The sequence below is a fragment of the Carassius carassius genome, chromosome 18 (genome assembly GCF_963082965.1).
Source record: "Carassius carassius chromosome 18, fCarCar2.1, whole genome shotgun sequence".
In the NCBI taxonomy this organism is placed as follows: Eukaryota; Metazoa; Chordata; class Actinopteri; order Cypriniformes; family Cyprinidae; genus Carassius; species Carassius carassius.
In genome coordinates, this window is record NC_081772.1 from 6,767,948 (window position 1) to 6,839,786 (window position 71,839).

General features: G+C 37.2%; 5 protein-coding genes and 1 pseudogene across 6 annotated transcripts; 4 read left to right on the forward strand and 2 right to left on the reverse strand.

The window, feature by feature from the left end:
* Positions 1-806: 806 nt before the first annotated feature.
* LOC132091817 (hairy/enhancer-of-split related with YRPW motif protein 2-like) lies at positions 807-4,332 on the forward strand. Its single transcript, XM_059497921.1, has 5 exons — positions 807-1,015; positions 1,824-1,902; positions 1,999-2,082; positions 2,262-2,343; positions 3,484-4,332. Exons 1-5 carry the CDS (start codon positions 933-935, stop codon positions 4,149-4,151), a joined length of 996 nt encoding a protein of 331 aa, XP_059353904.1. The 5' UTR covers positions 807-932; the 3' UTR covers positions 4,152-4,332.
* A 19,488-nt stretch (positions 4,333-23,820) lies between these two features.
* Positions 23,821-31,534, forward strand: LOC132092835 (peroxisomal targeting signal 2 receptor-like; annotated as a pseudogene).
* An 882-nt stretch (positions 31,535-32,416) lies between these two features.
* Positions 32,417-35,631, forward strand: LOC132091818 (solute carrier family 35 member D3-like). 2 transcript variants are annotated; one of them, XR_009422135.1, is made up of 3 exons: positions 32,417-33,151; positions 34,003-35,229; positions 35,276-35,631. XR_009422135.1 is itself a non-coding variant. In XM_059497922.1 (2 exons), exons 1-2 carry the CDS (start codon positions 32,716-32,718, stop codon positions 34,830-34,832), a joined length of 1,266 nt encoding a protein of 421 aa, XP_059353905.1. In that variant the 5' UTR covers positions 32,417-32,715; the 3' UTR covers positions 34,833-35,631. The 2 variants fall into 2 exon arrangements, 1 of the variants encoding a protein (XP_059353905.1); XM_059497922.1 differs by having other exon boundaries at positions 34,003-35,631.
* A 2,845-nt stretch (positions 35,632-38,476) lies between these two features.
* LOC132091820 (lymphokine-activated killer T-cell-originated protein kinase homolog) lies at positions 38,477-41,667 on the forward strand. The gene is made up of 7 exons (XM_059497923.1): positions 38,477-38,757; positions 38,939-39,032; positions 39,142-39,281; positions 39,383-39,552; positions 39,673-39,802; positions 40,623-40,805; positions 40,893-41,667. The coding sequence occupies exons 1-7, from the start codon at positions 38,532-38,534 to the stop codon at positions 41,126-41,128; spliced, it is 1,179 nt and encodes a 392-aa protein (XP_059353906.1). The 5' UTR covers positions 38,477-38,531; the 3' UTR covers positions 41,129-41,667.
* Positions 41,668-42,028: 361 nt separating this feature from the next.
* Positions 42,029-46,381, reverse strand: LOC132092223 (N-acetyltransferase ESCO2-like). The gene is made up of 10 exons (XM_059498368.1): positions 46,230-46,381; positions 45,752-45,806; positions 44,698-45,653; positions 44,446-44,482; positions 44,076-44,217; positions 43,871-44,002; positions 43,695-43,784; positions 43,462-43,605; positions 42,664-42,848; positions 42,029-42,585 (listed from the first exon to the last, which is right to left on the reverse strand). Exons 2-10 carry the CDS (start codon positions 45,793-45,795, stop codon positions 42,453-42,455), a joined length of 1,863 nt encoding a protein of 620 aa, XP_059354351.1. The 5' UTR covers positions 45,796-45,806; positions 46,230-46,381; the 3' UTR covers positions 42,029-42,452.
* Positions 46,382-63,058: 16,677 nt separating this feature from the next.
* On the reverse strand, positions 63,059-71,734 carry LOC132092836 (scavenger receptor class A member 3-like). The gene is made up of 7 exons (XM_059499274.1): positions 71,695-71,734; positions 70,683-70,718; positions 70,318-70,362; positions 69,667-69,786; positions 66,032-66,112; positions 64,576-65,598; positions 63,059-64,318 (listed from the first exon to the last, which is right to left on the reverse strand). The coding sequence occupies exons 1-7, from the start codon at positions 71,732-71,734 to the stop codon at positions 63,885-63,887; spliced, it is 1,779 nt and encodes a 592-aa protein (XP_059355257.1). The 3' UTR covers positions 63,059-63,884.
* Between the last annotated feature and the right edge of the window lie 105 nt (positions 71,735-71,839).

Here is a 71,839-nt window from a genome sequence, read left to right on the forward strand (position 1 = left end):
TTTAGTATATCCATATGTGTATGATGCAAATGCTCATTTTCTAAGTGAAAGTGTGACAGTGAAAGTGACCATTAATTATAGGCTAATGAAAACTTATAAAAATATTTTATCTTTAAAGTAGACTGCTGCCTTATTAAATATAGGTACGTTATAAGGTAATTCGTTTTTACTTTAAATACATTTTACATTAGATGTACTGTCTTTAAAACATATTCATATGTTAACCTAAAAGTAAAATCAAGTTGCAATGAGATGTATAACAAGATGACGAACAGAAATCACGTGAGGTAGCCTAAACTGAGCTAGATCGTTGTATGCACTTTTATTTTTACTAATATAGTTTTAAATATATATATATATATATATATATATATATATATATATATATATATATATATATATATATATATATATATATATCGTTCGTCAGATATTTGAAGGGTGGGTTAACCTATGAGCGATTAGGCATGCGCGAGAACTTCAAAAACTACTGACAGAAATTTCTTCCTTTACAATCATAAAAATAATTTGTACACTGAATAAACCTGATTAAATTTTGGAAAGCCACTCTGCATCCTCATCTTAGCCTCGCCAGAAACCCTTTACCTAGATTCCCTGCCTATCTGCACACTGTCCAAGCTCCGTCGGGCTCTGAAACACCGTCGTCTTTCTTGTGTAAAGTGTTTCTCACGCTTCAGGGGACCCTATGGAGGTAAATGGTGCAGAACGCGAGTGCTGAAGCTGGGCAGAGTCAATTACCAGGGGAATGAAGTTTGAGACCTCCATTCGGTGGCTCGGGGCGTGTTTTCTTTTTTTCGGTGGGTGTTCCCGTAACAGGACGTGGGCGTGAATGTGAGACTGAGGCTCCAGCGGTTCGTGGGAAAGAGGCTCAGAAGGTTTGTGACTGTACCTGTGCGCACTCGCACTGCATCATGAAGCGGCCTTGTGAGGACAGCACGTCCGACAGCGACATGGACGAAACTATTGATGTGGGCAGCGAGAATAACTACTCTGGGTAAGCATGCACGGGAAAAATCTGCATCCATGCATTATTGTTCTTGCAGCTTGTTTGTTGTTCTGTAACTGAGGATTCACTTTTAGATGTTATCTTAAGGTCGTATGCTCCCTTTGGATACACACACACACACACACACACACACACATATATATATATAATTACAATTGATAAACATTTTACTAATATTTTAGTTATTTTAATTTATAAAGTAGAATTAATAATTCAGTTTTGTTTTGATGCTTAGAAATTATAAAAGCTTTGGTAATATTTCATAAACATTACTATGTAATTGCTAAACATGTTTTTTTTTTACTGTCATGTAACCAAAAAATAATGTGCTTAATGTGGTAGTATTTAATTCAAGTATTATTATTTAATATGACTATATCAAACTGAGTACAAACAATCAATTTTATTGGTTAGTTCAAGTATTTTATTTGCAATTTGTTATTGCATGTTACCATTTTTTACAATAATGCTTACATGTTACTAAACATTATTGTAAAATGTTACAGACATTTATAACTATTTGAGTGTAGGATACAGCTATTAATTATCTTTTAAGCATTGTATTAAGTAATTTTGTTTGTTAATAACTTAACAACTTAACAGTGATTATAAAGTTATAATGAAGTCTTAATAATTATTACTGTCAAGCATTTTATCTACTAAAATATGTTTCTTGTGGTAACATCTAACTGGTTTTTATTAATCAGAAATCAAAAATATAATTTTATATGACAAAAAAATAATAGACTCTTTATACAGTGCATTGATAAGTTTTCATCCTATTTTCCCCCCAAAGTCAAAGCAACGGTTCATTTATAAGATGTGGCTCACCTACCACAACATCTCAAGTCATGGCCAGAAAGAAGCGGAGAGGGGTAATTACTTACTTTTTTATATTTGTTAAACTTTTAAAATATATATATTTAAAACACTGATACATTACACTCCATTAATTATTTTATATATTGCAGATAATTGAGAAAAGACGAAGGGACCGAATAAATAATAGTTTATCAGAGTTGCGTCGTCTGGTGCCAACAGCATTTGAGAAGCAGGTGAGTTCACATTTCTGCTTCTTTATATATGCATTATGAAAGTATTAGTTCTAATAATAAAATAAATATAATAAATATAATATAATATAATATAATAAAATAATAAAACTAAGTGGAAAAGGATGTTGTCAAAGCTATCATATTAAAAACTCACCACATATCCTATTGCTTCTCCCAAGGGATCTGCCAAGTTAGAGAAGGCAGAAATATTGCAGATGACAGTGGATCACTTGAAGATGCTCCAGGCCACAGGAGGAAAAGGTAGTCTGCTTGTTATTGGCTCCTGTTTTGCATGCCACCTAACACTGTGGTGAAATTTGAGTATGAAGTTCCCTTTTTTAACCAGATTAAAGTGGAAATCAATGTTAATGGTAGGACTAAACTCGTGGGAAAGTGCTGGCAGCACAAAAGAAGCACTTGACCCTGGGATTGTGTTTGCTTTCATAAATCCATGGGAGGGGAGTGGGGCCACATTCACAGGCTGCACTGTTGGGGGTTTGTTAAGGCTTTCCTATGAGTGTTAAAACCGAAGCAGTTGGGAGACAAAACAAACATACAAACAGGTCAGGTCACAATCCCGGTCTGCTTAGGTTTAGCCACTCAAACACAGTGGTTATTGCATTTGACTCGTCATGATTGAAGCTTCCAGTCAAGTAAAATCACCTTTATTTATTTAGCACTTGAATTGTTTCAAAGCAGCTTTACAGTAATAAGTAGGAAAATAACAGAATCAGTAATTCAAACTTGATAAATCCAACTTCTGATGAAAAGCAGCTCTACAGAGACAATAGTGTCATTATTCAGCTCGTCAGTTCAGTGTAAATTAAATTCAGTTGAATAACTGTGAAAAGTTAATCAATTATGGAACAAGTTCAATTCAGCTATAAAGCAGCTCTACACAAGACAATAGTGTCTTTATTCAGCTTGAGTCAATTCAGTGTTGATTCAGTTTTATTCAATAACTGTGAAAAGTTGATCAATTATAAAATGAATTCAATTCAGCTATAATCAGCTCTGCTGAAGACTGTAGTGTTGTTATTCAGCTCAACTCAGTTCAGTGTTGATTTATTTCAGTTCTATAACAGTCACAGCTTCAAAATTCATTAATTATGAAACATAGTCTATTCCGCTTTAAAGCAGCTCTAGTGTCATCATTCAGATCAATGAAGTTCAAGTTTTGTTCTCACCCATTGTTGTCAGTGCAGTCAAATCCATAATACGCTATTACTGAATATCTTTTAAACCCAAACTACATCACTGACAAGGAACCCAAACGCCATCAGGTAATAGAAATGGAGACAAAACTTTGGGAGAAACCAGGCTTAGTCAGTGGACCCGTTCTGCTCTTGCCAGAGAAGTATGGCATTCACATTTTAATGGTTCTCTCTCTTGCTCTCTCAGGATATTTTGATGCTCATTCTCTGGCCATGGACTTTATGAGCATCGGCTTCCGGGAGTGTCTAACTGAAGTGGCGAGGTATTTGAGCTCTGTTGAAGGTCTGGACTCCAGTGATCCCCTCCGTATCCGCTTGGTTTCTCACCTCAGCAGCTGTGCCTCGCAGAGGGAAGCAGCTGCCATGACCACATCAATGACCCATCACCAGCAGGCCCTCCATCCGCATCACTGGGCCGCAGCTTTGCATCCCATCCCAGCAGCGTTCCTGCAACAAAGCGGACTTCTGTCCTCAGAGAGTTCCTCTAGCAGGCTGTCTGAGGTTCCTCAGAGGGGCGCAGCCCTTTTGACCTCCTCCTTCACCCACAGTGACTCCGCACTCAGAGCGCCCTCTACAGGAAGCGTTGCTCCTTGCGTTCCACCACTGTCCACCTCGCTGCTTTCAATATCGGCGACCGTTCATGCGGCGGCTGCTGCTGCCGCGGCACAAACCTTCCCTCTAACATTTGCCGGAGGATTCCCACTTTTCAGCCCCAGCATAACTGCATCTTCGGTGGTTTCTTCCTCTGTGAGCCCTTCCATTTCCACATCCACCACATCCCAACAGAGCAGCGGAAGCAGTGGAAGCAGCAGTAAACCATACCGACCGTGGGGGACTGAAGTGGGAGCATTTTAAGTTTTGGATTTGCTCTTGTTGCATCTGGATGTCTTCCACACTTTGTACATAAAGGAAAGAAAACAGCTATTTTGCCTGTTTTGGACAGCACCTTGTGTTTTTCTCTCTACGCTAAGCCAACTTTCTAGGAGAGAAAGAAAGACAGGCTTTACAAATCAAGCTGCTTGGAAACCCATAAGGATTAAAAAAATCAGTTGCTGTTTTAACTTCATGTAAAGGGCTGTGACAGTGCCTGCATAAACACTGCTAAAATGCTGCATTTGAGATGTACTGTATGCTTTGATATTTCTCATTAGAAAAACACAGACCAGTAGCTTTAGAATAAAACAGAGCAGCTTATTCAAAGACAAGCCAAAGGTTTTGCAGATAATCACTGAAGTGAGGTGTGAATCAGTTTTGTAATCTATGATTTAACAATCCAGTTTGTAAATCTGTATATGTGTAAGATTGTAACTAGAGTTTATATTGAAATTAGTCAATGAGTTGGTATGATGCACTTCAATCACTACTGTTTTTGGGGGGAGACTGGATCTTCTCCGCTTTACACAATAGGCCTACTGAATGAAAAAAAAAATAATGATAATATTCACTAATACTCATATGTGAGATTTTCTACTATAACTTTGTTACCTTTTTAATAACCCTACCACGTTCTGTAAGCTGTAACCTTTTTCTATGCAAAAAAAAGAAAAAAACAGATGTCCTTGAAGAAACTAAGTGTTTTTTTTTTTTGTTTTCATTCTGACAGATATGCCATAAAACCATCATTCCATTTGCTTTCACCACAACAGATCCTGGAATGTTATGAAAGTAAAGTATGTTTTCCCATAGCATAATTTGAGTTTTGAAATTTTATGGTGGAAAAAAATATTTATGTTCTTTTATGTGTTTTCCTTAGTATGCAAAAGAAGCCAATGAAGTGAAACAAACAACTCCAATTATAAATGCCAGTTATAAATCTGTCGACAAACTTTAAAGTAAGCTACAAACATTTATTGAATAAAACCACACACACAATAACATACAAATATTACATAATCACCAACAATTTTAAATGATCATGTTTGTTTATAAAATCTCTCATTGCCTAATTAGACGCTGCAATGATTTCAATTATCAGTGTCAAACATTTTAGGTTACCTAAAGTATGTTAAGTGGTAACATCTAAATTAACTGGTTTTGTTAGTCAAAAATATTAAAATTAAATTGAATAGAATTAAATAAGTTCACTTTTGTTTTTGTCTTAATGCCAAATTTGTTTACATAAATGCAACCAATTCTTGATAACATTTAAGCAGTTCTTTGATGTTTACTGTTACTTAAAGAGAAGGTCCCTCAAGGTCCCCCTTGTACCCTCAGGGACAGCTCAAGTCAAAACTTATGTAGCTGCTTTGGCAGGCGTGAACAAGCCGCTGGTTGGACTGCAGTAGTGTGCGCCACATGAAAGCACAACAACACTAGTCACTCCTCCCCAAAATGGGTCTTTATGCCAGCCTAATCCACTCCCTTTATGCCAGGGTCTGTTAGACAGATTTACATTAGTAAATCACTGTCACACCATTAAATCCCTTAAGAGAAAAAGTATCAGCATTTCCAAGTGAATGAGGATTTAGGCAAACAGTGCCTGCTACCCACCGGCAGTCATGGGAAAAGTGAGGGGCCATAAATCCGCCAGTTATCTGCTTTAGAGCGGCTGGTTCTCACGCCGGGCCCCTGCCTTTGAAGTGGCCGTCATATATCAAGGGCGCACATGATCTCCCCAAAACATCATAAGGGAAAGAGTCAGCGGTGTGAACATGGTCAGTAAGCCTGTCAGCTTCATTATTTTTCACACATGAAAATGGTTTAGGTACAACAAAATGTGTTTCATATTCCAGACCGAAAGATAAAAAAAGCATATAGATATAATTTCTCACATAGATCATATTGTAGGGCACAGGCACAGTCATTTACACTTTTTAACCTTAACTGTTTGGTATTATCTGTAATATTTTATATACTGAAGCGGATGTATTGAGTAGGGCTGCATGAATGTGAATTTTAAAAATAAGATATTTGCTTATGTATTTTCTCCAGTTGCAAACCATAAAGATGATGATGATCATAAACTGTTTTACCAAACCTTTAAATTACGATAATAGCAAATTCATATAAATATATTTTAAATTATGATGTGTGAAGTCTGAAAAGACAACAAATGAGTCTATATTAGAGAAATGCTGCCATCTGGTGCGAGATCATTTTAAGCTGCCGCTTGTTCATATTCAGTCACACGTCAATTTGACATTTTCTAAATATGTTTTGCTTTATTTCAATTTTAGAAAATCACATAGAATAAAAAAGAAAATATAACATGATATATTATATATATTATATTAAACTACTTCGCCAATCTGCAAGATGTACGTCTAACCAATCATAGCTTTGCGTTTTACACGCGGTCAAACACGGAAGTAAACAACTGGAATACATTTAAATGTATACATTTAGCAGACGCTTTTATCCAAAGCGACTTACAAATGAGGACAGTGGAAGCAATTAAAAACAACAAAAAGAGCAATGATTAATAAGTGCTATAACAAGTCTCAGTTAGCTTAACACAGTACACGTAGCAACGGCTTTTAAATAATATAAAAAAGAATATATATATATATATATATATATATATATATATATATATATGTGTGTGTGTGTGTGTGTGTGTGTGTGTGTGTGTGTGTGTGTGTGTGTGTGTGTGTGTATATATATATATATATATATATATATATATATATATATATACGTTGTATACACACACACACATAACTGCATAATAAATGAAAAGAAAATAGATTACAAAAAGATTAGAAAGGTAGTAAGACTTTTTTTTAAAATAATAGAATTAGAATAGTGCTAAAGTTAGAGAGGCAAATAAAGATAGAAGAGATGGGTTTTAAGTCAATTCCTGAAGATGGCTAAGGAAGTTGGTGAGGTCATTCCACCAGGAGGGAACATTTAATTTAAAAGTCCGTAAAAGTGACTTTGTGCTTCTTTGTGACGTGTAGCTATTCTTTTCGGCTCATTAAAAAATAATCTTGCTGCCGCGTTCTGGATTAATTGTAAAGTTTTGATAGAACTGGCTGGAAGACCTGCCAAAAGAGCATTGCATTGAATACACATGTTTGTGCTAAATATAACTTTATCTGGTAAACACATTGGTTTCTTAATGTAGCTACTGTACTGTTGTGTTCACTGTTGAGAATTTATCAACCTTTCGCTTTTGTCGACAATTGTTTGGCGATTTACCATGAAATATGTTATTTATCGTGAATACATTTTGGTGGACTTTAGAGTCAATAGTGCAATGACCTAGGCGTTATTTCTGCACCGAGTTATTAGAGAGTATGAAATCATTAAAATCTCCAGGCCGTCATGGATATGCGGTGGAGGTTTCACCTTTTCTGGCTTCCACGATGGCCTGTGCGTCATCTCAATATAGCAGGTAATATTTGGAATGCTACCATGTAAAATATATATTGCAATAAATAATTAGAATGTAGGACAAATTTTCTTAATTGTCATGAAATTATACATTTTTAAAGCCCCTGTAGATGTGACTGATCATCAAATAGAAGTTGGCTATCTTTTTGTCTCATGAGCAGTTTTGACTGGAATGATGGTCTCTTCGATGTGACGTGGAGTGAGAACAATGAACACGTGCTGGTGACGGGAGGAGGTGATGGATCTCTGCAGATCTGGGACACGGCCAACTCGCAAGGTCTTCTGCAGGTGCTTAAAGGGCACATACAATAGGCGAGTTCATACTAACTTCCAAAACAGCACAAATTAAAGCTTCCTGCTCTTAGCACTTCATAACTTCTGGATTACAAAACATCTGAGCCCTAGCTTCTCTGCCCGGGTTGCCAGGAAATCTTTAATGCAAGATGCTTACATGCCAGCAATCTCAGTAAGAGATCTGTTCCACAATAATTAAAATAGAAGTGCCTAGAGCAGGCCACATATCAAAGTTATTATTAAACTTGAGCTCTTTGAAATATTGACATAATTAATCTTCCTTCAAACATTTTATTCTTAAATCTACAAGCTGCCTCCTACACGTTAAGACCCCTTTTCCAATGCTTTCTGACATATTCTCATCAGCTGAAGTGGTGTGGATTTGGATTTGTATAAATTATTTTCACACAGTAAATGGTGACAAGGTTTACATTTTGTTAGGATTATCATAATTTAAAAAAGCACTTTTAATTATTTTTATGGTGGATTTGTATATTTTAGTCTGCAACTGTGACAAAGGAAAAATAATCAATATATATATATATATATATATACTGTGTGTGTGTGTTATGGGTAAGAACGATGGAAGACCAGGGCGAGGTGCAGTTTACAGTCTTTAATAAAGCAAATTGTCTTCACTGCATAATATAGAACAAAAATCACAGGCTTTTATCAGAGCCAAAAACAGGAACAGCCAGATGACTGGGTCTCAGACAAATTACATAAATATCCACGAGGGCAGAGGCAGGGACCCCGGGATGCATACAGCCAGTCCGAAAAACAGTGAAGACAGCCGGCAGAGTGAACAGCCAAGGCCAGGCGCTGCACAGGTACTCTGCAAACAGGCACAGCTGGATGATACACAGCCCAATGACAAAATAACTCACAGTTGCAACAAAGACTCCACAGACAAGACAGAACAGGACTAGGAAACAGACGTGTCTCACGAGAGGTCATCGAATAATCCGACAACAAGACAGGGCTAGAAAGAGGGAATAAGAAGCAGAGACAATCAAGGGCCAAAGAAGGGACAGGTGAGGAGAAGGGAACGAAAGGGGAAACAGCTGAAATAGATAATGAGCGGAGGAGTGGATGTGTGTGCGTGATAGTGTGAATATGTGACCACAACAGGGAGACAGAGAAGGAGAAAAAGCCAGGATCATGAAAGTACCCCTCTCTCAACGAGCGCCCCCTGGCGCTCCTGAGGACGACTGGCGGGTCCGGAGGAAATCATCGATGAGTGAAGGATCCAGGACGTCCCGGGAGGGAACCCAACTTCTCTCCTCAGGACCATACCCCTCCCAGTCGACCAGATATTGACGACCGCGTCCCCGACGGCGCATGTCAAGAATGCGGCGAACCCTGTAGATAGGGGTATCATCGGCAAGACTAGGGACACGGACCGGGCGAGATAGGGGACGGATGACTGGTTTAATGCAAGAGACGTGAAACACGGGATGGACCCGGCGTAAATTAGGCGGAAGGTGAAGCTTTACTGCGACAGGATTAATGACTTTAACAATGCGAAAAGGTCCGACAAAGCGGAGAGACAATTTACGTGACTCGGACTGGAGAGGTAAATTTGAAGTGGATAACCACACTCTCTGGCCGCAAACGTAGCGAGGACTCTTAATTCTGCGCCTATTGGCTGTTACTGTCATGCGTCTTCTAGCTCGACAGAGAGCAGATCGCACTCTCCTCCAGGTGCATTTGCAACGGCTAATAAAAGCTTGCACTGACGGAACATTAGAATCAGAGTCTTGGGACGCAAATATCGGAGGTTGATAACCGAGACAGCAATGAAAGGGCGAAAGACCAGTAGCAGAGGAGGGGAGCGAATTATGGGCGTATTCGGCCCAGGAAAGCTGCTGTGGCCATGATGCGGGATTCTGATGGGTGAGACTGCGGAGCATACGGGCGACAATTTGATTAGTCCGTTCAGCTTGACCGTTCGTCTGGGGATGAAACCCGGACGAAAGGCTAACGGATGCCCCAATCAGGCGACAAAACTCTTTCCAAAATTGAGAAGAAAATTGGGGGCCTCTATCAGACACAATATCAGTGGGTAAACCATGTAGTTTAAAAGCATGATCAACCATGATCTGAGCGTTCTCCTTGGCAGAGGGGAGTTTAGCGAGTGGAATAAAATGGGCCGACTTAGAAAAACGATCTACCACGGTCAGAATAACGGTGTTACCCTCTGAAAGAGGAAGTCCGGTGATAAAGTCGAGAGCTAAGTGAGACCACGGTCGGGTTGGAACCGGTAACGGACGAAGTAGACCGGCCGGAGGGGAATTGTCAGCGCATGTATCGCAGGAGGCAACGAACCGTCGCACGTCTCGTTCTAAAGAAGGCCACCAGAAGCGCTGATGGATTAAAGCGATGGTGCCCCGAACACCAGGATGGGCTGTCAATTTAGAGGTGTGTCCCCATTGAAGGACAGCTCGACACGCGGATACAGGGACGAAAAGGAGCCCCTTAGGGCAGTTGCGCGGGACTATGACATGAGAAAGAGAACGCTTAACCAGCTTCTCTATTCCCCAGACGGTCGTGCCAACAACATGACCGGGGGGAATAATCTCCTCAGGCTCTGAAGATGCAGAGGAGTCAAAAAGATGAGATAGCGCGTCGGGCTTGACGTTCTTGGTACCCGGACGATACGAGATGGTAAAATCGAAATGAGTAAAGAATAAAGCCCAGCGGGCCTGACGAGCGTTTAGTCTTTTGGCCTTGCGGATATATTCTAGGTTGCGGTGATATGTCCAGACGATAAAAGGAACGGGAGCTCCTTCTAGCCACTGTCGCCATTCGCTAGACGCTAGACGGATGGCGAGCAGTTCGCGGTTGCCCACGTCGTAATTGCGCTCAGCAGGAGAAAGACGGTGAGAGAAAAAGGCGCAGGGGTGTATCTTTCCGTCAGCGGTGGAGCGCTGGGAAAGCACGGCCCCGACCCCTACTTCAGAGGCATCGACCTCGACTATAAATTGTTCAGTGAAGTCAGGAGTAAGAAGGATAGGCGTGGTAGTAAAAAGAGATCTAAGAACGTCGAACGCAGTCTGCGCAGAATCTGACCATCTAAACTTGGACTTGACTGAGGTCAGAGCTGTAAGGGGTGCGGCTACTTGACTGAAATTTCGTATAAAACGACGATAAAAATTAGCAAACCCGAGAAAACGTTGCAGCGCGAGACGGGAGTCGGGCACGGGCCAATCGGTAAGCACCTGGACCTTAGCAGGGTCCATACTAATCCCCTCTGCCGAGATGACCGAACCCAGAAACGTAACTGAGGGGGCGTGGAAAGAACATTTCTCGGCTTTTACATAAAGTCGATTCTCTAGTAGACGCTGAAGAACACGACGAACGTGTTGGACGTGCACCTGGAGTGATGGCGAACAGATCAGAATATCATCAAGGTAGACGAACACAAAAACGTTGGGCATGTCCCGTAGGACGTCATTGACTAAGGCTTGAAAGACCGCGGGGGCGTTAACCAATCCGAAAGGAAGAACCCGGTATTCAAAGTGCCCTAGGGGTGTGTTAAACGCGGTCTTCCATTCATCCCCCTCTTTGATACGCACTAAGTGATAGGCGTTACGTAAGTCGAGCTTTGTGAAAATCTTAGCTCCCTGTAAGACTTCGAAGGCAGATGACATCAGTGGTAATGGGTAACGATTCTTGACAGTGATATCATTTAAACCCCGATAGTCTATGCAGGGACGCAGGGAGCCATCTTTCTTTTTAACAAAGAAGAAACCGGCTCCCGCTGGAGACGAAGAAGGAACGATGGTACCGGCGTTGAGCGAATCAGAAAGGTATTTCTCGAGCGCCTCCCTTTCGGGGGCGGATAATGAGTAAAGTCCACCTCGGTGGGGCGTTGTACCTGGGAGAAGATCTATACTGCAGTCAAGGCGATGAGGGGGGAGAGAAGTGGCCCGGGAACGACTGAAAACCTCCCGCAAATCGTGATACTCCTCCGGAACTCCAGACAAATCACCTGGCTCTTCCTGAAAAACAGTTACGGGCAAGACAGGGGACACAGCAGAAGACAGACAATCGACATGACAAGACAATTTCCAAGAAAGAATAGTGCCTTCCGTCCAGTTAATCTGGGGGTTATGGAGCACTAACCACGGGTGGCCTAAAACCACAGGAGTAAAAGGGGAATGAAAAATAAAAAAAAGAAATAGTCTCTCTATGATTTCCTGAAACAGTAAGAGTCAATGGTGAAGTCCTTCTCTGTACCCTAGGAAGGGAACTACCATCTAGGGCGAACAGGGGGGTGGAGTCTTGTAAATCTAAGAGGGGAATACCTTGTTCTAAAGCCCAATTCTCATCAACGAAGTTCCCCTCTGCCCCTGAATCAAGCAATGCAGAGCAGGAAACAGACGATCCCAGCCAGCGGAGGTGTATGGAAAGGGAAGTGCAGGACTTAGACGGAGAGACCCATGATGTTGCGCTCGCCAGCAACCCTCCACCTACTGACGAGCGCTGGCCTTTTACTGGGCACCTGGAGACAAAGACCTCATCCTTAATCTCAGACCTCAAGCCCTCGAGAAAGCGGGAGATTAGTGCCGGACCGTTCCATCCACTCGTAGTGGCCAGGGTACGAAACTCAATAGAAAAATCTGTGACTGACCTCTTCCCCTGGCGCAAGGTGGATAGGAGGTGGGACGCTTCATCACCATGTGCCGACCGGTCAAATACTCGGATCATCTCCTCCTTGAATAGAGAAAACTTAGAGATGCAGTCTACCTCTGCCTCCCAGTTCGCTGCCGCCCACTCTCGAGCTCGTCCATTGAGAAGAGAAATCACATAAGCCACCTTAGATCGGTCCTTGGCATAAGTGGACGGCTGAAGAGAAAAAACAACTTCGCATTGGGTGAGGAAGGCTCGACATTGTGTAGGCTCACCAGAGTAGCACGGCGGGTTGTTTATGTGTGGCTCAGAAGAGTCGCGCTGTCTGGCTGAAGCAGTGGTTTCATGACGGTAGTGGTGGAACTGCTGGGTTAGACCCGAGAGCTGGGCGGTCAGGGATTCTACGGCACGTCTCGTGGCGGATAAATCCTCCTCATGTTTGCCCAGCAGAGCACCCTGGAATTTAACAGCACTCTGAAGGGGATTACCACTCGCCCGGTCCATCTTCTGGTCGGATTATTTTGTTAAGAACGATGGAAGACCAGGGCGAGGTGCAGTTTACAGTCTTTAATAAAGCAAATTGTCTTCACTGCATAATATAGAACAAAAATCACAGGCTTTTATCAGAGCCAAAAACAGGAACAGCCAGACGACTTGGTCTCAGACAAATTACATAAATATCCACGAGGGCAGAGGCAGGGACCCCGGGATGCATACAGCCAGTTCGAAAAACAGTGAAGACAGCCGGCAGAGTGAACAGCCAGGGCCAAGCGCTGCACAGGTACTATGCAAACAGGCACAGCTGGATGATACTAAGGATGGCTGAAGCGAAACAGTCATTCCGAAGCTTTGCGAGATCCCGAAGCGCAGATGTGTCGAAACACTGATCCGAAGCGTGATTCGAAACACCCATGTCACGTGACTATGACCAAACGAAGCCTCGAAGTGTTTCACTAATTGTTTCATCAGGTGTGGTCCGCCGAATCAGCGGTTGATTGGAACGGTCGGGAACAGACCACACAATCGCACATCTGTATAAAAGTGAAATAAACGCATTTTGACCTCGTGGGTTTTTGTGAGAGGAGTTTGACTTTGAGATAGCGGATATTTGGTGATATAGCTACATAGTGCGATTTGATTAGTTATAGGCAATTTAGACTTACATTTAAATTTACACAACACATGGACTGAGAGGCTAGAGACAGACAGAGTATACATATAGTGACACATTAATAGATACATAGATATAAATATATATAGACAGCTAGATTAATAGATAGATACATATATAGATAGATTACAGATACATATATAAATACATATATTATAGATAGATACATATATAGATAGATTATAGATACATATATAAATACATATATTATAGATAGATACATATATAGATACATAGATTATAGATACATATCTAGATACATAGATCGATTCATATATAGATAGATAGATTTGGATAGATAGATAAAATGGAAGCTCCCCAGAAGAGATGCTGTACATCTGTGGTGTGGGAGCATTTCCATTTAGAAACCCCAAATAAAGTGAGATGTGTGTATTGTGATCGGCAGCTAGCCTACTGCAACAATACATCATCCATGATGCCCCATTTGAGGAGCACTCATCCTGCCATTTTGCAGGGTGCAGAGGATGGCATTCCCCCTGTACCTAGGCCTGCTACTGACACTGCTGGGCCATCTAAGCAAGGTATAAACTGTTTGGGATATAATTATAATTGAAATATAATTACAACCTTTTGGGACACTGTTTATAAAGTTTATAAGTTATATAAAGCACTGATTATAAACACTGGAAGGTTTCCAAATAATGAACCAGTTGGCTATACTTTTAATAGATGTGCACTAATTGAAGCTGTATTTTTCCAATGTATTTGTCTGAAAGTATGTTTTGTCTTCTCTTTTAAAAGTCAGACAGAGGGAATTGGATGAGGCTCTTATAAACATGGTGGTGAAGGATCTGCAGCCCTTCACCATCGTGGACGATGAGGGATTCAGGGCATTTGTGAACAAGCTTGATCCAAGCTATGTCCTCCCATCCCGGAAGGTGCTTAAAATAATGGTCAGCGAAAAGTACAACAAAGCCAAGGAGAAGACAATGGAGGACCTACAAAAGGCCGAATTTGTTAGCCTTACAGCTGACATGTGGTCCTCCATTAATATGGATGGATATCTTGGTGTGACTTGCCATTACATAACACCAGAGGCAAAAATGGCAACTGTTGTACTGGGTGTAAGGAGGTTTTACCAAACCCACACAGCCCAGCATCTCATGGAGGCTAAAGCCTTGCTAATGGCTGAGTGGGGAATAACCTCCAAAGTTCAGTGCATGGTGACTGACAATGCATCTAACATGATCCTAAGTGCCCAGCTACTCCACCTTCGCCATGTCCCATGTTTTGCTCATACTTTAAATTTGATTGTGAAAAAGGCACTAGATCAAACCCCAGTCATCAATGAAATACGCCAGAAGGCCAGAAAGATAGTGGGGTTGTTCAGATCCAGCTGCAAAGCAAAGGACAAGCTTGTGGAGATGCAGAGCTTGATGGGAAGACCAACTCTGAAACTGATACAGGAGGTTGACACGAGATGGAACAGCACATTTGACATGCTACAGCGCTTGTATGACCAACGTGAACCAGTGGCTGCTGCACTTTCCAACTTAAACAATGATACTGCTCCCCTGACAAGTATTGATTATGACATTATTGAACAATCATTGTCAATACTGCAACCATTCAAACTCGCAACAACAGAGATGTCAGAGGAAAAGAGAGTGTCTGCTTCAAAGCTTATACCACTGTACAGGATGTTGCAGCACAAGCTTGCACAGAAAAAAGGAAATGCAACGCAGGAATCAACTGTTCAATTAGGTAGGCCACAATGACCATACTACCCATGTGATTGGCCATAACTGTCATATTATTGTCATTATTATAAATATGTGTTTCTCCTGTTTTGGCTCATAGGCTCACATCTGCAAGAAGGTCTGCACTCCAGATGTGGAGGTTATGAGAGTTTTAGAGCCTTGGCACTGGCTACACTGCTGGACCCAAGGTTCAAAAATGTGGCATTTGGAAATGCTGCCAAAGCCCAGGAAGCTGAAAAGCATATCACACTGGAGTGTGCTTCACTGATGCGTTCAAACACAAATCCTGGTGAGCAGTTTCAGTCTGTGTTATGTTATGTAATCTGAATCATGTAATATAATATATCCTTCATATATGCCGTCAGTTTAGGATTTGTTACTAATTGCTGTTTTCATTTTTATTCAGACCCAGAAATGTCAACATCACACCCATCATCATCATCATCACCATCACCATCAACATCAACATCAGTAGAAACACAGGACAGTTTATGGGAACTTTTTGATACTCGCATCCATCAAACCAAGATGATACACAATGCTACAGCTGATGCCACAGTGGAAGTGAAAAATTACATCCACGATGCGTATTTCCCAGAACTCATGATCCACTAACTTACTGGAAAGAGAGAGCAGTAATCTTTCCTCATTTGTATGTCCTTGCAAAAAAATATCTTTGTATGCCAGCAACAAGTGTCCCTTGTGAGAGGATTTTTTCAAAGGCTGGAGAAATTATCTGTAAAAAAAGAAGTAGGCTAAGTCCTTCCACAGCAGATAAATTAATATTTTTGAATAAAAATCTCTAAAAAAGTGAGACATTGTGGCTTGATTTCTTTTATTAATATTCATTTTTCATGACCAAAATAACATTATGCACAGTGAGGAGCCTATAGGTTACAAGCTTCACATATTAGAACATTATAATAATAAAAAAACAACACATTTTTTTAATGGCTCGTCAAGGTTGTTTCAGATCAACACCTGCAAGTGACCACTAGGTGTCACCGTTGAGACGGGTGTCGGATTGATTCGAAGCCTCGAAACAATATGGCACATTTGGTTCAACTGTTTCATTGGTTCACGAGGCCTCGATTTTGCCATCACTAGATGATACACAGTCCAATGACAAAATAACTCACAGTTGCAACAAAGACTCCACAGACAAGACAGAACAGGACTTGGAAACAGACGTGTCTCACGAGAGGTCATCGAATAATCCGACAACAAGACAGGGCTAGAAAGAGGGAATAAGAAGCAGAGACAATCAAGGGCCAAAGAAGGGACAGGTGAGGAGAAGGGAACGAAAGGGGAAACAGCTGAAATAGATAATGAGCGGAGGAGTGGATGTGTGTGCGTGATAGTGTGAATATGTGACCACAACAGGGAGACAGAGAAGGAGAAAAAGCCAGGATCATGACAGTGTGTGTGTGTGTGTACATATATTTTATTTTCATTTTAGTAATTTTGTTATAGGTTTTGTCACTTTTTTGAATGTCAGTATAGTTATTTTACATTTTTATTTTAGTAAATTAAGTTAAATGAAAATGAAAAAAGCTCAAATATATTCACTTTTAACTTTTTATTTTAAATTTTATTGCATTTCAGTTAACATTTATTCTATTTAAAATGACAAAAAAATAAATATTTAGTTTTATAATAATCCTGTGAATTTAGTGAATTGTTTGTTTGTATATATGCCATATTTTGATTTTACTGTAATGTTTGACTCATTAAAATTACATCACAGGAAACTTTAACACTAGCATTATAGAAATTACAATAAAGACATAAATGCAGTTTGTGTTTAGACATGTAGCACCATTTTATAGTCTCATTCCCCTCAATATAACTGGCAAAAAAAAAAAAAAAAAGTTTGCATTTTGGTGGAAATTGAGATTGTATTTGGACTAGTAGCCAAATCATTCACTACATCGATACAATCATTGGCCCCATGAGGTCAGTAGTGAGCTATTACCATCCTTTAGGCTAGAGCTTGCAGATTAACTTTAATGAAACATTTTTCTTTGTTTAGTTTTGATTGGGGATTTTAATTCAGTGTGTTAATTTAAGTACAATTTGAAAGAAATTTGAAACAAATCTCTTACACAAGCTTGTCTAATCTCACTTAGATTTTCTATTGTTTGTCATCTGATAATGTAGTCAACAGGTCATCTATGCTTTGAAAGGACAATTTCACCACCTCCCTTATCAGAGATTTCACCTCCTCTGCACTCTATGCAGTGATAGTAGGAGCCCTAGCTTCTCTGCCCGGGTTGCCAGGAAATCTTTAATGCAAGATGCTTACATGCCAGAAATCTCAGTAAGAGATCTGTTCCACATTAATTAAAATAGAAGTGCCTAGAGCAGGCCACATATCAAAGTTATTATTAAAGTTGAGATCTTTGAAATATTGACATAATTAATCTTCCTTCAAACATTTTATTCTTAAATCTACAAGCTGCCTCCTACACGTTAAGACCCCTTTTCCAATGCTTTCTGACATATTCTCATCAGCTGAAGTGGATTGGATTTGGATTTGTATAAATTATTTTCACACAGTAAATAGTGACAAGGTTTACATTTTGTTAGGATTATCATAATTTAAAAAAGCACTTTTATTTATTTTTATGGTGGATTTGTATATTTTAGTCTGCAACTGTGACAAAGGAAAAATAATCAAATCTATACATAAAAAGCATTTGGGGGAAAAAAAAAATATATATATATATATATATATATATATATATATATATATATATATATATATATATATATATATATATATATAATATGAAGACATAGCAAAGTTTGGTAATATTATAATATTACAATAAGAAGCTTAAATATGTTTAATTAAAATCTTATAGGGCTCATAGTTTATCTGCACTCACTTAATTTATTATCACTCCCTGCAGGTCGCATTTCAGAGTGCCTTTTATTTATTCCATCAGTTGAAGATCACCAAATCAATAAGGGTTAAAATAGTCATTGGAATAAGCCTCCTGAGATGTAATTAACAAAAATAGGGCTATTCATTTAAGTATGTCTAGGATCATCAATAAATGGCACATATTTTTATGCCATTTTTAACATTGAGAAATTGAGATTCAAGTTCATTATTAATCTTATCTGGACTCAAACAATCTTACTGACATATTTGCTCCAGACCTAGTTTGTATGCACAGAGAATAGCTAGTGTGTTGGCATTTGAAGTATCATTTAAATGGTGCAAGATTAGATGCATAACATCTTTGGGGGGTTATTCACAATGATGGGGGTTTATTATGATGCTTGACTTTTTAAGTGGCCTTAAAGATGAAATATTGAATGGGTAATCCACCCAAAAATGAGTTATTCATCCTTATGTGGTTCCAAATCTGTATGACTTTCTTTCTTCAATGAAACACAAAAGATACTATTTAGAAGAATGTTGGTAATTACACATTTTGGTTCTCATTGACTTCCATTGTATGGACAAAAAATATAATGGAATTCAATGGGAAACGAAACAGTTTGGTTCTCAGCATTTTATAAAATGTCTCTCTTTTTGTATATCTTCTCTTTTATATACACTCACCTAAAGGATTATTAGGAACACCATACTTATACTGTGTTTTACCCCCTTTCGAATATACGAACTGCCTTAATTCTACGTGGCATTGATTCAACAAGGTGCTGAAAGCATTCATTAGAAATGTTGGCCCATATTTATAGGATAGCATCTTGCAGTTGATGGAGATTTGTGGGATGCACATCCAGGACACGAAGCTCCCGTTCCACCACATCCCAAAGATGCTCTATTGGGTTGAGATCTGGTGACTGTGGGGGCCATTTTAGTACAGTGAACTCATTGTCATGTTCAAGAAACCAATTTGAAATGATTCGAGCTTTGTGACATGGTGTATTATCCTGCTGGAAGTAGACATCAGAGGATGGGTAATTGGTGGTCATAAAAGTGAAAGTGAGAAAGTGACGTGACATTCAGCCAAGTATTGTGACCCATACTCAGAATTTGTGCTCTGCATTTAACCCATCCGAAGTGCACACACACAGAGCAGTGAACACACACACACACACTGTGAGCACACACCCGGAGCAGTGGGCAGCCATTTATGCTGCGGCGCCCGGGGAGCAGTTGGGGGTTCGATTCCTTGCTCAAGGGCACCTAAGTCGTGGTATTGAAGGTGGAGAGAGAACTGTAAGGAATGGACATGGTCAGAAACAATGCTCAGGTAGGCTGTGGCATTTAAACGATGCCCAATTGGCACTTAGGGGCCTAAAGTGTGCCAAGAAAACATCCCCCACACCATTACACCACCAGCAGCAGCCTGCACAGTGGTAACAAGGCATTATGGATCCATGTTCTCATTCGGTTTACGCCAGATTCTGACTCTACCATCTGAATGTCTCAACAGAAATCGAGACTCATCAGACCAGGCAACATTTTCCAGTCTTCAACTGTCCAATTTTGGTGAGCTCGTGCAAATTGTAGCCTCTTTTTCCTATTTGTAGTGGAGATGAGTGGTACCCGGTGTGGTCTTCTGCTGTTGTAGCCCATCCGCCTCAAGGTTGTGCGTGTTGTGGCTTCACAAATGCTTTGCTGCATACCTCGGTTGTAACGAGTGGTTATTTCAGTCAAAGTTGCTCTTCTATCAGCTTGAATCAGTCGGCCCATTCTCCTCTGACCTCTAGCATCAACAAAGCATTTTCACCCACAGGACTGCCGCATACTGGATGTTTTTTTTCCTTTTTACACCATTCTTTGTAAACCCTAGAAATGGTTGTCCATGAAACTCCCAGTAACTGAGCAGATTGTGAAATACTCAGACCGGCCCATCTGGCACCAACAACCATGCCACACTCGCAACTGCCGTGTGATTGGTTGATTAGATAATTGCATTAAAAGTCCCGTTTTTCGCGCTTTTTTTAAGCTTTGATTGTGTTTACAGTGTGCAATATAACATGTGTTCATGTTTCGCGTGTAAAAAAACAAAAATTCACCTATCTGTATACCGCTCTTTTCACTGTCACAAAAACGGGCTGATGACTTCCTTGTTCTATAAAGTCCCTCCTTCAGAAATACGTACCGAGTACTGATTGGGCCAGCGGTTCCTGTGTTGTGATTCGACACCAGCTTAGAGCAGGCTGACCTCCTGGTAACGCGATTGGACTAGTTTTGAGAAGCAAGTGGGCAGGAGCATGTGCTGGAGATGTATTTATAATCACAGGAGCGTTTTTACTAACGAGATGCGCATGAAAATCGCATTCGTTTTTTTGCACGGCCCTAACATCTAGTTAACAAAGCTAAACAGCGTTGCCCTTTGTGTAGTAAGTTACAGAAACTGTTAAACACACCAACTTAAATAATAAAATACACTTACCGGTTGTGGTCCATAAACAACGCCTTCTCCAGACAAAGAGGGAACTGCTCCATCTTTCAAGAATAATCTTTTTGCGAATCCGATGTTGTGCCCATTTTCGACCCCCTGCCGAATTACTACCCCCCTTGTTCAAGTCGCTACCTGATTGCCTAATCCTAACCCCACCCCTAATCCTAACCCCTCCCCCACACCTACTCCTAAACCTACCAATACTAGGGGGGTAATAATTCGGCAGGGGGTCGAAATTGGGCACATTAAACTAATTGAGATTGAGGAAGTTGTCCTCAGCAAGCTGTCCTCAGCAAAATGTGCTGCACATAGTTTTACATGTGGATTATAATTTTCGGGAACCGAGTTAAACATAAATTGTAACCATTGATCTCTAAGTACAGCGTCCCTGGGAAGTCCAAACAAAGATGATTGGACTCCGAGATAAAAATAACAGCGTTTCAACGACATGGCAAACACAAACGCAACTCTTCCTCTTCTCCGTCGGAGCGCAACAACACCACGCCCCCTTTTTGTGAATTCATGTGGGCGGAGGCTAGTCAAAAAACTGTTTTAGTGACGTCATTACTGCAGGAACTAGAGGGATGTAGTCCAAACGGGTCGTTTTTTGTAGGCGAATTCTGTTAAATAAAATATCTCGCTTGGCATTGAACTTTGAGCTTTAGAATTTTACATATTATTTATACTCTAACAACAACATTACACACTAACTAAAGTTTAAAACATGGGATCACGAAGAAGGGGACCTTTAATAAGAAATTGAACAGGTGTTTTTAATAATCCTTTAGGTGAGTGTATATATTAGCTTATTCAAAGTGGAATGTGCAGTTTATAGGGAACATGTGAGAATTTCCCACTAGGCTGTTAGTACTAATTTTATGCATAAATCTATTTAACCAGCCTTTGAATTCTTAAGCACTATATAGAGAAACCCCTGATGGTTGCGTCTTTTACTGTTTGTGGATACTGCTAACTTTGCGCCTTCTGTGCAATGTCTGGACCATTTACTGCTTACTCCAGAATAGGAATGCTGTGCTTCAAGAAGAAGGTCAGATAGAAGATGTAAAAGAGATTTTTCCTGTAGAAATCTGTGACATGTGCAGCATAGAGGACTGGCCAGTGACGGTTCCCTCAGCGCCTTGCCCTGGGTCCATACATGCAAGTGGCCCTTGAAATGACTGTTATGGTTCAGAGGATTTAGCAGAGAGTGCAGACCAGGAATTTAAATGAGAAAAAATGTGTGGCTTTTTAGAAGTTTTAAAAAGTCTGACACTTGAGATTTGAAGCTTGTCTCTGTTGTTAGGGGATGGGACACTGCGAGTGTGGGATGTGAAGGCGGGATCGTGCAGGCTAGCCGCCCCAGCACACAGGGCTGAAATCGTCAGCTGTGATTGGTGCAAATATGACCAGGTGAGTATTTCCTCATTTCAGTTCAGTCACTGTGTGTGGACATGAATGGGATTTGAATTTCATAACACAGTTTCCGATACAGTAGATGTTGAAGTGTTATTGTTCTGAACTTTCTCACAGCACTTAAAGGTTTACTCCACCCTGAAATGAAATGTTTGCCATTAATCACTTACCCCCATGTCGATCCAAACCCGTAAAAGCTTTATTCATCTTCAGAACATAATTGAAGATATTTTGGATGAGAACTGGGAGGCTTGTGAGTGTCCCATAGACTGCCAAGTAAATTATACTGTCAAGGTCCAGAAAAGTATGAAAAGCATCGTAGGAATAGTCCATCTGCCATCAGTGGATCAACCGGAACATTATGAAGTGACAAGAATACGTTTTGTAAACGCTGTCTGCGTTCAGCTCATATTCTCCAAAATGACGCAACAGTGATAGACAAATTGTTGAATAAAGTTGTTATTCTTGTTTTATTTGTGTACAAAAAGTATTCTCGTCACGTTGACTGTTATTCCTCTCATGTTCTCAGAATGTCCTGGTCACTGGAGTGGAAGATGAGACTCTGATCGGTTTATTGCACTTTATGCCCAAAAAACAACCATTACTCATTAAGAGAATAGGGACAACCCGTTTAGACCATGCGCCCGGGGGCGGCAACCGTTTTTCCGTCATTAAAATAGCAAAAGTGGATATGGACACGCCCTGAGTGCACCTGCGCCATGCGCTTTACACTTTGCGTTTAGATCGTTAAAATAGGGCCCATTATCTTCAGGGATCTGTTAAATTGAGTTTGAGAAAATGTGAGTGCTTGAGTGTCCAAATACTTAGCAATTATGTAGATTACAGAGCTCAGTGCACTTGACCAGTCCACGGTCAAACCTGTGCCCAAAACATACACAAATAGTCTTGTATCTCCAAATGGAGCTATGGGAATAATGCCTACTCCAGCTGGGTAAAGGTGAAATCACACTCCTTTTCAAGTTAATGGTTTTGTTCTCAGCTTTCAGATAATGTAGAAAAAAACGAATGTGTGAAATAAGGAGCTATGAACAGTTTATTGCACTGGGAATACAGGAGGGCTGTGAAGCATGAGATTGTGTGTTCCTGAATGTAGCTTTGAAATGATCACTGTTTATTCTTATTATATGATTATTATGTCATCTTATACTGTATCAATGATGAAGAGGTCTGTTGTCTTTCTCATTTACTGTTCTCGTATGGTCATGATACTATAGGTGATGAAACCTCTTCATGTCATAATTCAGCTGATATCATTAAAAACACTGCGGCAGAAAGAGAGTTAATCAATAGAAACGTGTAGATCTGAAAGATAAAATCACATTATTTTAGCTTGCTATTTTAGCTTGCTAAGAAGTATTGATTTTGCCTGATGAGGTGGGTAATGTCCTATATCAGCATTTCCAGGAAATCACTGAACAATATATTTTAAATGACTAAATTAATGAATTTTGCTTAAATCTGCTCAAATACATGTTTTAATAATAATATATATTATTGTTGTTGTTATATATACATTTAATACAAGTTAAGTAAGTAAGGTTTGAATGGAGATATTTCTTCATACGTATAGGGTACATAAACTAAAGTATTCACACTAAAGTCTGATTGGTTTTTATTCTTTATACTATCAACTAAAATGATTAAATTTCAGCTGCAGTGTAAATATAGCCTATAGGCAGAGTCCTGTTTTAAAGCAGTGTTCACTGATAAATATGTCAGCATGTACATCAATTGATTTTTTTTTTCTCTGGCAGCCACTGTATATTAATTCCTCTTTTATTTGTTTGTCATTTCTAGTTCTACACATTTTATAAGACCATCCTAGCATCCTGCTCATATGATTTCACAGTCAGGTAAGCCACAATTTTTGACCATCTACAGTATATCACATTTAATCATCAAAGAACAAATTACAACTAAATTCACATTAAGCAATATCACATGAGCAGCAGTGCTGTTCTTCTGAATATCAACACAACAGCCAGATGTTACTGGTGTGCTATTTATTTTATACTCTTAGTAGAAGTATAGAAGTTATTTAAAAAAAAGAAAAAAAGATGTCTGATTAAATTATGGGAATGGAACCAACTGTTGTATGACATTGTATGGGATACAGGTTTTTACTGAAACAATTCGTTCAAATTCCAACACAATTCCATCAAAAACACATGAAGTATTTCACATTTCTAAAGGCCTTTTGCACATGTTGAGGGCAGATGATCTTTCTTAGTGACCTTTGGATGAATGGTGAAGTCTGGCACATTACCAGAACTGATGTGTTTGCCATCAAGTGGGGTTGTAAAAGCCGTTGCTCTAATTTCAAGGTAGACTAGTTTATTTCCTTTCACAGCAAATGCATTCTTTTAATGCACAGTTGTGTTTTTATCGAGCATGGAGCTCATTTTTGCATTGGGGGAATGATCTTTAATAGGGCCGTTAAGGACATTTCAGCAAAAATCACAATAGTAAAGCAAAAGCTTGCTGCCTGTTTGCTGTAATTTGATAAAGGAGCCACATTTTTTTCCATAGGTTTTACGTAAATGTACACAAAGTCTTAATAACTGTTATTTGTGATAAAATGACAAATATATTTTTAGGCCTTTGAGGTACACACCAATTATACTATACTTAACAAAAGTCTAGTAATGTCCTTACTAGATAAGTGAATCTCTGCCACATAATTTTTTTTACTTTAGATAACTTTTTGTATGTAAAAATTTAGTTTGAAACAAAAACACTGCTACACATTTATGTTTTTATGCTAAGTGACATGTGACTGTGGTAGTGTTACGATCGGAACCCAGAGAAACACAGGAGACGAGAGATCCAACCGCAGTGTGGTATTTAATGGGTAATCCAAAGAGAAATCAACAAGCAAGGGTCAAAACCAAATATCCATCCAAACAAACTAACAAATAAACAGGAATTGGAATAGGAACAAGAACTCGGAAGACGAGGAACTCGGAAGGTGAGGAAACTGGGTGACGGAAGGAAAGGACTCCATGAAGACAAGCAGAAAAAGACCGGTTAATATAGGCAGTGTAATGACTATCAAGTGAAGACACCTGAGTGCAATTAACAGGAGTGCAATTACTGTGATGAAGGGACAAGGCTTTGTGGGAATTGTAGTGCCTACGGTGAGGTGCCTATGGGGAAGTGAGACCACTAGTGGAGACTCAGGGAAACAGAGACCAGACAGCGTGACAGGTAGCTGACAGTATACCAAGAAAGCTGTTGATCAAGCTGAACCTAGAACTTTTTTTTTTAAACTAAAGTAAGTCTATAATTGATAAAGGGATGGATAGTTGTTGTCCTTAAAGAGTGACAACAGATCTTTGCCTTGGCTGTTGGAGAAAGATTACAGAGAGATGACAAGCTTTTAAGATGAGAATTGACTCATCACGTGGTCTTAGAGGTGAGTTTGATTTTCCTTCCAGCGCTGCTTGTCATCTTATTGTTTAAACATTATCTGTTTGTCTAAGCCTGGAGGCGTGTGTCACTTAATGTGCAAGCCAATTAGCACTTGGGTAAACACTGTGAATTTGTGTACATACTATGATGAACCCAGATCCTTTAAAAAAATAACGAGAAAAAGACACGCGTGTTATTTTGTTCATACTTTTGAAATCTAGTAGTTTAATGTAGTGGTAATGTGAGTTTGTTTATTTTTATATTATTTTTATTTTAATATTTATATTTAAATGGACTGACAGTAACCATTGACTAAAAGTTGTGGGTGTCTCCAATTTATGCAAATAAATCTAAACTGATGACTATCAATGAGACTGAAGGCAATGTGTAATTTCTATAGAAAATAATACAATTTATATATAATGTAAAGCATTTTATTCACAAAGAATTATATCTAATTTTCAACCCGCAATACATCTCATTTATGATAATTTATGATTTTTTAATAAGCCAATCAGTGTGAACAGCCCTTAAGAGGTGCATAAGGAGCCAGTAATTTTACTGTACTTTTTATAACCCTAGTAGGAGTTATTTTTTCATATTTGTTCAACTTTCAGTTTGTTGTCATTCTCTCAGTTCATTTAGCATGAATTATGGCCAGCTTTAGAAATTGTATTTGCGGTTTTGCTTTCATAGAAATCAGTTCTATTGATTACAGGAAATTTGCTGTTTGAATAGGACTAAGGTGCAATCTAATTAGTTTTGCCTTCAAAGTAAACTGTGATAGTACCGACCGCGAGGTAATTACCAGAAATGATTTCCAAAGGAAGAACGGATCAACATGAATCTTTTTTGTTCCCTTTGTGGTAAAAGAGAAAATGCTGTTTATTTAAATACAAAGCCTTCTTACGTTCAAAAGAACATTTGAGTCCACACACACACACACACACATACTGTACACTCTCTTAGCTGTTTACTTTACCAAGTCTATGCAGTCGCTCTTTCCGATCTGATCAGGTCTCGTTTACAGCAGATAAGGTTTCTTCTTTCATACATAACAGCTGGCTTTTCTGAGTTGCTATGACGGCACGTACATGGTAGTACCAGGTGGAAAGTACAGAAGGAAAATTACATCTTTCTATGTGTTATTTAACAAACAATTTGGCAGAGATATAGATTTTTATGCTTTCTTTGCTTCTTTTCTTTGTGTAAAGAACACTTATTTTCTTTCTTTCAATTATGACAGTTTGTTTAAGTTGATGCATTGCTTTAAAATGAACTATTACAGATATCAGTGATGCTATTGGTTGTGTATTAAATCTCATAAAATAAATTTGAAATAAATAGATGCATAAAGTGAACTGCATAAGTCTGGTGTTGACAGGGAATTTCTTTCAGAATCTGCAATTTCGAGAAAAAAAAACATTTGCCACAATATTGTTGATTTTAATTTAGTAATGTGGTTGGCTTTCAAATTTTCTTTGCTTATTGTTGGTAAAAAAAAGTTCTGTGAGTCTATTCATTTGGCACAAGTTTATCTTATTACATTGTGGTTTTGCATCATTTTTACTGACTGAGTGATGTTTGGTGTTTGGTGCCCTGTTTTAGTGCCCTTTGACAAGAACCCAAACCTATCGATGCCACGCTGGTGACTTATTTCAGCATCACTTTCTAAAGCTGTTCACATCCTGAGCAGCTGTCATCTCACTGTGCTTATAAATAATATCCTTCCCTTCTGCTCTGTTTTTTTCCTATAGACAGGGAGATTTTTTTTCTTTCAGAGAGGTGATTTAATTACATTTGCTGAATGAAGCAGTCTGGGTCTGGTGAGCCAGGGCTGCGTCAGGGCTTTGAGCAGCTGCCCCACCAGAGAAGAAAAATGGCTGTTCAATTAGCATGATTGCCTTCTGTGGCTCTGCGTCCACAGATTCTGGGACTACTCCAAGAACCAGCCGCTGCTGGAGACACTGGAGCACCACTCAGAGTTTGTGTGTGGCCCGGATTTCAACCTGCACATCTCTAACTAGGTAATCTCACTAAAACACACTGATGTAAAGAGCTGAAAAAGTGTCCTAGTGGACAGAGCTTGTGCAGTTTAGCTCCCAGTTCTGTTCTGCCATATCCTGCCACTTCCTCTCATGCTGTCCTTCAATAAGTGGCAAAAAGGAAATTAATATTTGGAGAAAACAATGCAGTAGCTTTCAAGAGCGCTGCAAAAAAATAACTCCAGCAAACTTTTTATTTAAGGCTGGTGTTATTCCAGTTATTCCACAAAATATACGAGTATTTAGGCTAAACGCTTTAATAGGTGATGACTGTTAACTTTTGAAGTAAAAATGGCACATTGTAATAAATTTCAAACAATTCTGTGTGCATTTTAAAATGGATGACTCAAATTAAAAGTGTTTTCTGAGTTTTCAGGTGATTCTTTGAAACTGACAGTTTGAACTGAACTGGACTATTAAATCAGTTATCTAACAGATAATCAGTTATCAGTCATCTATTTCAGTCAGTATCACATTATGTTAGTATCAGCAAGGTATACTTATAATTAATTAATTTTTGTATATTTTTCCTTTTAATTTAAAGTTGTAGTACTTTTATTGTGTCTTTGCCATTCTATTCTTATTTTTTTAAGTGTCTATATAATTTTTTATTAAGCTTTATTTCATTCTTAGTTTTTTTATGTTATTTCAGTATAGGCTTACGTCAAGTTAAATTAAATGAAAATGAGAAATGTTTCCTTGGCAACTAGCTGAAATATTTTATATCTGGTATGACCCTGCAGTGATTTATTAACAAATTCTAAAAAAATAACGTTCTAGTTTTTTAATGAAGGTAGTTCTGATTTGGCAAAAATTGTCCCTTTTTTTAGCTATTTTCAAATCAAATACATAAATGTAAGTTATATATCAAATATTGCTAAAATGCTGAAAAATATTGAGATATAATTGTGCTATGTTATGAGATCCAGTCTCCCTTCTGAGATTTATTTTAATTTAATTTTTTAATTTTTTTTTTTTTTGTAATAGCTGCAGTTTAATGACATCTGTTCTGATGAACCAGTGACTCGTAATTGAGAAACTTAAATCAATATTTCCATGACTCGGCTATAATCTGCAGCTATTAATTTCTATTAACCTTCACTGCAAGCCCTGGTCTATAGACCTCGCTTCACCTCTGATGTCTGTCTGTTGCACAAAACAGTCATCTGCAAAGAGGAGGCACATGCCTTGTTTGTAGAGCGTGTACAAGGAATCGATCACATACAGTAACAGTGCCCTCAGCTCATTGAGATGTGGGCCGCAGTCCTCAGGGGGCTGGTCCTGTCTGACGCTAGCACTCACTGTGATGAATAAAAGTCAGAGCAGGCAATGAGCCATCACTGAGCTGACAGGAGATGTCTGCAGAAAACCCTTCTCAGCTCCATTGTGCCACTGTGCCATTTTTCTGAGATTTAACTTTGAATACCTTGTGACCTATAGCTCACCTCAGGCTCTAAAGCCTGTGAATATAAAGCTCTTCCTTTCTGACTTTTTACATGGAGCCTAATGTATTTAATGTTTTTTATTTGATTAGATTTCATTGAATTAATTGCAGTCAAGGGAAATAAATTATGATTCCATTTAATGCAGAACTGGAAATTAAGTTATATAGCTAACTGAAAATACACTGTTGCCCAGTATTTGCATAGTATTTTTGTGTTTATTAGAATATTCTGTCAAAAGTTTGGAGTTAGTAACATTTTAAATTTTTATTTAAAGAAAGAAATTATTATTTTTATTACATAAAGAAGCTTTAATTTGATCAAAAGTGATAGACGCTTGTACTAATAGTGCACTACCAGAAAAATCACGAAAAATGGACCGCAGTGTGTCAGAGCCAAATTGCAGGTTTGTATTCTCTCTTATTGTTAGTTCCACATAAGGCATAAGTACAGCTGTTGGCAGGCTGCAGGTGGAGTGGGTTGTTCCTGCAAGGTGAGGGCAAGAACTGTGAAGTGCTTTTTCTACCGCAGTCTCCCTGTTCACTGCCAACCATACACACGTACTGTACACACTTTGTGCTGTTCGTGCTGGCTGTCAAGGCCGATATTCAAGCCCTGAGCCATTGTCAAATACACATTTTTGAGTCAAGGGGGATCTAACACGACCAATGTCATTTATTGTCTAAGCGGGTATGATTATAGGTTGATTTTTGATTAGTACTTACAGCTGACATATCACGTTCCCATTGAAAATTCGCTCCCCTTCACCCTTCAGTTTGATTGATCACCTCCGCACATATTGAAGATCTGTACAGTCATTATGCTTTTGAATGAAGTGAAGCCTTTGAATGTGGTAATTATACTGTAACCGGTTGTTGAGAAAAAGCCCAGCTCTGACTTCATTTACACCCACAGCAGGTGAGGCATCATATCTTCACACGTTCTGACAAGAAACTAGAACGTTTCTCCAAAAGAGGACATGTATCCTGTGTTCTTGCCTCCAGTTATATTAAACTTTGTGGCACAAAGTTTAATATAACTGGAGACAAGAACACGACCAATTGACGTGACCAATTGACAAAGTTTGTGCCATTATCAGCTGACCATCCGTTCACTCCTCCCTCGCTCCTGCTCTCTGCATCTTTTTCTTCTGCACTGTTGCCTACTCTCTGGCACTCAGTCTCTGTGCAGTTTTGTGCAGTTTTGCAGTCAAGTAATTAATGAAGGACTTTTTCTCACTCAATGGGTGAGTCACAGGTTTTCTTTCACCAAACAATGTAGTTCCTCAGAATCAGTTGTGGTTGCAACAAAGTGAATGTAAATAAAAAGGTGTATGTTTGTAGAGTATTTTACAACAGCATTGAACGCGGATCAGCCAATCAGAATCAAGGACCAACTATCCATTTTATAAATAGTCCATATCACTGATCTATTATAGAGAATATAGATCAGTGGTCCATATATCATTTTGTAAAATTGTATTAAGTCAAGCAAAGATCAAGGCATATTTTGTGAGAGCGCTTATTTATATATGTAAATATTAATCATTATATGTTCATGTTATGTCAGCTGCCCTTATTCCGTTTGTCTAGATATTGCTATAACAGTTTATATTCAGGAAAACATAACAAAAGTTAACTGTTAAGGGTACAAGGTATGGTAGCAATTTAATAGACACTTGTTTTCCTTGCACAGGCAAAAAGAGATGCTTTAAAAAGTCTTTGAAGCAGCATCAAAAGAAACAAACAATTACTTGGCTGAACATCATTATTGTGCATTTCAGCAAAGCTGCACTTGCATAAAAATCTCTTTGTTTTCCAATAGCGGGGTGCTCTCTCAGCTCTGCTAAAGTAAATTGTCAGTACTTTTACATACTCAATAATGCAGATGCACTGTTAATTGTGTGACTCTGTGGCCTTCTTCACAGGTTGTGGACTGCTCTTGGGATGAGACTGTAAAAGTCTTCATCCCTTCATGCCTGGCTGCCCTACAGGAGGTCAGTGCACCATGAGAAAATGTTGCCGCAAGGCACAGGGGAGCCACGGATCTGTTTCAATCACAGATGCAGAGTTTGCCAAGATTTCACTGTGGTTTTCCTAATGACACTATTAAAGGAGAACCCGTGGGACGAATCAGGAGTGCCGTGCGGATGAGAGGGAATCTCATGCTGTCACTGAATGTAAAAACTGAGTGTGGTGTTAATGTTTCTTAAGTGTAAAATCAAACTAAAAGTGAGTTTACCTTAAGCAATGAGTGCCTTTTTGTTGTCTAAAGCTCACTGGTAGATTATGTTGTATGTGTATGTTGTTGTTATTCACTGGTTTGTTAAACTTATATTAATAAATCAATGCAATCTGTCATTCTCAAATTTCTTATTTTAAATCCTGAGCTTTCCTTTAATCTAATTAATATTGCCTCCCACACAATTTTAACAGACACAGGTGAATATTTGATCAAAATCTGGGACACAGTGAATATTGTTTGCATTTCTCTTGGGTCAGTATGGAGGAATGAATATGCAAAGGATACAAGCAATTAAAGGATTACCAGAAAAATACTGTTATGAAAAAGTGTGTGGATATAAGTGGATATATGCAGTGATTGTATTTTGTACATACCATAGTATTTAATTTTTGAATACTATGATATATATCAGAGTATCATAGTTGATTTAAATGGGTATCATAATCATGTAACATTGTCTATATACATATTATGTATTCATATTGCCTAATTGTATTCTGGCTGTCAAGGATTTTCCAGTGACTTGCTTTTTTTTCCTCTTTTTTTTTTTTTTTCGTGAGGCCAAAAGACCTTGAATCACCAGAACTGATGTGAAACCATTGAAATTTAAACATGAACTTTTGAAAAGTGAACTGTGACTTTAATGCATCCGTTTTCCATACAGTAAAATCATTTTACGGTGATTTTCGGGGAGTTTTACTGTACAGGGAATTTTACACTTGCAACAAAAACACTTATTTACCCAACTAAATTCGTCTGTAAACAGAGAAAAGTGAACGTAAACGAAATGCCCCTAAAGCTATGGTAACTCCTCAGACTAGCGAACGGAAATCAATGTTATTTTTTATTTATTTTATTTATATTTATCATATTTTTTAACCACCAGAGGCTCTGTAATCTAGAATGTATTATGACTAAAAATACAGATGAAACGCATATATAGTCTGTATTGATACCACAGTTTGCCTAGTTTTTTTGGGGGGAGGTTTAAAATTTTACTATTGGTTTACAGACTAAATTGCGTTCATCTTATATTGTTAATAACTTTCATATTTATCGGAGGAGAAAAAACAGTGTCAAGTACATCAAGGTAAAAAGCTTGGCAGCAGTTGACTCCAATTCAATCACTGTACAAAGAAAGAGACAGTCGGAGCCGCGGTGCGTCGCATTTATTCAGCCGCACTCGTGTTGCGTGAGTTACGCACGAGAGGAGAGTTGACGTGAATATTCAGCAGTGGAGTCAGAGCTCAGTGCGTAATACGGAGACGCCGGGAAGCCCCAGTCTACGAGGAAAGACATGGAAGTTTGCAAAGGACGTTTGCTGGGCATTTCGGTGGCCGTTGCGCATGGATTTTTTTCGGGATCGCTGAATATTTTGCTAAAATTCCTCATCACGACCTATAGCTTCACGTATCTTACTTTAATTCAGTGTCTGACCAGTGGCACCGCGGCTCTCACATTAGAGGTGCTGAGGAGACTGGGCAAAATAGATATACCACCCTTCAGCTTCCAGTTAGTGAAAGTTTTTGCTAGTGTCTGTGTTTTGGCAACTTTGCAGTCCACATTAACCCTCTGGTCTCTCAGGGGACTGAGTTTACCCATGTATGTTGTGTTTAAGCGATGCTTGCCCTTGGTAACATTGGGGATTGGAGTGTGCGTGCTGAAGAACGGGATCCCATCAGCTGGGGTAATAACTGCGGTTCTCATCACCACTGGAGGAGCAGCAATGGCTGGTAAGAATCATTTAGGTCTTTATAAATACAATTTGTAATAGTTTTTACTTTATACTGAGGTAAACACAGTTTTCACTCCAGTGAATATTTCTTAATATAGATTATTTTCTGTACATTTCTGTTGATACATAGCTTAAAGTCTTGGCTACAAGAAAAACCTTGGAACATTTTCATTGCAATTCCCAGGGGGAAAAAAAGATCGATTTAACACTAGTGGGGCATGTTGTCACTAAACAAACTGTCATTTAAACAGTAAAACAATCACGAAAGATAAAACAATTTATGAAACAGCTGATATACTAAAAACAACCTTCACTGTAATTAATACATTTGTAACATGTAAACACCACATGACAACATAAATTTAACATTTATTAACTTCGTTATATTGTTGACTCTTCGTTTTGATGATAAAATTCATACAAATTATTCTAATTTATGAAGGTTTTGAACTAAATAAACCCAACAACCCAACCAACTATAGCCATTGTGACAACTTGCCCTGGTTTGATAACTATAGCCTTCCATAAAGTCTCCCCAATGTAAAATTCCTCCTTTTCGGTATATTGTCATTTATTTTTTCCAAGTAGTGTTTATGTGATTATTATAGCAACATTGTTTTACTAATGTGTTTTGAACTGCTTCTGAAAATTCAAGCAAAAAATAATAATAACTTGTTTTGTCCATAGTATGATGTTTAATCTTGTGCGATTCCTGCCATTCTGTATTATGCATTCTGATGTCTGCATAAAACACGTTTCTCATACAGAGTTTCAGTTGATAATGGCCATAAATCATGTATGGCGCAGTCTCTGTTTAACTTTGCAGTGCTTCGTTCTGTTTTCCTGCAGGTGCTGGAGATCTAACAGGTGACCCTTTAGGCTACATGACTGGCATTTTAGCTGTGATTGTCCACGCCTCCTATTTGGTGCTCATCCAAAAAACAAGTGCAGATAGTGATTATGGGCCGCTCACAGCCCAGTACACTATTGCAGTGGTGGCCTCTCCCGTTCTCTTCATCTGTTCCATCATAAGCATGGATGCCATTGACATGTGGACGTATGAAGGTTGGAAGAACCCGTATATCACAGGCATCTTCTGTATTTGCATCTTCATAGGCTGTGCGATGAACTTCACCACACTGCAATGTACCTATATCAACTCAGCTGTCACCACCAGTTTTGTGGGGGTGGTCAAGAGTATAGCTACTATCACTGTGGGGATGTTTGCCTTCAGTGATGTAATGCCAACCAAACTGTTTGTGGTAGGCGTGGTAGTGAACACCATCGGCTCCATCACCTACTGTGTGGTGAAATATCATGAAACCAAAAAGAAGTTAACCTACCAGGATATGGACGAGTCTGCTAAGGATGAAGAACTTCCAGGAGAACCTGACGTGGAACCAGCCAAGCCTGATGGAGATATGGAAACTCTTCCAAATGATCTGGAGTGCGTTCCCAATGGCAGCCTGACGGCATCAGTTGACAGCCATGACCAGGGTCCAATTTGTGAGAATAAAGTGGCAGAGTCCATAGAATTAGAAAGACCGGGGATCCCATCAGACGATCCTACGAGACAATCTCTGAGCGACAGTTATGTAGGGGTCTGGAGATCCATTCGCACCTTAAAGTTCTTTAAGAAAGACACTTTACTTGACAACATGGAGGTTCAAAGTCCTTGATGATTGGTTTCCCGCTTGACAGCAATGCATGTTAAATTTAAGTATTGTTGAACTGATGTTGTGAACAATGTTTGCCTTTTTTCTGTCCTGAACATGATTTTGTGAAAAATATTTATTTTTTTATAAAAAGGTTTAGTCTGTTTGTATATTAGAGGGAGAATAACTATACAAGGAGTCCCCAATAACAGATGTGCCATTTTATTGACTTAAAACAAAATATAATTTTATTTTAGGATCAGTTTGAAATATATTTTGGGGGAAATTAAATATCTTAATAGTCTACTCAAATATGACAATTCTGTCATCATTAACTCATCTTCATTTCTTTCCAAACCTGTATGACATTCTTTTTTTTTGTGGAGCATAAAAGATGATATTTTGAAGAATGTTGGGAACGGTTTAGGATTTCTACTGGCTTACAATGTATGGACAAAAAAGGGAAGTCAATGGTAATCAAAACTGTTCGGTTACCAAAGTATTCTTCCAAATATTTGTGTGTGTGTGTTTCGCAGAATAAAAGAAAGTCATACCGGTTTGGAACATCATGAGGGTGAGTAACTGTCGACAGAATTTACATTTTTGGGTGAACTATCCCTTTAAATTATTTGCGCTGTTTTTATTTCTAATGATTATTTATGTTTCTATGCATGCAGTGTCTGTACTATAGACTGTATAAAAAGTCTGTACCTGTATATTTTCTGTGTTTTGTCTACGAATGCAAATCTTAAATAGGAGGTGTTGAATTTTCCCATTTTGCATGTAGTATGCAGAACAAATTTAAACTGATTTTACATAAAAATTGCTGCTTTAGCTTGATGAAAGTGTGTGATCATTTAGAATCATCTTTAACTACTGGCCATCTGGGAAATGGTTTGATTATCAGTGATTCACAACTGGTGGGTCACGACCATCACGACCATAAACGTGTGTTGCAAGTCTTGTTTGGACAATAGAGAAAAACAATATTTTATCAAAATAGTAAAATGCAACTGACCATATAATCATGCATAGATGAGACAGGAAAATAGTTAAACTTTTAAAATGGAAGAGAAAATGCTTCCTATATGTTTTCTTGTATTTTGACAAATTAGACAGATGCCAAAATGGACGTTATGTGACATGTACTTGTTGTCATAAACCAACAAAATTTTGCAAGGTGGATGAAAATACAACCTAGACTATATTAAATACAGATTCACATGCAATAAGGATAAATGTGGTTTGAGCCGTCCATAATGTGTTTTGTGCTGTGGAAAATTGTTTGTTGAGAGCATGAAATCGAAAGACAAGAAAAAGACTTTTGGGGATCTGATCACATCAGAACAAATAATCAAAGAATAGTGTGGTGGTTGGGTTTGGGACTTTTTTTTTTTTTTTTTTTACTTTTACACACAGAAAAACTAAATTGGTACTGTGTTGGGTTTCCACTCTCACAGCTGTAAACCACTGAATTCAATTAAAGTCAATATCTGTTGAGCTTGTGTTAGCTGACTTTACCAAATGTAATGTTTGATACATTAAAATTGGTTCATATTAGCAAAAGCAGACTGCAGTCAACCAGGTTCCTTAGCAACTGCTAGACTTCTGAAAATGCAAAACATCAAGAAATATATTTCTAAACAGTTTCATAGCATTTTTATGTAACACACAGTGAACATAAAATAGTTTACTTGCTAAAATGTGAGTATTGGTTGCTTTTACAGTCAGCACTTCACCCAAAGACAAACCAAAAAACCTGCTGAAAATTCACCCTCAGGAAATTCAAGATGTAGATGAGATTGTTTCTTCATCAGATTTATAGGAATTCAGCATTACATCATTTGTTCATAAGTGGATCCTCTGCAGTGAATGGGTGCCGTCATAATGAGAGTCCAAACAGCTGATAAAAACATCACAGCGTGCAATGCAATGCAATGCAACATCATTAGCATTGTGTGAAGTAAAGAAGCTGTGTGTTTGTTAGAAACACATCTACAGCTTGGATGGGCTAAGGGTAAATGTTCTGCAAATTTTCATTTTTGGGTGAACTATTCCTTTAAGGCAGGATAATGCATCCAAAGGTTTAAACCCCTCATTTTTTGGTTTGTTAGTAGTATTCATTATTCTCTATCAGAAAAGCATCTCTTTAATGAGTAAATGTAAACCAGACTTGAATGAACTAAACTTTAGACCTCTCTGAACAGTATTATCTGTTGTTACACCATAGAGCAACAAAGGTTTACTATATGGGGAACATTCATGTTACACACCCATGCCTTTTATTCATTTAAAATGATCTTTGCCTGATAATAAACAAGTAAAAGCAAATAAACTTCTCATGAGTACCAGGTGCTTTTGTTATCATTTCCCAGTTATAATAGACGGCACAGCATGGAGTATTATCTTCTCCATTTTGCTCAAGGCATAGTATGAAAGACAATTTGCCAGACAATAGAGCACAAGCCCTCAGAGCCAGACGTGTTAAAAAAGCTTGAAGCCATGAGTAGAAAAGATGTTGTGTTATGGGTACTGATCACATGGCTTTTCGTGAAGCATTTGTTTGTTTTTTGCTTTTATGTTCCCATTCTTAATATGATTTATGGCCAATTTAATGTAACAGTCAATGGTCAAACAGATTTGCATATCATTACTTAATCGCTCTGGAGTTGATCTCTCTCTCTCTCTCTCTCTCTGCCCAGCTGAGTAGCTTGAACATAAAAGCTTGAAAAATGGCAGCCTGCAGTGAAGCACAAAAAGAAAAAGAAAGAAAAGCATGATTGGACACGGGCCACATGGTTGTGTAGACTTGCCTTTGGCATAGCAGAGTATTTAAGCAATATTATTTACAAAACAACAACAACAACTAGTTCATTAAGCAACTCCCATGCTTACATGCTGGCATCTAGTGTACATAGGTAAGTATTTTTCACTTGTTTACATGAGAATGTAAGTTAATTTAAGATAAGTTTTTATTTATTTATTTTTTTAGGTTTTATAACACTAGGCTACATTAAATAAAAATACAAGTTACAAATATTAATGGTTAATAGACCATAAATGTATGCACATCAAACTGTCTAGGCCTATATGTTTAAAAATACGTCTGCAATGTTTAATTAGTCTACATTAAGTGTGCGCTATTTTTCCAATTTTGACACCCAAAGAAACGGGGGGAAACCATAGACTGTATAAAAACAGGGAAAACCTTTCTGAAACAAAATGAGTCTTGTTGAAGGGCCAGTGTTATTTTAGTATTATTTCGTTTTTATTAATATTTTGAATTATTTATTATTATTGGGTCTTTGTTGATCAGTTTTCTTTTTATTTTTTTGTTATTTTATTTGTATTTTTTTATTACAATTTAGGTTTGTTTTTTGCAGTTTTAGATTTAGTTTAGTTTTAGTGATTCAGCTTAAACGTATTTCATTTTATTACTTTTAATCTAATATTTATATTTTATTTCTGCTGTATTTCAAATTCTGAGTAGACTAACACTGGAATATTAGAAGGAACCACTGATCTATAATATAGAATATATATATAGATCAGTGGAAGGAACTGAAAAAAAACGTACGCAGTCAGTTTTGTCCCTCTACGGACTCTGTAGCATTACGTACATTTGACGTCAAACTAACCGGTGATTTTCAAATACGAGCGCGTATTTCAGCATCTCTGAAGTTCTTCTTGTCTAATGTAATTGAAATTGTTTACATTATCTATATGGTTCATATTACGCATTATGAATTGACGTTTGATTCTACGTATAGCGTGATTAGTCTTATTTGTGACGTTTGTCTTACAGATTTGAACAATGCAAATTTGATTCTAAGTGTAGCATCAAAATATGATAATCTTTTATTGTTTAATTTTAGCGAAATGGAGGCCAACAAAGAATCACCTAGTGCCTTTAAAACGCCTTGCAAGCCTGCAAAAGGGAAAAATCCAGGTAAAGTGATCTTTAAACGTCTGATGCTATGATTACAATAACGTTACATTGACTTTCTCATTATCAAGAAGACTAATGTTTACATCCCATCAAAATATTGTCGGTTTTTTTCCTTTTCTTTTTTTTCTTCTTCTGGAAAATATGAAAATAGTTAATTAACTTAAATGTATTGTTTTATTAGTCAGTGCATGTGGAACCCCAGTCACCATTCCTGCCTCTCCTTTCATGAAGAAGCTCGGCTGTGGGACTGGAGTCAACGTCTATCTCATGAACAGGTAACTTAAGTTACATGTACATCTATCTGATGCATGTTTGTACTAACGTTACCTACCCTATTACAGTGTCATGGAAAAGTTTAAACATCCATGCCACTATTTCCATCAGGATGGGTAAGCACACTCATTCACCATGGGCCATTAAGAAGATCAACAGCAAGTGTGCAAAAAGTCAAATGACCATTTATCAGAAGCGTCTGTGCGAGGAGGCAAAGATCTTAAAAGACCTGCATCACCCCAATATTGTTGGTAAATATGTCTTTAAAGTATAACATTTCAATTTTCTGGTAAATGTGAAGATTATAAAACAAACATCTTTTTAAATGAATTGATTCCTGTGTGTTTTTAAGGCTTCAGAGCTTTTACCACAGCAAAGGACGGCTCTAAGTGTTTGGCGATGGAGTACGGTGGAGAGCAGTCTCTGAATGACCTCATTGAGAAGAGAAGAGAGGAGGGTTTGCAGGCATTTCCAGTGGCCACTATTGAAAAAGTGGCTCTTCATGTTGCTCGTGGTTTACAGGTGTGGTTGTAAAACCAGATATTTGTAAATTTACTGTTACAGCTTTTTCCCCATCTTTAAATATCGTAATTATTACGTAATCTCAGGCTTCTACTTCTCCGCTTTGGCTTATTTCTTCAGTACCTGCACAATGAGAAAAAGCTTTTGCATGGAGACATGAAATCATGTAACGTTGTCATCAAGGGCGACTTTGAAAGCATCAAAATCTGTGATGTTGGTGTGTCACTGCCACTGGATGAAAACATGCAGGGTATGAAAATCATATTCTTTTACTTTAGGTTTTCTTTTTTTACTTCTTTTTTTAAATAATTTTGAACCATGGCCCATCAGTTGAGAAGCACTCAATCCTTATTAATCCTATGAAATCCGACATGTGAAATAATAGTCTGAAGAATCTTTTGCATATGTGTTTTTGTTGAGTGTCATATTTGATACAACAGACATTTATGGCCCCAAACTGGGCAAAAACAAAAACTGTGCAGTTGCAGATATTTAGGCTATATGGCCAAAATGTAAAATGAAATTCTTATTGTTTGTAATATAAATCAGTGAGATCTTTTTTTAACAGACTGCTTACATAAAATACATATAAACATCAGTTGTCACACTACACTGTATCTCACAGTAATATGTCTATTTGTATGTTATTTAAATGCTTATTTTTAGTCTTTGTTGGGGTCTAGACATATGGCTAAATGTAATAAAGTCTGTTTTATCATGTTTAATACTTAAATTTTAACTTTATTTTTCTAAAAAATGATGTGTGAATCAAATTAAAAAATAAATTAAATTTATGCATTTAGCAGACGCTTTTATCCAAAGCATTCATGCTATAAATCTTTTACCTAACGTGTTCCCTGGGAATCAAACCCACAACCTTTTGCGCTGCAATGCTCTACCACTGAGCCACAGGATAAGCATGTTTCATAGCAAAAAGGCACATACATCATGACCTGAAGGTTGATCATTTTTAGAATGATACTAAAAGGCATTTTACTTAACTATCAGACAGTAGAAGGCATGCATTATGTTGCTTGTCAGTGTTGTGATGTTTCGAATCTTTTCTTCAGTGAGCGATCCAAAGGCCCACTACATTGGGACGGAGCCGTGGAAGCCTAAGGAAGCTTTGGAGGATGGAGTTATCTCAGACAAAGCCGATATCTTTGCATATGGACTCACGCTGTGGGAGATGATGACACTTTCTGTTCCTCACCTGGAGATGCTGGACACTGAGGGTGACGACGATGATGATGGTAAAATTACTATGTCATCTTTTGCTTATATTTGGCAATTTTCACACTTTTCCATGATTTAAGGTGATCTAATGAATGTTTTCTTAGATAACTCCTTTGATGAGGATGATTTTGATGAAGATGCATATTATGAGAGACTGGGAACTCGGCCGGCTTTGGACGCAGCCACTCTCGGAGGGGCTTATCAGAGGATGGTGGAGCTCTTCTGTCTCTGTACAGAAGAAGACCCCCATAAAAGACCCTCGGCAGCTCACATTGTTCAGGTGCTGGAGTCAAACACCCAGCTTTGTGACAAAAGCAGTGAGGTCACTGTAGTTGATTAAATGTTCAATTTTAAATATATTGTCTGTTTGCCTGTTGGGTCTGATTACTGTTCTGTCTATAGTTTTACTTTGTGAGCTGGTGTTTTTTCAGGTTGTAAATACTTTTCTGTTGAGGATTTAATCATGTTACATATGTTCTTATGTATTCTTTTGATCTATTCAGACATTCTAGATACTGTAGTTGTCAGTGCCAATTGAATTCATATCTGTTTTTGAACCCTGATCTTTGTGTGTAAAATCAGCACACGTTAAAATAATGACTTGGAATTTTTGGATGGATTTTTTTTTCCTCTCGCAAAGGGCAAGTTCTCAAGTACTATATTGATTATAATAGCAGAATAGCTGAATATAATGAGTAATTTATCTTCAACATGGAAATCCAATCATGGAAGTCCATGTGAAGTTAGCATGCCCTGTTGTATTACCTGCTACAGTCTATTCTATTATTAGATTTGTGATGCTGTGGATGCATTTATTTACTTTCTGTTGTCAACATTGTTGGACGTATAAGAATAAACAATGGTTGTCATGACTTTTAACCAGTCCTAAGTATAGTTATTTTTATGTTTCTCATATTTTTCCAGACTCACTTGCACCCTCTGGATTAGAGGTTACATTTTTTAAAGCATTTTGCTATTTCTTTTTAAATGATTTAATGTTTTTATTGGCAGAGTAATTAAAACTATTTGGAATATTTGACTAAATCAAATTAACTGCTCAAGGCAAAATATTACAAACTGAAAACTTAGAGATAATTAAGCTAAGCTCTACAATTTATCAAAGGTTCATTGAAATAGTATTTATCAATATATAATTGGAAACCATAAAAACTGAATAATTCAAAAATAAATCTTGAAACTCACTATGACAGACAGATTTACACAAAGACAATACAAAATATATGAAGTACAATTTATTTAAAAATATGTACAAAGTCAAAAGCAAGGAGCATTTCAGTTGAAAGTTCTTGTTCATTTTACAATTAACTTGAAAGGAAATTCTGAATCTAATTTTCTATACAGGAATCTTTAAGGCCGGCTTAGTTAACGGGTTAACAGCTTGCATTTGTTCTAAATTAGCATACATACCATTTGGCCTAATGTTAAGTGTCTTAAACATGAATTCACTATCAAAAGACAATCCGTCAATCTCTGCAAAACAGTAAAACATGGATTTTCTCCTGAACAAATCTGGAGCACTTCATGAGATTTATCATATTAGACTGAACTTAATTTGAACATCTAACCCTTTTTTTATCTATTAAAAAAAATACAAAAGCATTCACAAATGCAGTCATACTAAAACCTACAGGAAATGTTTTTCTTTAACTAATGAAGTTGTACACCAGAAATGTTGGTGTCTCGCAGTACTTCGTAGCAAACATCTTTCCTTCTGGTGTAGGGTCAGAGAAGGCGATTTCCTCTTTCGTCAGGTGGCTCCCGTACATGAAAGTAGTCCTGAATCAGTAAGAAAATATTTTATATACAGAAACAAACTCCCACGATAAACATTTTTCAAAAAAACAAATTAAGTACCTGAGAGTGTCCAGAAGTCGAGTGGCGATGCTCTTCCTCCTCATCAGACTGAAAACCCAGATGCGACTGACACCACAGATGGCTTGTTCCGCCACTGTAGAGCAGCACCAGGCTCTGTGGTGCTCCATGAAATCCTCCTTGCTCATGTCTTTGGCTTTCTCTTGCTGTTCCAGCACCCGAAAAGCCTAATTGATATTGGGTGTGATGAGAGTTTACTAAGATCAGTTCAGGGTTTCTACAAGTTTCTTGATGGTAATTGCTTTTTGTTTTTGTTTTTTACACACCAATAGCTCAAGGATTGAATAGCTCTCTTCCTAACCACTATGATATGGAAATCACATTTAATGTACCTTCTTATCACACTGCTTAATTAGTATTTTTGTCCTGTTCTCTAGTACAAATGTCTAAAGATTTTTAAATCTACATTTACATGACAAGTAACATGAAGATAGTTTTGTGTTCTGAGAAACTGATACAATTAAAACAAGAACAAATATCTGCCAATGGGCTCAGAAAAACCTATTTAATTTTTGACAAGTTAATTCTTAATTAATTCAAATTTCTCAGAAAAAAAATTACTGAGGTTTATAATTATTTTATTATAATTTTTTTTGTTTCATATAACATTTAATGCCATGACATTTCTGCTCAGATTTGAAAACTTTTTGGTCCTTAACTTGTGGAAGGGGAAAACGTAAACCTTTTAAGACCACAGAAACACTTGTCAACTGTACTTTATAGCTCAGAATGGCAATGATACTAAAGTCAAATGGTAGAATTCTTTTGTTAAACACTCACCTGTCTAATATTTTCAGCCACCAGACATCCCACCACCATCCTGTCGCTGTTGATGAACAGGTAGGTTTTAGCTGAGCTCGGGCTACTGAGAGTGATCTGCTGAAAGCCCAATTCACTGTCTGCAATCCGTCTCACGTCCTCTGCCTGAAACAAAGCAGCATAGGTTAGGAAATGCTTGAGGTTACGCTGGACAGAGCAAGTGTTTAAACTATAACCAATCACTGCCAGCATACCTTTTTTGTGGCATACTTAGGATCATCAGGTAGAACGAGAATAATCTTTCCATCCCAGAACTCTGCCACAACCCTCTCTTTTTTCCAGCCCTAGAAACATACAAAATGTGAAACTGCTGTATTTTGTCCCAGCAGAATTGCTCAGCTGCATTGATAAAAACTTCATGACAGCTCACCACAAACTTAATGGTGTCCAAGAAGCGCTGATGGAACTGCGTGTGCTGGAAGTTGTCCTCTGGACTATCTGTGCTGTACAGCATCCCACAGGACCCACACATGGTGGCGCCGAACTGCTTCTGGCCAGCATCCTAAATACCGGACACGTTAGGTGAAAAAGAACTACCAGTTAATTTCTCTCCAACACAAAGACTTTCTACTCACAATGATAAGCTGGTTATCTGTTTGCTTCTTCATCTCTCTTCTCAAGGCAGTTCTCTCTTTGGCCTTCAGAGCAGAAGAACCAGTCAGTGCAGAAGGAGTGCTGGTGTTCAGCGGTGGTGACAAAACCCCTTTCTTCTGAGATCTAAAACAAAGATGAGAACAACTGATGAGGATCAAACAAGACACTTTATGTGGTCATGACATAGCTGATAGATTGAATATAACCTGGCTGGCACACACAACATCATTAGGTCATTCTATAACATTGGCCTTATGCAGCTAAGCTTTTGAAACTTTATCAATTTTTTACAGTAACCATGACTTTTTGACACAGCTGCATTAGGAATAAATGAGCATATGTCTGTCTTACCTCTTAGTGCCAAAAATGGGATAGACAGATGACTGTTCTGAAGAGGGAGAAATAAAAAATCATTTACAAAACATAAAAAAAATCAGATATTGCTTTGCTTTGTTAAAAACTGAATTTACAAAGAATAATTTAACAAGTTTTTTAAAGAAAAACTGATCAAATTAGAAAGTAAGAAAAATAATATATAATAAAAATTATTTGTTTATAAAATCAAACATATTTTTGTTTTTATAAAAAGTTGATATTTTTTACCTTCATCAAGAGAGCTGTTGTGATCTGGTGGTGGGATGTCACTCACATCAAACACCGAATCTGTTTTTGCGGGTGAGTCCTGAAAAACATCAGCTTCAGCTGATCTGCTGGGACTTACGGATCTCCTCAAAACCACCTTTAACTCTTTGGTAATACCATGGATATGTGCCAGGACCTGAGGGGACATCTGCTTGGGGCTCAACATCACTTGCGTTGACTCGCTGTCCTCAGCAACTTTACCAGTAGTAACTTTAGCAGTGTTGTCTGCATTCAGGTTTTTTTTTAAGAAGATGGCTCGGCGGACTGGGGAACGTTTTCCTGGCGCAGTCTGCGCTTCCTTCTCCTTTGTGGGTTTTTCATAGGTTGAGGGTTGTTTAGGCTTTGAGTTCTGTGCAGATCTTTTGAACATTGAAGTGGGCTTTTTTCCAGTGTTGAAGAAAGCTGCTCCCACAACCAGCTTGGGTTTACTCTTGGATTTCATACTGCTAAATGAAATCGGGGCAACCATGGCCTTCAGCGACTGATCTGTTTGCACGTCAGAGTGACTTTTCCCTTTGGGCTTAGCAATAAAGTAACCTTTTAGGTTAGATTGTGGACCTGTGGCACTGCCTTTCTTTTGGACCTTCCTCACTGGTTTTTTAACAGGATTTCCAGGGAGGCATGATGGTTCTTTGCTAGGGACTGATGGCGGTGACTTGGTTTCCTTTAACAGCTTCCTTTCCAGAGGTGTGAGATAAAGAGGTTTCTGCTTGCTGTAGAAGGATCCCGCTCCCAATACAGTTTTTCGTGGCGAGATTCGTTTTGGAGGAGATTTTAGTGAAGAGGTCATCTGCATCTTCTTAGGTGTACTGAGAATCTTTTGGGGTGATGTCAGCGAGATGGGAATATTCTCTTTTTGTCTAGTGGCTCTTCTTGGAGAGTTTTTAAGGCTTGTTATTTGTTTCTTAGATGGGTTACTGTGGTGGGTTTAATGTGAAATAAAGGGGTTAAAATCTGTGTCATAAGGGGAAAGTACATTTCAATATCTAATATCTAACAAAATGACATCTCATACCTCTCAGCATCTGGAGAGCCATGTTTTCTTTTTCGGGATAACATCTTCAAATCACCTGAAATGAGCAGACACCGAATCAACATGACAAGAACTTCCTATAGGACGGCAGATTATGCATTTCTAGAACATTCTGATATTTCCGAAATATAATTTTGCTCTCACTCATATGAGAACTGTGGAAAAAACGTAGTAACATGATCAAATTTAGTAAACAAAAATCGACAAAATTCATAATTTGCGTCAGTAGACAAAGAGAATAACTTTAAACTGAGAAATTCCAAAGAATCAAACTTTGTGTTTTCATGTCAAGCTTATTGCTAAGATAACGATATATGTAGTTCGGCTCATAGGTTACAGAACATATATTTTCAATACAATTCATAAATACCGCAGCTATTTTCTATGCGCCAATTAGTTGACAAGTAACATCTCGTTCAAAATACTGACAATGTAACAATGTATGTAGTAGTTCACATACTAGGTCAAATAAATCCGATTCTGTTTTTGATTTTGTGTGGAAACAGCTGAACAAAATAATCGCAGCAAATCTCTCGCTTCACCCGCGGTTTGTTTTGAACAACGCGCCAAAGTCAATTGTGGCGCACACGGAAACGGAAACAACGAATGTGTATGACGCCCGGTTAAGTACGATTCAGCTCTACGAATCGGTTCTTTCGAACAGTTTGTTTCAAAGAGCCGGTTCAACAAACTGAGCGCTCCGATTCAGATTGAACAGCCATTTCCTTGAATAAAAAAGGAATTTAGAATGTAAATACTTAACAATTTGTGTATACTTTAATACTTTAAATAGTGTTTTATTCATTAGAACCAATGGAAGGATTTGCTGACGTGAGCACAGTTCGGAACTTCGGAATGAATTGTTCACACCTGAATCGTTTAGACCCCTTCAACCGAGATGCGATTCAAATGAACGATTCATTCATCGGGAAGTACGTCATTGGAGCGCTGCTTGTTCCTGTTGTGGTCGGAATAGATGGTGCACATAACATGTGCCTCTGAAGCAGATTATTAACACAGATGTGCTCTATGTTTTGATGAATACATATAAATTGAAAGGTTGCGTCTTTGCGTAAAAAGATGGTTTTTACTTTAAAAGCGCCGGTGAGTAGTGAATAGTGTGCTTCCTGTGCCCATGCAAAACAGTGTTTATGTTGTCAACAGTTTAAATACAAAACAATTATAATGCTAATTATAATACAACATTCAACAAAACGAAAGATTATCAAAACGGCAATGTACTGTAACTTGACATTGTGAGATTATATTGTTGGAGGTTCGGTGTGTCTTCAGATATGTAACAAGAATAAACAAAACAAAAACAGTGCAATAATCAGCATAACAGTGCAATAATCAGCATAACAGTTAATGCTGATAATCTAAGTGAGTGAACCTCTTTTTTTTTTACACACACACACACACACACACACACATTTATATATATATATATATATATATATATATATATATTCTATTTGTTAAATAACTCTTTTTGCAATAGATTCAAAGTAGTCTCAGACTTTTGGACTCCACTGTAGATGCATAAATGATAAATATAATAAAAAAATAACCTTTGTACATCAGAATCAGTCCTTAGTGCAATAATCAGCATAACAGTTAATGCTGATAATCTAAGTGAGTGAACTTCTTTTTTTTTTTTACACACACACACACACACATATATATATATATATATATATATATATATATATATATATATATATATATATATATATATATATATATTCTATTTGTTAAATAACTCTTTTTGCTGCACTTTATGCAATAGATTCAAAGTAGTCTCAGACTTTTGGACTCCACTGTAGATGCATAAATGATAAATATAATAAAAAAATAACCTTTGTACATCAGAATCAGAACTTGAGATGTATTATATTTACAGGGACATGCATCCTTTTTGTGTACTTACTTATATTTTCCTGTAGGAAGTATTCATCACTCATGAAGAGTGACAACATGACCACAAATGAGGTAATGCATCCTTAGAGCTTAATATTCTGAGGAGCATTGGCACAATTTCTTTTATGACATGATATGATCTTTTTTTTACAGGGTGGCTATGATTCAGATGACTTCATGTAAAGTAAAGGAATGAATCTGCGATTAATAAGACCCAACAACTTCACCCACGATGTCTTATTTGTCAAAGGAAGGGAAGCATGCACTAGAGACATCAGAAATGAGCCATCAAAAGAAACATTACTTGTGCCTATGAAGCACAATGCCAGGACTGTTCTAGAGCAGTTGTTTTTGACATTCCTTTGAAAATGCAATATGTAAAGTATGTAAAAATGAAATGACTAGATAGGTCAGATTGCACATTTAAACCAGAAGAATTGAAAGATCTCTGCTGGTTCTGTATTTTAAACAGTTTTGTTGTTGATGTTTTTGGATGAATTAAAAGACAATAAATGTGGAGATATGTTAATGAATGAACTAAACAAATCTTTGATTTACTGAATTTTTAAAGCCTATAAATACTCTTCTCTGAGCAAAAAAAAAAAAACGTTTTTTCCACCTAAATTTCCAATTCCGTATGAAAGCAATCATTGCATTTGGATGAAGCAAGTATTACATTAAAATGCATTTAAAAGCTGTTTACAGAACTGAGCAACATAATATTGCTTTGTTTAAGCATTTAATAGTAAAATATTGTAACTTGCGAGTCAAAGTTGCGATCTCTACCTTTCAATCTGAGGAGAAATAAGTTGCTTTAGTTTACTTAAATGTCAATGGGTAATAATATCCACTAGATGGCATCCACGATAGGATACAAAACCTGCTCTAAACAATTAAAAAAGAACACAGTGATTAAGAACCTCAAACTAAAGATTACACAAGCTGTTTTGTTACATTTATTTCTTTTATGAGTAATGCTTACTAAAATTGTATAATCTAAAGGTCTACAGCTTGAAACCCTGATTTGTGATTTTTCCATGTTCTACCTAGAAACATTAAATACATTTTTATTTTTAAAATTTAAATGACTATACCAGAAGTATTTTTATTTCATTTTATACCTTAAAATAAAACCAATTCAAATCAATTTTTTGGTATAATGATATCATTGACAATGTTAGGTTGTGAGTCTGAAAGCAGCTGACAGACCACATCCTTCTAAAGAGCTAACACACTTGTTGTACAGACAGGCACAAAAGAAAGAAGTTATTCTGCAAAGGCGGCGTCTCCTGTCCAAGGTTAGACTGGAAAATATGACCTTGGACTGCAACCTCCGATGTCCTTCACTGGCGGGGTGTTTCTGGTTCGTTTATAGGAAAGATTCAGTCACATTCTTTTCAAGCCAGTGGCACTGCACTATTATAACACAGACCTTTCCAAGAACTCATTTACAAAAAGTGAGTCTTGTATAAAATCAAATTGGATTTAAACTTGGAGTTACATTGTCTGAATGATTAAATCATACTGTCACACCCCCGACACATAAATTCTAAGTAAATACACTGAAAATTATTCAGAATAACAGATTAATTCAATAATAGCACACCATTCAAAGTTGTTTGCCAGAGCTGCTTGAGTCTGGCTTGCATATGTCCTGATTCATTTCCCTTATGCCAGTGATTTAAAAAAGAAAAAAAAAAGATAATTTTCCATGAAACCTTTTCAGAAGTAGCAAGGATCCATGTCGCTACGCCCTTAAAAAAAATGTCTTTATTGGCATCTATTTGCAACTTTACCAACACTTACTTAAATTTGATATTCTAAAGGTCTAAATACTTGAAACCCTGATTTGTGATTTTGCAACCTTCCACTAAGAAACATTAAATTTTCATTTCTAAAAGTTTATTAAAATTTAAATCGCTATGCCAGAATTTATTATTTCAAAAAGACTCAATTGCATACACCCTTAAAAATAAAGGATCGTTACTGGCATATGATTCAACGAAGAAATGTAAACATGCATGGAAATATAATAAAAATAGTAGAAATGGTTCTTTATAGTGGATTAAGATGGTTCTTTTAAGAATTGTTTACTGAAAGATTCTTTAATACCAATCGAAAATGGTTCTTCTTAGGCACTGATGCAAAAACCCTTTTTTTGGAGACATAAATATTACTGTTCCATGGCTGAAGTTAGCATCAACAAAACAGAGAAAACTTCCTTAAACCTTAACAAACCAATCATCTGCCGTCACAGCTTAGACCTCCACTGGGTGGCTGGGGCACTGCCACACATAACCTGTCTGCTCCATTAACCTCATGTTTAGAACAAAAAGTCTCTCTAGATGCAGCTGTGGGGCACAAACCAGACCCTGTCAGCTATACTTCACATCTTCACTGGCCATTAACACACACTGCGGCCAAAACTGCTGGCAGGGACCACACACACACACTCACACTGACAGAACAGGTATAAAGAGGCAGGAAAGCAGTGAGAAGTGTGGATCGCTGCACAAAATGTAAAGGGTTGTATCTCTGTGGTCTCCCGAACCGGCCGGGCCAGCTGGAGCATTTAACAAAAGCAAACAAGGTCATAAAGTGGGTGCAGAGAAGAACAGGCCTGGAGATGAGCCACTGTGATGTGAGGCAATGTGGAGGACACATGGGGCTGATTGAACAGTTCCCGCACTGTCGGGAAATGAGAAGACCTCAAACAATGAGATAATGTGCTGCTTTCTGAACCGCTGGGAAAAACAACAGAAACAGTCAAAGGTCATGATTATGAAGTGCTAACTTAATTTGTAAAGAAAGTGGAGAAATCATTTCAGTATTGTAAATGTGATACCACTTTCTTTAAAAAAAAATCATTTATTTCAAGACTTAATATTTTATTCAGCAAGGGTGCATTAAAAGTGACAGTAAAGACTTTTAAATTGTTTAAAAAAAAAAAAATTTTCAATAATGTTTTGAAACAACGTTTTGAAATAATATTACAGTAATAGCTGACTAATTTTACTATTTTCATTAAACCTCAAAACTATCCAAAGATCAAGTTTGGCTCATGTCATATGAAAAAAAAGGAGTACACATTTTAAAACAACAAGAAAAACAAACCCAATTATTTCTTCTTCTATTATTTTTATACTGATCTAATAATATTTTATATGCTCTATCTCTAAATCTAACCCTCACGTTTGGATTTTAACAGTTTAATTATGACATCATTTAGCTATTATGAACTCCACAGGGGGGAAAACATTAAATCTTAGATTACTTTGTGAACAAGCCACATCTGTTTTAGCTCTTCTTTACAGTAATATCTTTGCATAATAGCCTTCCTACAACCATTTTCAACCAACGTGCAATAATTACAGAAATTACAACTTTATCTTTTAAACAGAGGTGATTTTTGCCCTCATTTGTTGGGTTAGAACCCAGCGGAGAGCATCTCTCGAGCTTCATTCTTCATAACACATGATCACACCCCATGGGTACAGTTAGAGGTTTCATTTGTGCTTGACTTATCAGTAACACACTGCATGCTGCTGATTCACTCCAGAGGCCCCTGAAACAGTGATTAGACAAGACCAACAGAGATGTGACCTACTGATCTGCTCAACCTATCCAGCTGACAACACAAATTCCTCTGGCACACATACAAAGCTTACACCAGCAGCAGATTTCCAGTCAAACCCTTATCTCACCTTGCTTTTATTTTGAAAGCACTGCAGAAAATCCAGCTAAAATCAGCTTAAGCTGGAAGGTGTTTTTCAAAGCTTGGTACGTGCTTTCTTATTAGCTGGTTCAAACTGGTTTATGTTGTTTACCAGCTGGTAGAGAAGGGAGTTGTGAGAAGGACGTCAAAGGAATATTCATCTCAATAGCAGCTGCTTGTCTGGTGTGTGACTGTACACAACCTGCATGTTGTCATCATCATGTTTTAGAGATGTGACTGATTAATCTGAAGTCACCCAGGATTTAGGGTATGGCTGGTTAGCATGGTTAGTTGTAACTACAGCATCTTTCTTCAGTAATGGCCATTCAAATGTATAATTAATATCAATAAAGCACAAATATTTCCCTATATTAATGAAATAACTTTGATGTATATTGTTTGTAAAAATGTTTTTTTGCACTAGAAAACATATTAACCAGCTAGAAACCAGTGTTATTTTACACACTTGGATTCTTTTAAAGTACTCTTTTTAAAGTGTACTTCTTTTTCCATAGGTGTATGGAAATATTACGTATATGTATTGTTATTTGTAATTCAACGCTTATATCAACAAAAGTTAGAACAGCATTTCCACAGCACAGTCAGTTCAGAAGTTCAACAATCCTAAGTAGCCTAGAGCAAAGCAAAAATTCCTTCTTCAGAGACATTTTTGTAGGGAATACACAGAGCAGGTCAGGCATGGGCGGAAAGCTGGAGAATGTGTGTGGATTGCACCAGAGGGAGCCATTAAATCAAGGTCATGTGATGCTCACCATCAGTCCAAAAAACTATTGGCGCTGTCATAATGCTCTGAAATTCACTCAGCCATATGATTCCGGATCTTTGAATACAAGCCCAGGAGGAACCATGGAGCCCAACAGCAAAGGATATCAGTAATACATTACATTATAATTACAAACACCGCATATGGTGAAAGTCTCCTCTCTCAAGACTGTGCACAAAAGAGTTCATGAGTTTAGATCTGCCTCTTGAGTCGATCAAAATCACTGGCAAATGCAAATCAAGCACTTTGTACATACAGTCCGCTGCTTTCTCGATGACACTCAAAACAAAACACTTTAGGAGTCTGGAGAAGATTTCAGGCCCAGAATGAGACTGCGGTTGAGGGGCTGTCAGAGGGAGGCGTCAGTGTAATCTTTGTGGTCTGGAAGTCATTCTCTTTTTGTCCAAACAAGCTTGTTTATTTTTATCTATTGTGAAATAAAGTTTCGTTATTGTGGCCTATAGTTTAATTGCCATTTCATCTCAGGAACTGGTTCAGAGTCTCAGTGCATGAACTCTGTCAAATAGCACAGGGAAAAATGGCCTGTTTTGTATTGTATAATGACTCAGTACAGTCTGTATTTTTATTGTTTTGCCCATTTAACCACATTGCTTATAAAGTGTTCTTATTTCAGGGTGAGCATAGAAAACCTATTAAATCGTTCCTCGTAATTATGGAAACAATAGTCAATTTGGATGTCAGATGTTTGGAAATCATGCCTGCCTCCATGCATTTTACGTTCTCTGTACAGAGTGCCTTAGAACTGCAGTCACATAGCCTCACCCTCTTTGTTTTTTCAGAAAATATGTAAGACATTTACCAAAATGTGCAGTACAATGTGCAGTGCTCAGATGCAAAGAAAGGTGCTTTAGATAAAAGAATCCACCAAAATTCATATGTAAATGAATAAATGTATAACAGGACTCACTGCATGTCATCCAACAATACAATGCACTCAGCTTAGAACAGAAATTATATTAACTATGATCTCCTTCCTCACTAGTTAATTGCACTGCAAAAGTATTTGCACACAAAACTGAATAAAAAAATAGATAAATACAAAAAATGCAAATAAATATTGCATGCCCAATTATTATTTGTTTGTTTATTCTGATTTATGTATTTAAATACTTTTTTTAATTTATTTGATTACTGAGCATAGAATAACCAGAAAAACAATTGATGTCACAATTATTACCTAAAGACCAACAGACCAACCTAGAGGTAAACAATTGGAAAGACAAACAAACCTACATGTGAAGTAACATAAACATCATGCAGAACAGAGCCCTGCATCACATTTGGCATGCCTAGAGTTGCCATTCCATCCAATTACAATACATGCAAACAATGCTACACATGAGACTGCATGGAGACAGTGTGGGCGTTTTTATAAATGAGCATATAAGCAGATGCAGCCTCCTCGAGACGTCCTCCAAGCACAATTAGAGAAACATTGCAGCATGGCGTGGGACGAAGAGGGGGGTCTTGGCTTTTATGCTGAATTGTTCATCTGCGGTTGCCTATGAGGATCCCTCTGGGAGGAAGAGGACTTGACTGGCAAGTAGAGCTAACAGGGTCCAGATGACGCCCCCGCATTTGGGAAGGACATCAGGGGCTGTTACTACAGCTGCGGGTCCTCTGCAGCACGACAGGGCAGTGGAAAATAATATTACAATCGTTGTATGAAGTGAACATTTTGGACGCACCCAAAATCTTTCAAAAACCATATGGAGAGGTAAAGGAGTGGCAAAAATATTTTTAGACACATGCATTGTGCCACAGCCAAAGCACAGCAGAGATGACGTTGCTTTAATTTTATTTTCAACTCTCACATGGTATGTTAAATTAGCATGTAAAGGGAAACAGCTGGGGTGTATTGCCCTACCGAGGATGTTGTCATGTTATGCAGTGCCATTTCAGAGCAAAATCTGATTGGCAGAAGAAAGGTACTTGAGCTTAATGTATTAGATTACTGAGAAACCAAACAGCTGAGCATAACAGTCAAAAACTGATGATAAATCTATAGCATAAAGCCACTGCTAAGCTGGAGGGAGGTTGTAATGTCAAGACACTTCTAGGGGAAAATACATAATAGAGTTGAGATATTAGCATAACGGAAAACAGATGATACAATATTCTTAGGGACACTAGACAAAACACATTAAAGGGATAGGTCGAGCTAAAATGACAATTCTGGCATCACTTACTCACCCTCATATTCCAAACCTGTATGACTTTCTTCTTAATTTAGAACACAAAAGAAGAAATTTTGTAGAATGTTGACTCCCAATGACTTCAATTGTACTTTGATTGTATTTTTTGTCAGTGGCAACCAAAACTGTATAATTACCATTCAGTAAACATTTTTCAATTCAATTCAGTTCAATTCAAGTGTATTTGTATAGCGCATTTTACAATACAAATCATTACAAAGCAACTTTACAGAAAATTACGTTTCTACAATATGTAGTATTTTTTTTTCAGAATTTCTTCTGTTTTAAAAAGAAAGATTTAGAAAATCTTAATTTAGAAAATTTAGATTTAGAAAATTTTAATTTAGAAAAAATTCTGCAATTTTTTTTAAGCAAAAGGTCAGAATTGCAAGATATAATTTGCAGTTCTGAAAAGAAAGCCAGAATAGTGAAAGATAAACTTACAATTGCAAAAGATAGCAAATTACCTTTTCTGTTTTTTAAATATTTGACAGAAATAGATTTGTGAGATGTAAATTCAGAATTCACAGGAAAAAAGTCAGAATTGCATGTAAAATCGAAATTCTGTAATGTCAGAATTGCAAGAAAAAAAAACTTTATTTTAAGATAAAACGTCACAATTTCCCTTTTTATTTCTTTATTTTGTGGTGGAAATAGCATTCAATGGATTATTAAGGGATAAAGCCAGCAGTTTTGCTTCAAGTTTCTGCCTTAAGAAACCATTTTGGATAACATGAGCAACAGGGACTGATTGCACAAAACCTCTTCAGCAAAGAATACATTTCATTATAATTATTAAAAAAAAACTCCACTAAGGTTTTTTTTGGGTTTTTTTGTAATGCAAGGTACAAGATTTGCACAAACGTGTGGAATTAGTGCATGTCATTAAAACAAGTATAGGATGAACAAAACAGATACTAAGATAATGATGTGCATTCATGTGCATTTTCAGTTTAACTTTTTAATAAAAATTATGCTGTGTGTATAATCTGTAATGGAAAATAAAGTGTATTACATTGGAAAATTCTTTCTTGCTTCAAGACAAAGTCTCTTGGAGTGAATGGCTGGAAGGTGAACATCCTTTGGCTTTCCTCATGCATGCACTTCACAAATTATTTCAAACAAAAAAACTCTGACTTTCCAAGGCCACTGATTGACGAAAACAACATGATAAGTGGGCTCTTGGGGACTTTATTCAAAAATGTTAAATATTACGACTATCTTTATCCAAAAAATCAATTATTTCTTTGGAAGGCTTTTCATCTAAAAATAATGAAACTGTTGCTGCAAAAACTTCAAAGACACTTTGCGGATTGCAGATTTGTAACCCCAAACCAGGTCAGAAAATTACAGACCCTTTAAGACCACCTGTAAGGAGCAAAGGTCAAGTCAAGTAACTGTATAGATGCATATCTTTCATATTTAAATCTAAATACTTTAAATAGACACACATAATCTTTCTGTGAACAGAGATCTGGAATAACTCCATATTATTAGAGTTTGATGTTAAGCCCTTTATCTGCACTTCAATTGAACTCAGGTTTTAACCGCCATTTCCAGGAGAATTATTATTTTTTTTTTTTTCTTTATGAAACCCAACCCACCCTTGTTTACTGACATACCAGAGTTTCTTTTTTTATGCAAAGCATCACACCGTTCGCTCAGCCAAGGCTCCAAACTGATGCCATTTGTTTGGAGAGAAGCATTTCCTCCTCCATATGGTTTTAATAAGGATTCTCTGAGTGTATCTGTGTTATGAAATCCAAATAATTTTCATGTTTTATTTGGTCTGATTTCAAACAATTTCTGCAGCTATTTCAATTCAATTATTTAGATCATCTTATTTAAGAGAAACAAACAAACAAAGAAAACCTATCTCATGTATCAAGCTAATCAGTGGCTTGTAGTGGACTTCAGAAATGAGATGACACTTTATTTATGTATTTAATTTTGGGTTGACTGATGTCAATAAATGATAAAGGCATTAAAACATTCATTTAACTTAAAGAGCATGTTGGCACCATCACCATGCACCATTTACATTACCTTACTACATATTAAAACAGAATAATGCCAAACACTCATCAAGTTTATGAAAATTTGTTCATTTGTTTGAATCAGACATGATTATATGTTGGGCAATGTCTGAGTGAGACAATCTATTTATTGAAGCTGAAGCTGATTTGCAGACTGACTGACAAATTAATAGGCCAATCAAGCTACTTTTCACCTTTATTGTTTTGCTATCTCCCTCACAGGCTTTTTGGACCTTTATAAGAATGCAACGTAAAACTCCCTTCCTCTCCAATTTTATCTGCTATGCTACTTTTGTGGGGATGTCTGAGTGAGCAAGTTGTTTAGTGTCTAATTACTGAAGCCAATTTATGGACTGACTGACAACTGTATTTTTGTCATTATCTCACCCAAACCCTACATTCATTCCACGGTTTTTGGAACTCGACAATAATGCAACAACAACAAAAATCCCTCCTTCTCAAATTTCATCCACTGTGATTATTATTTTATGGCCACTATAGACCAAAAAGACCTTTCACTGAGACTATTATTAACTGTTAGCTTGCTGTCTGGGTTTATAGTCTGTAAGGTTTATGTGTAATTTACAGTTCCCTGAGCACTATTTATGTTGTACAGGATCTCTACAGTTTCTGGCTATGTTGTCAGAATATATCTTCATGGCTTTAATTCGTAAGATTTGCTGTGCGTTCCTTTTGATGCAATTATAGAGACTGTTTGTGAAGTGAAAATGAAACAATAATAATGTAGCACATTGAGAACGCTTCCTGGATCATTAGTTTCAGCTGTGCAAGGAAATTACTCTAGATAATGTTCACCATGTCCTTCATCACAAAATCATACTATAAAAACCAGTACTAAGTCAAGAATGGTCTTATACTGTACATGTGGTCAAGTTATTAAAAGAGCAATGATATATATATACTCCCAATGACTTCAATTGTACTTTGATTGTATTTTTTGTCAGTGGCAACCAAAACTGTATAATTACCATTCAGTAAACATTTTTCAATTCAATTCAGTTCAATTCAAGTGTATTTGTATAGCGCATTTTACAATACAAATCATTACAAAGCAACTTTACAGAAAATTACGTTTCTACAATATGTAGTATTTTTTTTTTCAGAATTTCTGGAAACAACGTGATGAGTAAATCATAACAGATCTTTTTTTTTTGGGGGGGGGGGGGCAATTTTTTTAAGCAAAAGGTCAGAATTGCGAGATATAATTTGCAGTTCTGAAAAGAAAGCCAGAATAGTGAAAGATAAACTTACAATTGCAAAAGATAGCAAATTACCTTTTCTGTTTTTTAAATATTTGACAGAAATAGATTTGTGAGATGTAAATTCAGAATTCACAGGAAAAAAGTCAGAATTGCATGTAAAATCGAAATTCTGTAATGTCAGAATTGCAAGAAAAAAAACTTTATTTTAAGATAAAACGTCACAATTACCCTTTTTATTTCTTTTATATATGTATTATATATGTATATATATATACATATATAATAATTTAACATTTGAAGAGTAGATTAAAACATTGTCAATTTAAAAGCAAATGTTCAGAAGCTTGCTTATTTTTTTATATTCCATATAAACTATTCAGATTTGCCATCACAACAACAGTGTTTAAATTGCACATTGAAGTAATGGTTTAAAATTAGCTGTGACTTCAACACAGTCTGACGGCTGTCTAGACTTTTTAACATAATCTATTTGTAGAGCCTTTACAATTTTTATTTTATTTTTTATTTTTATTTTTTTTATGTAATGAAGTTGCTTGTTTAAATCGTAACCTAACCTTGGCCTAACAGCACACCATTAGAAATATCAAAGACAAATTCAGTCAACTTCCATGCAATGAAGTCACAAGTCAAAAAATGTGTTTTAAAGCTTTGAGCACAAAATCTTTACTAGTCTAGTGTATTTCTCCCTTCAACATAACCTTTGCTCTGGCAGACATTTTATTAAATATCTAAGTGAGAAAATGCATGTGAAATGAATTCAGCTTGGAAGAAATAAAAAACTGGCCTCAGCCCGTGGCTTAACATCTGGCACAGTTTACTCTGGCAAGTCATATGTTATTCAGGAAAGGGAAAACATGACACCCTCTAGCTTTTCATTTTTAAAATTCCAAACTTAAAGCATAAGAAATAAGTATCTACTGTACATTGTTTTCATACATTGTAGGAGAGCAGCGCTCTTTTTGACAGAAAAGGTGAGCGACAGATTTTTCTCATGGCCCATGAATTCTGTCGTTGTGTCAGCAGATCCGAGTCTGACACTGGGACAGCACACATTAATGTGAGTTATTAATGATACATTGGGCTAAAATTAATTTGGCTTAGTCTGTTTCTGAACATTATTACTTTGCTTGGCTTATTGCATTCAGCAGCTTTGATTGATGGTGTAAGTACACGTCATTTGGAAAGTTAGCATAATGAGGTGTTAAACACTGAAGAATTACGTTTCGGTTTAATGAGAATCTCTGACCTGTTCTTGAGGTCATCATGTTTTCTTTGGAAAACTTCATGAAACTTCCATGAGGTGTCAAAGACCATTATAGAGGATGGCCTAACTTTCAGGCCAGCTGCAGACACTCGGGGCCTATAAGGACACAAGAAAGCAACCAGGCATTAAGTGCTCATGAATGGGCAACACAATCTGCACGCTATTTCCTAGTGTTTGGGTGGTCATACAGTGTTGGAAGTAACGCGTTTAAGTATAATGGCGTTACTAACGGAGTTTAATTTTCAGTAACGGAGTAATCTAATTAATTACTTTTCCCATCATTGCAACGCCGTTTTCTTTACTGAGAATGTAAAGTGTCGTGTTACTACAATTTGGTTGAATAAAATGCGCGGTGCCATGCTTTGGCTAGTGGCTACACATCAGCTGCCTGATACCGTTGCAAATCCGATAATGATTGGCTGGGTGGACGGTGCCCTGCTCACGCTGTCTCACTCATAGACAGTAAAAGAAATGGACACAGCGACCCCATTGGAACTCAATTAAGACAAGAAAAACTGAAACAAAGACTACAAAAACTGTTTCTACGGGGCCATAATGTAACATAGAAGGTAATGGAGCCCTTTATACATTGTCGTGTATCTTTAGAAATAAATAATGGACAAATGGAGTAAAACGCCTCAGATGTAAAGTTATTCGCTGTCAAAGTGACGCCAAAATGAATGGGAGTCAATGGGATGCTAACGCAAGTGAAGTTCTGCTACAAAATGGCGGCACGCGGCCGACTTCAACTTCCAGTCGACTTGCTTCCCGCCTGGTCTCACTGCACGCTCTGACAACCACTAAACACAAGACGGCTTCAGCGATAATGGCGTTATTAAATTAAAGGCAAGGATGTTTCTGTAACATGCACGCTATGCATTGCCCAGGAAAAGAGGCAATTCGGCCAGTTGAGTTCACGCAGCATTTTCAACCACTATTTTTATTCGGATAATTTTCTAAATATTACTGTTATCATGTCATGAAATGTATTTTTAGAAGTATTTCATGCGAGAATGTAGTTGTTTTAAACTCAAATATGCGGTTTATTTATAAAAACGGCGTCTATTTAAAAATATGTTTTGCCGATTTTCGGAGGTTGTCTATTCACGTCTTTGCATTGACTTAACATTGAAATCACTCGCGCCAGATGCTCTATTTGCATCTGGTGTGAACGCACCATAAGAGTTGGATAGTGTTCTGTTTATTGTGCAGTAACTTTAGGCCTAATATACAGTTACAGAGACTAATGGCCAGGTTTCCCTTTGTTTCTTTTTACCCAAGTTTAAATTAGTTTGTCTTAATTTTGCACTTGAATTTTATTTTCAATATTTATTTTTAATATGTTTTATTTCTATGCATATCATATGGCAGGCTGCAATCTATTGAGTTCAAATAAATACAAAATTTTCTAAAATACTTAGTGTTTTTATTCTTCAATCAGTTAATATAAACATCTTATATATTAAAAATGTTATAGGACGTAATAGCATTATAGAAAATATAAAATAACGTCACATTTACTTTGCTGATTAACAAATTAACTAACTCAGTTACATTTTAGGAGAAGTAATTTGTAACTGTAACTAATTACTTTTTTAAAGTAAGATGACCAACACTACACTTGGTGTTTCATTAAGTTTCTTTCTTACACATGCAAATATGGGAGAGGGGGAATGCAAGTATGCACAGTACTAGCACTGCGTATACATACAGTTTCAAGCTGAAACCAAAGAATACAAACTTCTGCTAGGGTTGCCATTCAAACTGACCTTTGCACTCTAAAAATGGTGGGCTGTTTTAACCCAACTTTGGGTCAAATATGGACTAACCCAACTTTTGGGTTCAAAATTTAATGTAAAAATAATTGACCAAAAGTTGGGTTGAAACAAGCCAGCATTTTTTAGAGTGAACTTAGAAGCTGATATCGGTGTCTAAAACCATACAGCATCATGTCAACGTGTTTGGCAATCATCACTCACATTTCTTCAGTCAATCAAGCTATGTTATTATTATTTGTTATTTAGAATTCATAACTTAAATGCAAAAAGCCCTAGAGCTTGACATCGTGTACACTTACCTAAATTCATAGCAGGGTCCTAATGTTGTGGGTAGGCATCTCTCTCCTATTTAATACTTGCAAAAGCTAGTCACATAACAACACACAGGCAAACAAAATCAAGTTCCACTGAAACTCATTAGAAAGCTTGAAAGGTTTGGCTGTTGGGGTTTATCGATTTAGCCGGCTCCCACATGACTATTAAGTTTTCATTCCAACAATGAATCAATTTCCTTAGAAAAATTGTTTGGTACCCACATTTTCTAGACCAAAAATGCAGATTATATCATAAACAGAATGCATGAGATGAAGGCTGAGGATCAGTTTGTACAATAATGAATCTGAGAAAGAAATAAAGCAATTGAAGAATAAAAAGATTTCTTAAAGAAACAAAAGGGAATTACATCACAGGGACATTCAAATGTCAGTTGTCCTCTCTAATGCTAATATTTTGTTTCCTGATTGGAACTTAATTTCATGATGCAATAAGAAAAGTTAACACTAGCAAAACAACTCATTGCCTTTATGTACTGTACATCGAGAGATGAAACATACTGTAACATACTAGAATTAGCTGTCACTAAATTGGCTCTTGATCAAGTAGATCTTATCTCAGCTCTGCACTTGAATTTGATTGCTTGATTGATGAAAAAATCTCCCAGACCGCAGTTGTTTCAAAGGGGTGGTTTACTGTTTTTTTTTTTTTTTTTTTTTTAGGCTTGATTGTGTTTATGGGGTGCAGTCTAACATGTGTTCATTCTTCGATTTTTTTTTTTTAATTACACATAATTTTTCACATAATTTATATTTATTCCACACCGATCTGTCCCTTCTCTGACAAACGCCTTGATTTATTTCCTTATTATGAAGCCTATCCCTCAGAAATACGCGATGGGCTGAGATTGGTCAGCTGCCTTGAGCGCGTCTGAACATCCTGCCTCTCAAACTCAGAATATGCTCCGGTTGTATTGAAAACAATGACGTCCTCTATATTGCTTATCAATTTGAGCCTGATTGAGATGCAGAGAATATTAATGAAGAGGATTGCGCAGAACCTGTGCAAGCACGACTCTTAATGGTATGTTTGTTTGTTGTTGCCTCATACTTTTAGATACGCTGTTTGTTTGTAAATGCTACTGCTTCTGTTAGCTTTTAATATACGGTTTTATTCTGATTAAAGCTTCATTACAGTACAGCAACCATACGCGCATCCATGTATAACGCTTCTCATTGCTTTGTGAAAACAAGTGTATAAATGGAACAGTTTGTTGGAGCTGATCTGACAATCTGAATGAGAGAGAGAGAGAGAGAGAGAGAGATGCAGAGCATAGGGCAACGTGAGGAACCGGATTGAGAACCGCTGCTTTAGAACATTGGTTTTCAAACTTGTGAATCCATTAGAAGACAGAATTGCGTTATTTTTACTTGCACTCCTAGTTTTCTCTTCCTCGTCTCTAAAGCAGCACAACATGGCCCCACCCCCTTTGTTGTGTGTTCCCGGAGGAAGGGTTTATCTGGGTTTGTGATGTAATGGACCTGGAAGAAGCTCATTGTAGTCCCTTACCAGCCGTTTTTCAACTTTGCAGATATTTTTTATGTTCAAACAGCAACATTACAAACCAACTAGCCTTAAAAAAAGTGAAATCACAATCTACCATCCACTTTAATAATAAAATAATACAAATGACGCAGTTCGCTATGATATTTTTTTTGTAGTTAAAACATATTACAATGACATTGTGCATTTACTTGAAGAGAAACCTAACAATTATTTATTCTACTTTTCCAAAATTGCAGTTTAGTACTTGTCACTTAGTATATATAATATTTCAGTAATTCGACAGCCAGCCAGTAATTTGACAATTCAAATCTTAAAATGGCAAATTTTGTACAATTTACAGTAACATGATATAGCAACAACCAAAATGCAAAGTGAAATGTTATAAAACATTTTGTCCTTGCTGGGTAGATAGCTAACCATATTGTTTACATTTGTTTCAAAATTTTACTATGAAATGACAAAAGTATTAATGAAAATGGATTTTTGGACACTTTATTGGTGTGCAAAGAGAAAAAATTGTATGCTAACTCACAAAGTCCTCCTCAAAAACACATTACTAACATAAAATTATAACTGTTAAAATTCTATATTTACAAATTGGGAAATCAAACAAATATGAAAATTTAAACTTAATGTTGCACATTGCCAGTCAATTAATACATTTGTCTGTACAGTTCACAGTGCTCATTGCCTTGGTTTTGCAATTTCATGCAAAGTCAGCGACTGTAAAATGTGTTCATTTGAACTTTTCGCACAGTGTTTCATAAAGTTGTACCTATGGTACCTTTAATAAGTGGAAATATTTGGTTTACGTGATACTCATAATGAAAATCATGTTTCAGAGTACCAGCTCTGAATGTTCTGTGATTATGAGGCAAATGCAGCACTACTAAATAAACTTCATAAAAAGCAATAAAGCAGAGTCTCATTAGTCCTATATGGTTATCTCTGTTTATATGCTAATGCTGGCTAAAGATTGAGTCTATTGGTTGGTACCTAGTATGATCAATGGTTGCATAGCAGCCTGGCTCTGTAACCACTGTTAAAATAAAAATCTTTGTGAAGTGGCTCAGTATACTGTATAGAATTGTGCTTGAGGTCTATCCAAAGAGTTTTGAAAGCCTTTACAAAGTGTATTGTTGTTGCAAGCTCCATGTTTGAGGAATGTATATGTGGGCCTCTAAGATACCAAAGAGTTCCCACCATCGTCTTGTTTAGAGAGACATCTCCAAGTCAACGTTTACCACCACCATTACTCTGTCCAGAAAGGCAGTCAGTGTATTATAATTTTTAAGTTTTATGTCTATCTGCTCATGAACTTAACTCTGAGAAGGCTTCCCTGGTGGTCCAGGTATTCCACGTGGCCCCTGTGGTCCCACAGGTCCTTGTACTCCTACTGGTCCAGGAAGTCCATGCACCCCTGGGAGTCCAGCTTCCCCTCGGATGCCTGCCGCTCCTCTGGGGCCAGGAATTCCATCCTTCCCAGGAGCCCCCATATCACCCTTTTGTCCCTTTTCACTACGAGGCCCTGGTGGCCCTAAAGATCCTTTTTCTCCTTTAAGTCCTGGACCACCTTTCATCCCAGAAGGTCCTTGCACACCTTGATCACCCTTAATTCCCATAGCACCCTTAACTCCTTGAGGTCCACGATTCCCTGCAAGTCCCCTGTCTCCTTTCGGTCCTGTTAAACCTACAGGTCCTTTGGCTCCTGATTCTCCCCTGTTTCCCTTTGGACCTGGTGGACCAGACACACCTATAAAGAATCCAGAAAAAAAGACACTTAAACACATAAAGAACATGCATGAACCTATTTTTATAGACACTACAACAGAGGTCTTCAAATCCAGTCCTAGAGGACCATTGTCCAGCAGAGTTTAGCCCCCAACCCTAAGTTAATCACGGTCTTCAGAATTGGTCAGGGTTGGAGTAATACTCTGCAGTTCAGTGACCCTAAAAGGCTGAATTTGAGGAACTCTAAAGGTACTAAAGGTACTAAAGGTAGACCACAACCTTTCAGAATAGTGACGTTCTGAATCAGCTTTGCATGACTGGTGTCTACCAGCTTCATCTCCTCAATCACCATGGATAGGTTCCTCACATCAGCATCGAGGCGTACATTCAGCATCATGTACTGCATTCTCAGAGTGTCAGCTAGGTGAAGAAGAAGCAAGACTGTGTTGTTAAGGTTCTGCAAATCTTCTGTGTGACTGTTCAATCTGGATTGGCAAGAGGAACTCTCTTGGTTGATGTATTGGTACATGCTCTGAACATGGCTGACAGTTGCTTTGAAGCTGGAAGAGAGCGTGTCAATCTCCATTTCAATGGACTTTATTCTTGCATCCAAAGTCACAAAGCGTTCCCTGGTCCGGTTCTCGTAGTACTTGGCATGGTATTGGTGGTCATGCATGTTCTCCTCATGTTCATCAGTGTAAGACGAGACATTGTCCAGTTGCATCTGAAGGTTAATGACTTGCAAAGTGAGGTCATGAACCATCTCTGAACTCATGCTAATACGCTGGTGAGTGGCAGAGACACTATTTTGAATAGCCCTCACGGTCTGTGTAGTTATACTGCCATTGGACTTCAGGGCACTTAAAACTCTGCTGTAGTTCTGCCAGTCTGCTGTTATTTTTTGAAGCATGAAGGTTTCCTCTTCTGCCTTTCTTTGAAGTGCACCTATCCACAATGCACTAAGGGCAACAGTAGTGTTGACTTGTTGGATTTTGGCCTTCAAATCATATTGATCCTCAACAAAGGTTTTCATCCCTTGATCTGTTTCATTGATGACAACCTGCCATCCAGTTACTTGATCCAGGTACTGACCCAGAGACTGGTTTATACGCTTGATGAAAATTCCAAAGGACTGGAGGTCTCTAGTCATTCTGTTGCTGGATTGTGTGAGACTTTGCTGAGATTGGGTAGCCTGTTGTACCATCCTGTGGATATCCTCATATTCTTTCTTCAGTTTGGCAATCTCCTCTTGGTATTGTGCAACATCTAAGCAGTTGGAATTGTTATTTACAGCGCTGATATCTGCAATACAACCACCCAACAGTGAATATCTTGACCAACTAACACAAATACACTGTAAATTGCATGAAAATGCAGTTCTGTTTTAACAGACTGAGCACTCTGTGTGCACAGCTGTTTTGTAGGCCACTATTTCTGTAATAAATGATTCTTCATGAGGTTTTACTCTCTGAGGGCTTCAGTGACCACATTTTAAACAAGCAACTGTGTGAGAAAGTTTTTCTTTTTGTATTTTCATTTTCCTGTTGAAGATCAGTGTTTTAACTATAATTAAAACTAATAAAAATTTAAGAAAAGCTTATGCATATATTAGATAAAAGAGAATTGTTGCCTTTAAGTATAATAGTATATAAATCGTATTGAAATAACACCGCTGTAGATTTTATGATACATACCAATTCCAAAAATGCATGTATTGTAAAATAAGAATTCTTACCTTTTATACTCTCTTGGACCTTGGAAATCTGTTTGTTGCTAAATGTTTCTTCTTTAGATAAGTTGTCGACTCTCCTGAAAACTGACATGACAAATTTATTGATATTAAAACCATTATTTTAGAAATTGAGGTGATGTGAAACAAACAAATAAACAAAATAATTGTTTGATACAAATTCTAAGCAAAAATGTGAAATTGCATAATATTGTTGGAACGGTGAACGCATGTTAAAGGGTTAGTTTGCCCAGTTTGCTAAATTATGTCATTAATAACTTACCCTCATGTTGTTCCAAACCCGTAAGACCTCCGTTTATTTTTGAAACACAGTTTAAGATATTTTATATTTAGTCCGAGAGCTCTCAGTCCCTCCATTGAAGCTGTGTGTACAGTATACTGTCCATGTCCAGAAAGGTAAGAAAAACATCATCAAAGTAGTCCATGTGACATCAGAGAGTCAGTTAGAATTTTTTGAAGCATCGAAAATACATTTTGGTCCAAAAATAGCAAAAACTACGACTTTATTCAGCATTGTCTTCTCTTCTGTGTCTGTTGTAAGACAGTTCAAAACAAAGCAGTTTTTCATATCCGGTTCGCGAATGAGTCATTCGATGTAACCGGATCTTTTTGAAACAGTTCACCAAATCGAACTGAATCGTTTTAAACGGTTCGCGTCTCTAATACGCATTCATCCACAAATGACTTAAGCTGTTAAGTTTTATTTTATAACGTTTTAACGGTGCGAAGATTACATAGTGAGAACTGCTAACTATGAATTAATTATTAATTCCCACCAAATTAAGAATTTGTGAGCTAGTTTTATTAATTACTATGACGTTAATTCGTGGCCATGATTTCATAAATCCTTGTTGAGTTTAAATGACGAAGTATTATAAGTGAACCTAGCCTGCACATTAATTAAACTTATCAGATGACAAGAGTATGGTTGATGTAAGATTTACCTGCAGCTTAATGTATTAGTGTGAATACTGGCTTAATAGTCGTTGTTTTACCATATTTATGTATAAAAATATCTTTCATAATTAAACTGCACTGACTGCCTAGTTGGAGTATGTGTTAGCCTGTTGTTTTGGCATTGTTTTGCAATGATGAATGAGGCGTTTGGCAATTTTAATAGCTTGTTACAATTTGGCCTAATCTGCAGGTCTACTCCACACATTCAGTCCATTGATATCATGTGTTAGTTTCTGTCATGTTCTGCATGGCCAATATGAAGTGATTTTATGGATTTGGTTAGGCTCATTGTAGGACAGATGATTAACAAAGGCACTAGGGATATTTTCATGATCTCAAAATATTCTAACAAGTAGGCTCTCTCTTTTTCAAGATACATATAACAATCCAAAAAGGGAGATCCCTGCCCGAATTGAAGAGATGCACCACATGCTGCAAGGACTTTCACTTTTCATATATATATATATATATATATATATATATTCCAGTTGAATATGTTAAACAAATATTTCTTATTTATCTCTCTCAGTCTCTTGCTCTCTCTTTCTCTAGAGTTCAAGCCTACAGCCATTCTATCCATGCAGCAACTGATGGAAGAGGGGTTCAATTGGTGCTGTTGTGATGTTGTTGCAAAAATGACATATATATATATATATATATATATATATATATAAACATTCTTGAATCATTCTTGTGTCTTGTTTTACCTCTCAAGAACTTTTAAAATAATGGCTGTAGTTTAGTGACTCCATACGATGATTCCAACTTTAACGTACCTGATAATGAGCTAATTCACCTTAAGGAGGTTAATCAATATACTGTATAATTCAAGAGACTAAGACTTTTAAGGTTCTTCATTTTTTACAATTGTTTTAAAATTGATATACATCAATTTTACAAAATTTATATTTCATTTATATTTTGTGTAAATTCATGTTTAAATTTAAAATTGTGACTCAAAGCACACTTAGTAATTAACCTCTGCTGCATTTTGAATCAAAAATCACATTTAAAAACAAATACAACTGAGATTAATATATTGATGCTTTATACAAAGTAACGTGACTGCAAACTAAACCAACAGGGTACCTGAACTGCGGTCCTGAAACTGCAGCCATTGCTATATCGTCCAGTACGGTAGGTGGCGCTGTCACGAAAAACTAAGGTCCTAGAATTGCGGTCCTAGATCTGCGGTCCTGAATCTGCAGCCTCCGGTTGTGCAGGAACATACTATTGAAAGGATCCGGTTACATCGAATGATTCATTCGCGAACCGGATATGAAAAACTGCTTTGTTTTGAACTGTCTTACAACAGACACGGAAGAGAAGACAATGCTGAATAAAGTCGTAGTTTTTGCTATTTTTGGACCAAAATGTATTTTCGATGCTTCACAAAATTCTAACTGACCCTCTGATGTCACATGGACTACTTTGATGATGTTTTTCTTACCTTTCTGGACATGGACAGTATACCGTACACACAGTTTCAATGGAGGGACTGAGAGCTCTCGGACTAAATATAAAATATCTTAAACTGTGTTCTGAAGATAAATGGAGGTCTTACTGGTTTGGAACGACATGAGGGTGAGTTATTAATGACATAATTTTAATTTTTGGGTGAACTATCCCTTTAAGTGATCTCTGTTTCCTCAGAGAACAAATGTGTTTGGAAATCTTTTCAGAAACTTTCTTTACACACCAATACTTAATCTTGGACTATGGGGACTGGTAAATTGTAATGGAACCTCATTTGTGGTTGTAATGTTCTGTACATTTCAGCTGTATGAATACATGTCACCTGCTGTATTTAAAAAAAAAAAAGTCTAAAATTAATTTTGTTGACTTTTTATCACTAAACAGGATACTTGTGTTACTTGATCAACTTGCCTTGTGCAAACTTCAGATTACTTCCTACATCAAATTCCTTAACATAACAGTATTCATATTACACACATTACTGCTTGTTATACAACAACATTTTTGAGGAGTTACAGCAATATGAAACAGATGTGTATTTGACTTCATTATGAAATATTTAGTAGTTAGACCTGTTTTTTCTTTAAATGAAACCATCATCTTGTCATCATATATATTTCATCGAACCAAACAACATTCTTCTTGATTTGTTTTGCCACAGTTTAACTATGTTGTTGGCTAACATGGTAGTATTACTTCCTGCCACTATGACAATGTTCAAGAAGTTCTTGTTGAAACTCCATTGCATTTGAAACTTGGGTGTGTTGTTGTGGTGAAATATATTGATTTGCAGTTCTTTCACTAATGACTTTTGTTGTTAGTGGGGCAAATTATTCAGATTTGGCATCCAACATCAGATATGATGTGAGATTTATTCTGTGGGCAAGGTTTTGGCTTACTTCTAACTACTAAATCTGGAAATTGTTGACTTTGAGCATTATGCTGAATCAACACCCACATGTTGTAACCCACATGTGTTTGCAGGATGAAAATTGGGGTGCCCTACATTGCTTTCTCTGGCCCATAACTGACTCCCCCCAGCAGTGTCTTGTCATGTAAAAAATGCAGATTGCTGATTCAAGATCAAGCATTTATATCTACCTTATAGCTTTGTTCATTTTGGCATCACTTTAAAGAATGAAAGGAGAAAAAAAACATGTTGCTAACATGGTTGTTAGAAAACTTACCAAGGGATGCCAAGACAGCCACTGCAATGATAAGCAAAGCTAAAAAGCCATAGAGCATTTTGACAGCTAGCTGAAGAGAATGTGTCTGCTGACATTTCATACATCCTCCTCTAGCTCTTCCTGTGGACACACATACACACTCTCATTTCTCATAAAGAAACCTGTTATTCACTCCAGATATGAGCTTGATCATAAATTAGCCATTATACCCTAACTCTTATGTAAAAAATTAAAACTTGATCCCAGAATAAACATTAAAAAGGCTATTAACATTCAAATATACAGCAGTGTCTGAAAAAAGAGACTATGTGACCAATAATTAAACTCAGCTCACAAATTGTGTAAATAAAGCTTTTCTAAACACTGAACATTTGTCAAGAACAGATGTACAACATGAAGAACATTTGTTTAAAACAGATGTACAATAATCACTCAAAAAACAGTGGTGGGTAAATGTTGACATATAAACACAGTAAAAAACACTTTAAAGTCAGTCTATTTTCAGGCACAGTTTTCAAATTTAGACAGATATTTATCTAGAAATCCAGCTTACTGTATTACTCTGTTTTTCTAACTCCATCTTTTTTTCAAACATCCATGCCTCATTAATAAGGATGGCAATAAATTTTAAGAAAGATTAATTTTTCTAACCTCTCAAGGGAGGAATTTCCTCTTCTTCTCCAGTTAAGTCCTCCTCTACAAAGAGAGATCGCACAAAATATTAAGAAGTCACGACTTTACAATTTATAATATCGTTCATTGTATTGGCTAATCAAACACAGTTCCCCTTGAGACTCATCATCTACCTCCTGCACAGAACAAAAACATTGTACCATCATATTTTCAATATGGTGAAAATACATTCTCATTGTATTTTCAACATTCTCAGACTTAAATTGCAGGAGATTATAAGAGGACATCTAGATCCACTGCAGGGATTTAACACATATTTGGTCTTATAAGTCTATATCAAAAGGGCTCAAATAAAACTGAACAAAGAAAAAGACTCCACATACCGTTAAAAAGCTGGTTCTCATAGCCACTATAGCTATCTGTAAAAGAGGAAAAAAGCAGCAGGGTTGATGTATGTGTTCACAAATTAAGGTCAATAGATTGAAACATAAACTTTACCTGGGGAGTGACACCCACACTCTCGCTTTATCACAAGAAACATAAATCATATGAGAATTGAAATACTATAAGACCTGCTTGCTAGCACCTTAAGACAAAACCCAATCAACTTGGAACGATTCATACTAGATGAGGTCACTGCTGGAAAGAACGATATAGTAGCACAATTACACAAATACACATTGGTGAGGGAAGTGTTTTAACTAAATTTAATTGGATCTTTTGGAGGATTTATTCCTCCTAGGAGGAATAAAATTGCCTGGGAATATTTTGCATGTCAGAGATGCTCTTAACATATGCCAAAAAGGGCCCTTACTAAGGCTCTTTTGAGTTTAGGAGCCCAGTTGCATTTGTTTTTAATGGCATATTAAATTGTCTTTATTTAAATAAAGTAGGTTCTATTTATTTTATTTCATATAATTTCATATTTAAATTTTATGTCAATGCATACATATTTACAAAGTACATATGTTAAATAATTCAATTAAATAATAGCATTTTTTCCCTGCAACATCAAAGAGATGGTACACCGGGTACACAACATGCTTTGGGTGGGAAAAACCACAAAAATGTGCCACAAAAATAGAACTGGATGATTGTTATAACATCTGGAAAAGCATTGTCAGCAGAGGGTTAGCTGGAATAAGCTTTTTCCCTCTTATTGCAGCCACCCATGATGACAGTCAGTAAACTAAACAGCTGATTAGTACCTGCTGAAGTTCAAACAAAATATTGAATAAAGTGCTTCAAGTGAGGAAAAGTGAGACTATATACAAAATCAGAACATTGAAGAAGCTTTATGAACAAGGAACAATAATAGAAAAAAAGTCTCAAAACACTATCATGAGGAATGATCCGGTTAGGTCATTGTTCTGTGTGATCATGTTCTAAGAGTACCAATGTCATTATGTTTTATGTTGTCTCCAAGATCGTCCATATTCAACAGAGCATACTATTTTCCATGGGATGATGGGGCGTTTCTATGGAAGCCTGCAATCTTCCATGTTTTGGAGACTCATGGTCTTACTGAAGACAAGCCAGG

Excerpts from the sequence above, each read along its gene's own strand:
- LOC132091817 (XM_059497921.1), top strand. The coding sequence starts at position 933 with ATGAAGCGGCCTTGTGAGGACAGCACGTCCGACAGCGACATGGACGAA. Across the intron at positions 1,016-1,823 it reads AGCGAGAATAACTACTCTGG|TCAAAGCAACGGTTCATTTA; the intron begins GTAAGCATGCAC and ends TTCCCCCCAAAG. Across the intron at positions 1,903-1,998 it reads CCAGAAAGAAGCGGAGAGGG|ATAATTGAGAAAAGACGAAG; the intron begins GTAATTACTTAC and ends TATATATTGCAG.
- LOC132091818 (XM_059497922.1), top strand. The coding sequence starts at position 32,716 with ATGGAAGTTTGCAAAGGACGTTTGCTGGGCATTTCGGTGGCCGTTGCG. Across the intron at positions 33,152-34,002 it reads TGGAGGAGCAGCAATGGCTG|GTGCTGGAGATCTAACAGGT; the intron begins GTAAGAATCATT and ends GTTTTCCTGCAG.
- LOC132091820 (XM_059497923.1), top strand. The coding sequence starts at position 38,532 with ATGGTTCATATTACGCATTATGAATTGACGTTTGATTCTACGTATAGC. Across the intron at positions 38,758-38,938 it reads TGCAAAAGGGAAAAATCCAG|TCAGTGCATGTGGAACCCCA; the intron begins GTAAAGTGATCT and ends TTGTTTTATTAG. Across the intron at positions 40,806-40,892 it reads GGGTGACGACGATGATGATG|ATAACTCCTTTGATGAGGAT; the intron begins GTAAAATTACTA and ends ATGTTTTCTTAG.
- LOC132092223 (XM_059498368.1), bottom strand. The coding sequence starts at position 45,795 with ATGTTATCCCGAAAAAGAAAACATGGCTCTCCAGATGCTGAGAG. Across the intron at positions 44,218-44,445 it reads CCCATTTTTGGCACTAAGAG|ATCTCAGAAGAAAGGGGTTT; the intron begins GTAAGACAGACA and ends TCTTTGTTTTAG. Across the intron at positions 43,785-43,870 it reads TGGACACCATTAAGTTTGTG|GGCTGGAAAAAAGAGAGGGT; the intron begins GTGAGCTGTCAT and ends GTATGTTTCTAG.
- LOC132092836 (XM_059499274.1), bottom strand. The coding sequence starts at position 71,734 with ATGGACGATCTTGGAGACAACATAAAACATAATGACATTG. Across the intron at positions 70,363-70,682 it reads TGAGAACCAGCTTTTTAACG|AGGAGGACTTAACTGGAGAA; the intron begins GTATGTGGAGTC and ends CTCTCTTTGTAG. Across the intron at positions 69,787-70,317 it reads GGAAATTCCTCCCTTGAGAG|GAAGAGCTAGAGGAGGATGT; the intron begins GTTAGAAAAATT and ends GTGTGTCCACAG.